Consider the following 72,089-nt stretch of genomic DNA (forward strand, 5'->3'; position numbering starts at 1 on the left):
ATGATGCAGATTAATATATTAAACAATCGAATTGTTTTACTTCCTTGATAGTTAACTCAAGTTATTTAGATAGTTGACTGAATCCGTTTGGAGATAATGTTAAGTGTCTATCTCAGACTCGCGAGCAGTCTCCGTACATTTTACTATCTGGTCATTTCGTTATCTGAGCATTTTTTATTGTATTTGGTTACTTTGACGTGTTTGTCGATACTCAATATTTAGAAATAGGCCCGACAATGAATAATCGCCCTGATTGCAATCTGTAACTAACAATTCAGACTGAAGTTAAGCGACATGTGTGTAACCAGCAATATTGGATGGGACTGCGAACGTCAAAACAAGGTCGTTGAATACAGAGAGACTGGTTTACACCTTGTTTGTAAATCCTTGTCTGATAGGTAAATGAAATATAACAGAGTGAACTCAAAACCGGTAACGCCGCCGAACTTAATGAGTCGGTCACAAATTAACCTTGATGTTTAACAGGTGGATTCGATCAGAATCAAAATCAGGTGAATTGTCACTGATATGCAGTACGTCTTGAAATTTATTGCTTAGCGGCAGCGGGACTGTGCGAGAATAAAAAGATTACTAAATTACAAAAAATGGAATAAATACTGCAACTAAAACACCAAAGGACTTTCAGTACAACAACGTTGATCATGCAATCATTTCAAATACAACAGCAGTGCATAAATTCGCCCTCATTACCAAAGATAGGGCCGATGTCATTACCTGCCTGTTCTTCGAGAGCTATTGTACATTTAAGTATCGAGGGTAGTCTCCGCTTTGTTTTGAAGGAAAGTGGTAATTTAATTAAATTTACCTAGCCGCTCCCAGGCCTGGAACTTCTACTGCGATGCTGCTAACATATTTTAGGAATTCCGATCCCATGAAACTAAACCCATATCTGCAGTGGCGGAGTGCAGGCAGAGAACGTCTACATCTGTCGGCGGGACCATGACTCAAACCAATGTTTTATAACAACCTCCTAAAGCATGTTATTTCTTCGAACACGTTCCCAGTAGGTTTTCTCTAGTTCGTTACATAGCTGTTCGATACCCCCGGGGCCAAAAGTAATTTCTCCACGAGTGTAAATCACTGCGTTGCGTTTGCCTGTCCATACTCTGTCTCGGGCAGTTATAAGGATCAAAGTGTGATCGTGTCAAGCAAGTTCCAACTATTAAAAAACTAAATATTGTTGGGACGATCAGAACCGGTTTGCAACCATTTAGTTGACGTGAAATTTCTTTTGCGGCAGCAGAACTAAGCAAATTACTGTAATTTACAAATATAAATAAATCGTCCATAAAGGAGAATAACAAGGTAGTTAGTGTTCGGGGTTCGTGGATACATCGACATACCAGCTGGATGGCTAGATTAAGTGTTACTTGTTTTTAATATCTTTTATCTGTTTTGTTTCTTGCCTGGACGCGATCTCATTTACCCGTTGGATGTGTTTTAGTTGCGAACTTTTAAAGAGAGGCTTTGAAATCACTTTAGAAATTAATTTAAGTCGACTTGAACCGAGTTTGGTACGATTGGTTCTGAGTGTGGCGAAATCTCGGGTGTTTGGTGATTGTGTTCTTGATAAATTTGCAATCGTGGCGGATTTTTGCCCCGAACAGAACGTGCATAAAGAAAATCAGGCGTCGTTTTAGACTATCGCGCAACTGGAACAAAAAAAAATGCAGATGCTTATATTTAACTGTGGACACTCTACGCCGTATATTCGAGGAAAATAAAATAAACCATCATTCAATAAGAGTTAAATGAGTAAATACAATTAACAGTGAAAGGGAGGTCAGGGTAGACTAAATTCAAGACTTTTCGCTGCTGCCTTCGGGAAGAAACTACAGTAACTTTAGGTCCCACACCACCAGGTTCAGAAACAGTTATTAACCTCCAACCATCAGGCTCCTGAATCAGCATGGATAACTTCACTCACCGCTGCACTGAACTGATTCTAACCTATGGAGTCATTTTCAATGACCGTACAACTTATGTTCGCAGCACTATTAATTATTATCATTTTGTTTTATTATTTTTATGTTTATATAATTGTCCTTTGCACATTGGTTGCTTGTCCATCTTTGTGTGTTTTTGTACCTACTGTGAATGCCCGCAAGAAATAAACCTCGGTACAATATATATGTACTTTAATAATAAATTTACTTTGAGCCTTGAACTTTTATGAATGCCAGCTTGTTGCTGCTGCTAGTTACTTTTTGTTTCAAATCAGTACCGGGCCGTCGTTGCGCGGATGCCGGGCCGATGAGCCGACCTGCCCGGGAAGCGGCGAAGCGGCATATGATTAGTTCCCGAGTGGCTGCCGACTCTCCGCATTCCTGGCTGACGTCAGTCACCGAGGTTGGTGGTGGGGCCGGGGCATTTAAAGTGGGAAGCGGGCTGTTCTCGCAGCTCGTGGGCCTCTTATCCCCGAAGAAGGAAGACAAACAACAACAAGAATAACGATGTTTTACCGATGAACTCTCACCTTGGGCTGCTTTCAAGGGTGGATGTGTGCGTGGGTCTCTCCCTCTGGATGTGTCCGCTTGCCTTCTTAAAAAGTTGTCTTTCTCTCCTCTTGTTTGGAGTACTATTCCATGCAGCGACGGACTCGGAGACTTGCAGACTAACCAACTTACAATGACTCTGGCGTCGGAAATGACTGAGAGGTCGTTCGGTTTGCAAGAGACAGACGTCGACGTTGTGGGAGACGAGAGCCAGGAATGTGCCGGGGACAGGGACTCAGAGAGCGGTCGGACCGTCTCCACGGCAGCCGCGGGTGTGCAGGAGGTGAAGCCTCCGAGCAGGAACGCGCTGGTGAAACCTCCCTACTCCTACATCGCTCTCATCACAATGGCGATCCTACAGAGCCCCAAGAAGCGACTGACCCTCAGCGAGATCTGCGACTTTATCAGCAACAGGTTTCCCTACTACAGAGACAAATTCCCGGCATGGCAGAACTCCATCCGGCACAACCTCTCCCTTAACGACTGCTTCGTCAAGATGCCCCGAGAGCCGGGCAACCCGGGCAAGGGCAATTACTGGACCCTGGACCCCAACTCGGCCGACATGTTTGACAACGGGAGTTTCCTGAGGAGGAGGAAGAGATTTAAGAGGCAACAGCAGAACGGGTTACTGAGGGAGTACAGCGGACGCTTCCCCGGATTCGGTTACGGACCTTACGGTTACGGCCTCCAGATTCCCAACCCCGCACTGGCCTTTCATCACCATTACTCCATCCCTAATCCTGCCGGCATCTTCCCCTCGCTCTCCACCCTTATCCAAGGGAGTGAGCTGACCAGGAAACCCCTACCGCCACCCCTGAGCCCCACCTCGCCAGCTCATCCGACTGTCAAGGTGGAAGCGTCCCCTCCGTTCTCCACCTTTTCAATAGATAGCATCATGAGTCCCGCTTCTCCTCCTCTCTATCCAAGGACGGGGCAGGCTCCCGTCTTGCCTGTGCTCTCCGCTCTCTTCTCCCCCTCGCACAGCTTGTTAAACATAAGTTATGACCGCCTGCAACAGGAAGCGAACTTTGCAAACAAGATAATCCATCTCAGCCACAGTCATTATTGAAGAAGTCCTGACCGTTCAGGTAAGATAATTCGACCTATTCCGCAGCAACACCAGCCGTCTGAGCCTTCTTGTTTGTGACTTTGCATTCAATGTAAGGAATATAATAAAAATAGCGGGAAGACAAGAGAATGGGGTTGAGCGGGGATATTAAATCATTGGCGAGGCAGATTCGACGGGCCGAATAGTCTAATGCTGCTCCAATGCGTTATGATCTTTTTTTGTATGGATCTCCTGACTGGAATCCAAAACCAAAAGTACATTCTGAGACTTCTTGCTAGAGAGAATTCCTTTCCTGATATTGGGAGGTGGAATAGACGTCATGTTCCAAACGGCCTGGATATTTCAAGTGTTCTGAAATTGGATGAGAATGATCTGATTCATACTTTTTAAGGACACGAAGCGAAACCCTTTACGATGCTCCGTCGTTTTCTTGGAGAATCCGCAATTTAATTCAAGCCACCATAACAACCCTAAACACAAGAGATTCTGCAGATGTTGGAAATCCCGAGAAACGCAAACAAAATTCTGAAGGATCAGGCATCGTCTATAGAGTGGAATGAGCAGTCGGCGTTTCGGGATGAGCCTCTTTATTAGGGTTGGAAAGGAAAGAGGCATCTTCTGCTTTCCGGCTTCTTCCCCCTTTCGTTCCAGCCCTCACCAAGTGTCTCGGCCCGAAATGTCTATCTCTTTGCAAAGATGCTACATAACCTGTTGAGTTCCTCCAGCACTTTGTATGTGTTAATCCATCATAAACTTGATTCATTTATTTCGGAGGGTTTTCAAAAATACGTCGCTGGCATTTTATTGCCAACAACTAAATTCCCACCTGTTATAATCAACAGTACGATCAAACGTTGGTTGTAAACCATGTCGGAGGCGGTGGGGTGGGGGGGGGGGTCTTTTTTTTTTACTGAACCAACTGGACAAATGATTCTTGTGTCCCACACCAACAATGATCCCAAACCTGAACAAAATAAAATAAGACGTTTACAAATAATAAATAAAATAAATACATAAATAGATATGACTATGAAATAGAAAGATACATTTTAAGATGATTGGGGGATGTCAGAGGGAAGTTCTTTACCTAGAGAGTGGTGGGTGCGTGGAACACACAGGAGAGGCGGAAACATTAGGACCATCTCCTAAATCCTTAGACAGGCACATGGATAATGGAGGGCCATATAGAAGGGAAGGGTAGGATTGATCTTAGAGTAGGTTAAAATCGTGGGCTGTAGGTCTATCTTCGGGTAAGTATTTGATAATGCTGAGAGCCAGACTCTGGAAATGCAGTAAAATCCCACTCTCCCGGATGACAAGAACGGAATTTTATTTAATTTTCGTCTCTGTGAATAGTTTTCCTGCAACTGCGTTATCTACACAACATATTCAATTCACAGGGAACCTGCTTCCAACGATAAATGTTAGAATTTGATGTTGAGAGACAGGAAACTGCCTGTTTTAAATCGAATTACCAAAGGGGTTCGTTTCGGAAGCGCAGTTTCAGGTTTATGAAGTTTGCGTGTGTGTGTGTTTTGTTAGCTGCTAATGTAATGCTTAATCACCTGATTTTTAATTAAGTCGGGGAAGGTAACGACTGTGAACGAGATGCTGTCGTGTCAGGAGTTGTCTGGGTGGGACGAGGCCGGAGGAAAAAGGGATCTCGGGATTTATGTCAACTCATTAACAACCCGTTAGTTAGAACTAAGGAAGGAATTATAAATATTGAATCGTCAGTAGAACCAATAAAACCCAGTGCCTTTGATCTGGGATATATTCCCGGGGAATTCTGCCAGCATTATCTGTTAAATTCCGATGGAGCAGGAGGCCTGAGCGATTTGCGGCCGGCACAGTAAAGACATCGATGGGCGGAATGATCTAATTTTGCTTCTGTGCCTTATGGGTCTTGTACGAACTAGGAGCATGAGGAGGCAATTCGGCCCTCAAACCGGCTTCACTATTTGGAAAACATCGTGGCTGATCCGATTGTAATCTGCTCGGGGACCCCTCTAGCCCCAGTAACTTTTCACCTCTACTTTTCCCCATCAAGAACCGATCTGTCTCTGCCTTAAAAGTGTTCAAAGACTCGCCACCTGTTGAGGAAGAGTTCCAAACAAAAATTTAACGTATTTCATAGGGAAAGAAATATATTCGCCTTATTTCTGCGTTGAGTGGGCCGACCCACTATTGTTGAACGTAGGTTCTCCACAACGACCCCGTCAGAACCTCTCATGGACAATTCCGCCCCAGTTTATCACGTGAGGCTCAGTACCCTTGCCATATGTGGATTTATGGAGCATAGCTAATGCATTTTGTAGTTTCCCTTTAGTATATTATTTATCCCCCCTCAGCCCATTCGAATCCCCTCTGCAACTCCTCAGCATTACTGTTGGGTAGTTAGAGCAATAAGAACAATAGAGAAATCACTATTTTAAATCAAAATAAATTGTATTCAAAATAAAAATTTCGAGAATTAACCGTGCACGGCTCTTTCATTGTTTACATTCATTGTCAATGTTTTCAGAACTGTTCTAATACATTCCTACACATCAGTAACGCTGCCGCCACTCATGTGGCCCACTGGGTGGTATACAAATACAATAACTGAGGGCTTTCCTCACCCAACCCGGCCATCCCTGTCCAGTAGCAGAAGAACCCTATACTGTGGTCCTTCATGAGCTGAGGTTTGTGGAAGTTTGCAACCAGTCAGTACGCGCGCCAGTATGCTACTACAGAGTAACGTTTCGTTTAAACAACCCGTTACCTCCCTACAGATGGGATCAGCGTTCTTTCTGAGACGAGACCGAGGATTTCAAGCATGCACTCCGCACCCGAGCTCAGCACGGACAATGAAGGGAGGTTATTTGTCTTTACCGCATTCGCCAATCGCCCGGTTATCTACACTTTAGGTATCAGCATCCATGCAAAATCCGTGGGTGAAATCACAGTGCAGGCCAGGGGATACAAAAAGTGTTGGCTTATTCACACGTACCGAGTTAGATTGTACGTAATTCCGCACGTACTTTACTGTATTAGAATCGAAGAGTATAGCGGAAGAACAGGACTTCACCCCACGATAATTAAACATACGGTGTATAACTGAATTTTTGCCTACGCTGTGTTCGTATCTCTTCATTCTCTGCACGTTCAGGCCCCTTTCTTGGAACTCTTACCCGCCTCTGTCCTATTGCCGTCTATCGCCACTCCCGACAGCGCATTCCAAGCAACTACCACTTTCTGTATGTAAAGAAATACTTGCCCCCCCCCCCCCCACACACACAAACAAAATGCTGAAGGAACTCAGCAGATCAGGCAGCATCGTTCCGGGCCGAGACACTTCATCACGACTGATACTGCCTGCGCGGCTGAGTTCCTCCACGGTTTTGCGTGCGTTCTGGATTTCAAGCGTCTGCAGAATCTCTTGTGTTTAAGATTTGTTGCCCCGCAGATCTTTTAATATGCACCTGTAAACAAACTCAAAAACAGTTACTTCCTCCTAGCGACAAGACGTATCAACACCTCGACCCACTAACCCACACCTCCAAACGTACCACCACTACTATTTGATCATTTCCTCTCAGTCATTTCATATACAGGCACTTCTGTGCCTAGCGTCAATTCATAGACATACAATCATTCTATGTTTACAAGCTATCTCATGTATTTAGATTTACTTTTTCACTATTGTGTTTTTATCTTCTGTTTTTTTTTCGAGAGCTGCATAGGATGCGGAGTAACAATTAATTCGTTCTCCTTTACACGTGTGTACTGGAAATGATATTAAACAATATTGAATCTTGAATCTTTCTCTTCTTAACTACAGGCTGTATCAGCTCAAAAAGAGAACAAAGAGGGTTGCGAAGAAAATTTTGAAAACATCACAAACTGCAGGAACCACTTTACATACAAATACACTCAGCTTGTGAACTCCATTTTATACTTTTATAAAGTCATATAAAGTAGTAAAATTAAGTAATGTACACATTAAAGTGTATTTTAAGGTGTACATTACTCAAATGTACTACTTTATAGTTTATGCTTTATACTTAATTAAGTATATATTATAAGGATACAACAGGAATTCTGCAGATGCTGGAAATTCAAGCAACACACATCAAAGTTGCTGGTGAACGCAGCAGGCCAGGCAGCATCTCTAGGAAGAGGTAGCGTCTCAGGACTGACGAAGGGTCTCGGCCTGAAACGTCGACTGTACCTCTTCCTAGAGATGCTGCCTGGCCTGCTGCGTTCACCGGCAACTTTGATGTGTATTACAAGGATACAGTTTATTTATAGATATTGTGAGGAACAGACCACCCGCTTCTTGGAGCCCCAACGCCCAGCAACCCACCTATTTAACCCCGGCCTAATCACAATACAATTTACCTACTAACTAGATCCCTCTCTACCAAAGAAAGTATGAGGCGCTCCTTTCCTGCGCTGGCCTGCAGGTCACCCTTGGGCAAGGTGTATGTAGCATCTGCTTAGTCCCCCACAACCCGTTCAGGGTCACATGAAGCCATGGGAGCTGGTGGTAGATGATTGTATGAGCAGCTGGTGCATATCACAAGTCCTGGTTATGTGACCACTGACGCCAGGCAGACAGTCTCTCAAGCGTATTGATAATGGCTGGGGCCACCCGTCTGGAAAAGACACTGCCCAGAAAACGATAATGGCAAACCACTACTGTTGAAAAATTTGCCAAGAACAATCATGATCATGGAAAGACCATGATCACCCATGTCATACGACACGGCACGTAGTAAACGCACGAACGATTATATAAACTATATTACACTATATAATATATTTTACGCAGAGGAGGCAGAAGAATGGGGCTGAAAGGAAAGATAAATCTGCCATGATGGAATGGCGGAACAGGATTGATGGACCGAATAGACTAAGTTTGCTCTTATGTCTGACGGTCTTATGGTCTTATTATACACGTATACAATGCTACAATGTATGCTTTAAACTAGTAGAGTTTGCAATGACAGTGTTCATTGTGTTGTGTTTCAGAAGAAGAGAACAATCGAGGCTGAACCCCCAGCCCTCTCTGATATCGTCAAAGGATTTTGTTTTGGGAAGCCATTCAAGGATACAAAGTAAATGATTTGATCTCGAGTCATTAATCAGCCGAATATTAATCTGTGTAAATATTGTAACGGAAACGACAATGGAGCCGAGTTTAATTATGGTTGATGTTGAAGCAGTTCCAGACGTACTGTTCGGTATAAATTATTTTTATTTCTTCGCGGTATTTACATAGTCTTACACGCCTTTTCGACCCATTAAAATGTATCAATATGAAATAGCTTACGTTCAGTATTTATTGTATCTAGTTTATTAAAGCAAATATTTTATAAGGTCTGCCACCCGAACTGCGTGTGGTACACTTTTAAACACTTACAGAACAATGTAAAATTTAAGATAATTTTGTTAAACGATAGTGCGATCTCCACTCTGATTTATTTCTTCTTTTAGCGCTGAGTTCTGCAGCAACTGGATTGTCTCAGCTAAATCGAGATGTTTGATTTTGCGATACGGATTAAGAACGCAGTTCTCTATGAACGAAATCGTTGGTCAGGACTAGGGCGTGCTTTCCGGATGAGGTTTTGTGTGAGTTCGGATAGAACGCAGAAGTATTAGAGTTTGTGTCGGCGAGAGTCGCAGGGAGGAGGCTGTTGCGAGGGGATCTGTCCCATTTCAAAGTTTGCACTCGTGAGTGATCTTGCCGTCTTTCTCCCTAGGCCTCCTGTCCCATGATCCTCTCGTATCCCCTTTTGCCTATCACCTGTCCAGCTCTCGGCTCTATCCCTCCCCCTCCTGTCTTCTCCTATCATTTTGCATCTCCCCCTCCCCCTCCAGCTTTCAAATCCCTTACTCACTCTTCCTTCAGTTAGTCCTGACGAAGGGTCTCGGCCTGAAACGTCGACTGCGCCTCTTCCTAGAGATGCTGCCTGGCCTGCTGCGTTCACCAGCAACTTTGATGTATGTTGCTTTCTGAGATGCGTGAGGGCCGTTATTAGAACGGGCAACGTGCTTTACCTACTGTTAATAAGATGATAGAAAAATGAGGGCTGTGAATTTTAGAGTAGACATAACATTTTGCGCCAAAGGGTCTATACTGTGTCATAGTGTTTGTTCTATGTTCTTATGTTCTGTTACCCTCGCGGTACTTCAGGCAGAAATAGCAGGTTATGTCGAGATTTCGGCTGTCTTGGTTCTGGGGCAAGAGAATTCGGAGGTAAACCAGCCGTCGTCTAACTGAGGCGGGAATCCGGAAGGGTTTCGGGGAGTCAGGTAAAAAGAATGTTTCGTTAAAGCAACTGAGAGAAGCTAAAGGTCCTGAGAAGGTGTCTTGTCCAGCGGGAGACAGAATTGGCCGGGCTTCACATGGTTTAAACCACTGTGGCTCTCTAACCAATCCCGGAACATTTCCAGACATCCATCCGTTTACACTGAGGTTACACACACACACACACACACACACACACACACACATCACACATCCACACATCCACACACACACACACACACACACACACCATACACACATCCACACACACCATACACACACACACCATACACACACACACGCGCACACACACACATATACACACACACACATACACAGACACACGCACACACACACACACACACATATACACACACACACATATACACACACACACACACACACACATACACACACATATACACACACACGCACACACACACATATACACACACACACGCACACACACACATATACACACACACACACACACACACACACACACATACACACACACACATATACACACACACGCACACACACACATATACACACACACACATATACACAGACACACGCACACACGCACGCACACACGCACGCACACACACACACACGCACCATCCACACATCCACACACACATACACACACGCACACACACACACACACACACACATATACACAGACACACGCACACACATGGGCGCGCGCACACGCAAACACACTGACATGTTCATATTTCTCTCTCTCTCTTTCTCCCTCTCGCATTCACACGTAACACACTCGCACACAAAGGTGACAGACAAGAAGCTTACAAAAATAGTTAATTTAAGGCCGACTGTACACTTCAATTATCCAGTGTAATTCAGAAGAAAACTTGGTTTATCAAAATGTTCTTTTATATAAAAGAAAGAGAACGTACCCAGCGTTGGCACTCAAAACTGCCATCGTGTTTTTAAAGTGTGGGTGGATGACAGGTAACTAAAGATTTAAAAAAACCGCCAGGGCAAATATACGGCAAATTAATCGCTCAGTATAATCGGGGAAGATGAGTGGTTTATGTATTAAAGTGTTAAATGAAAGCGGCTTTCTGGCGCAGAAATGAAGGCAGGACTTGTTTGTTTTTGTCTGATTCTAGCCCGGACCTACGGAAGGAACGTTTCTCACACGGTGACCTCTCACTCAGAACAGGCCAGACTGAGACAATCATTTTCATCTTGTGATGATGGTGGCGGAGAGTTGATTGGGAGGCCGTGGTTTGAGAGGGGTTCTGGTAGTCAAGCCTACATATTGAGGGTATCATCATAAATGATGGGCAGCGTGGAAAGGTTAGGTAGGGCCTTTTCATCCAGGATGGATATATCATACTAAAATGTAGAGTTTTATGGTGAGAGGGGGGAAAGATAAGCGAGGTAATTTTTTTTTTGCAGAGAATGGCAGCTGCTTGGATCGGGCTGCAACGGGAGGTGATAGAAGCAGAGACGACAGCAACGTGTAAGAGGCATTTAGACCGGCAGGTGAACAGAGAAGGAATGGAGGCATTTCGACCATGTGCAGGCAGACGGGACGAGTTTAAATTGGCAACATGGCCAGCACAGACAAAATGGGCCGAATGGCCTGCCTCTGTTGCTTTATGTTCTAGAATGCAGGTTTCTGGCACGCAAGCCATTCAAACTATCGTATCCATACTGGTCCCACTTGACTGAGACTGATCCCACTTTTCCTGTTGGCTGTCTGTTTTAGTTTCATTTCTGTATTTGACAGAGGCTGCATGGTAGCAAAGCAGTTAGCACAGTGCTTTAGAGCACCAGCGAACAGGGTCCAATTCCTGCCCTGTCTGAAAGGAGTTTGTACGTTCTCCCCATAACCAGAGTAACACACACAAAACACTGGAGGAATTCAGCAGGTAAGTCAGCATCTATGGAGAGGAATGAAGAGTCGATGTTTTGGGCTGAGACCCTTCATCAGGATGTGTTTATCATTTGCTGTTCCCCATGGCAATGTGGGTATCCTCCAGGTGCTCTGGCTTCCTCCCATATTACAAAGACATTCGTGAGTTGAGAACATGCTTGATCTGATGCAAATGTCACATTTTACTATATATCTCAATGTACCGGTGACAAATAAAGTTAAACTTTAAATTTTAATCTCATAGTATGTGCCAATGCCAGCATTTGTTACCTATCCCCAATTGCTCCTGGACCGATGTGTAAGTTGGAGTTAATGTGGGTCGGGAGTCACATCCAGACAAGAGTGGCTGAGGAAGGATAACGACAAAGGTAAAACAGGTGCAGGTGTCTTCTTGTCACAGATACAGAAACTGAATCTGAATCAGAATCCATGCCATGAGCCCTGCGGCTTGCCATAGTCAATGGCCCTCTAGGTTTTATGAGCACCTGTATTTACTCATTTTTGTCTTAACTAGAGTCATTAAGCCCTTATGCTTTCTGAATGATTGTGACTTCAAGTTAATTGTGACTGGCATGGGCTTTCCGCATTCTATAATTATTTAAAGCAGACTCTCATTTAACGCTCTTGGCTCAGAGTCCTCGTGTTTAGAATGATTTGTCTCATGGTGTCACTCGGTCATGTACCAATGCTCTGTAGGTATTCCTATCACCTCTTGTTTTCGTCTCTACATGGGATATTGCCATCCCTCCGCACCTGGGTTCAGTCGTTGACAGCACTCATCACGACGGAGTCTACCGTTACCTGGGTTCAGTCATTGCCAGCACTCACTGTGGTGATTAGAATCAGGTTTATTATCACCAACATAACTCTCAGAATCTGTTGTTTTGCAGCAACGGTACTGTGCAATGCAAAAATTATACTATAAATTATAATAAGAAATATACACTCAATAGCAATTTTATTAGGTATTTCCTGTACCAAATGAAATGGCCACAGAATGTTCACTGGCTTCTGCTGCTGTAACCCATCCACTTCAAGGCTCAATGTGCTGTGGATTTGGAGATTTAATGAAGGCTGATTGCTCCTTGTTAAGTGATCTGGTTTGTCAAAGGAACTTGCACCTGGGAGGATAAGTGAGGAGGTCCTGAAGAGAGAATTTAGGGAGCTAGGTAGAAAGCTGAAAGCAGGACATCCAGGGTAGTAATCTCTGGATTGCTGCCTTTGCCCCACACCAGTGAGAGTAAGGATAGGATGATTTGGCAGATCAGTGCATGGCTGAGAAACTGGTGCAGGGGGTAGGGTTTCAAATACAGGTATCTGGATCATTACAATCTCTTCTGGAGAAAATATGACCAGTGACAGGTTACACCTGAACCCAAGGGGGGCCAATATCCTTGCAGGCAAGTTTGCAAGAACTATTGGGGAGGGTTTAAACTAATTTGCCAGGGGGCTGGGAACTGAAGTGATAGGGCCGTTGGTTTACAAGCAGATGCAGTGTGTTATGAGACTGTCAGGAAAGTCAGACAGATTTAGTCTGTGTCAGGGACAAGAGGGCATGACTGTGAGTGAGGAGGGTAGTGGGATCCAAGAGACAGTGCTGGATGAGCTTCAGCCCTTGAGCTCGTCCATTAGGTCTGAGATTCTTGATCCCTGTGTGGATGAGAGTGGGGGCTGTAGGAAGGATGAGCTACTTAACTGTGGCATTGTAGTTCAGGGAGCCATTCAAGAGGGGGGTAAGAAAAGAAATATAGTGGTAATTGGGGATAGTATAGTCAGAGGAATAGACAGAGTTCTCTGTCGTGAGGATAGAGTGTCCTGAAAGCTGAGTTGCCTGCCTGGTGCCCGGGTTCGGAACATCTTATCTGATCAGCAGAGGAATTTGCAGTGGAAGGGGAAAGATCCAGTTGTCGTGGCCCACGTGGGTGCCAACAACATAAGTAAAATAAGGAAGGAGGTTCTGCTGAGGGAATTTGAGAAGCTAGGGACCAAATTAAAAAGCAGAACCAAAAAGGTGGTAATCTCTGGACTACTACTTGAGCCACATGCAAATTGGCACAGGGTTAAGAAGATTAGAGAGTTAAATGTGTGGCTGAAGGATTGGTGTGAGAGAAGTGGGTTTCAATTCATGGGAAATTGGCACTAGGATTGGAGAAGGAGGGAACTGTTCCACTGGGACGGGCTCCACCTGAACCGTGATGGGATATGGATCCTGGTGGATTGCATAGTTAGGGTCGTGGATAGAGTAGACTGGGAGAACTGGCTATATGGTGGGGTGGTTGAGGAACCATGGAAGACTTTCAAAGAGATTTTTCAGGATGCTCAATAAAAGTGTATTCCAGTTAAATACAAAGACAGCAAGGGTGGGGATAGTCAGCCCTGGATAACTAAGGAAGTAAAGGCAGACATCAAACTAAAAGCTCGTGCATACAAAGTCACCAAGAGTAGTGGGAAACTGTAAGATTGGGAAAATTTTAAAAAGTAACAAATAACCACTAAGTGAGCAATAAAGAAAGGGAAGATAGATTATGAAAATATACTAGCACAAAATATGAAAATGGATAGTAAAAATTTTAATAATTATATAAAGCAAAAAAGGTGAATGTAAGTCCCATGGAGGATGAAAAGAGGGAATTGATATTTGGTAATGACGATATGGCCAAAGCTTTAAATAACCATTTTGTGTTGGTCTTGACGGTGAAGAACACATTAACATACTGAAGAGAGATGTTATGAATGTGATGGGAGGCGAGGAGCTTGATAGAATAGCCATCACTAAAGAGGCAGTGCTGAGCAAATTTGTTGGCCTAAAGATAGATAAGTCCCCTGGTCCTGATGGATTGCATCCCAGGGTACTGAAAGAAATGACAGAAATAGTTGAGTCTTTGATGATAATTTACCAAAATTCTCTGGACTCTAGGAGGTCCCAACAGGTTGGAAGAAGGCGAATGTCACGTCACTGTTCAGAAAAGGATGTAGGCAAAAGACAGGTAGCTATAGTTTAACATCTGTAGTTGGGAAAATGCTTGAAGCTATCACTAAAGATGAAATAGCAAGGTACTGTATCTGGAAAGAAATGGATCCATCAGGCAGACACAGCATGGATTCAGCAAAGGCAGGTCCTGTTTGACATAGTTACTGGAGTTCTTTGAGGATATAACGAGCGCAGTGGATAGTGGGGAACAGATGGATGCTATTTACTTGGATTTCCAGAAGGTGTTCAATAAAACATTTATCCATAAGATAAGGATGCATAGAGTTGAAGGTGATGTATTAGCATAGATAGAGAATTAGTTAATCAATAGAAAGCAGAGAGTTGTGATGCATGGGTGTTTCTCTGGTTGGCAATCAGTTTGTGAGCGGTGTACTGCAGAGGTTGGTGCAGGGCCCACAACTGTTCATGATATACATTAACAATCTGGAAGGGAGAGGACCAAGTGTAGTGTATCTAAGTTTGCTGATTACACTAAATTGAGTAGAAAAGCAAATTGTGCAGAGGATACAGAGAGTCTACAGGGAGGTATTGATAGGTTATGTGAATGGGCAAGGGTCTGGCAGATGGAATACAATGTTGGTAAATGGGAGGTCATCCACTTTGGAAGGAAACATGGAACAGCAGGTTATTATATAAATTGTAAAAGATTGCAGCACACTGCTGTGTAGAAGGAATTAGGTGTGCTTCTGCATGAATCACAAAAGGTTGGTTTGCAGGTGCAGCAGGCTATCCAGAAGGCAAATGAAATGTTGGCCTTCATTGCTAGAGGGACTGAATTTAAGAGCAGGGAGGTTATTCTGCAACTGTACAGGATACTGGTGAGGCCACACCTGGAGTACTACGTGCAGTTCTGATCTCCTTACTTGAGGAAGGACACACCAGCTTTGGAGGTGGTGCAGATGAGGTTCACCAGGTTGATTCCAGAGATGAGAGGGTTAGACTATGAGGAGAGATTGAGTCACCTGGGACTGTACTCACTGGAATTCAGAAGAATAAGAGGAGATCTTAAAGAAACATATAAAATTATGAAAGGGATAGATGAGATAGAGGCAGGAAAGTTGTTTCCATGTAGGTGAGACTAGAACTAGGGGACATAACCTCAAGATTTGGGGGAATAAATTTAGACCAGAGATGAGGAGGAACTGCTTTTCCCAGAAGGTGGCAAATCTGTGGAATTTTCTGCCCAATGAAGCAGTGGAGACTACCTCAGTAGTAAATATATTTAAGACAAGGTTGGATATATTTTTGCATAGTAGGGAATTAAGGGTTATGGGGAAAAAGCAGGTAGGTGGAGATGAGTCCATGCTCAGATCTGCCATGATTTTATTGAATGGTGGAGCAGGCCAACTCCCGCTCCTATTTCTTATGTTCTTAGATGATAGGACAAAATTGCAGTCAGTGGGATGAGTTGCAGTGTAAAAGGGGACAAAATCAAAAAGAGTGGTTAATACAGGACTGAAGGTGTTATATTTGAATGCAATATGGAATAAGGTCGACGATCTTGTCACACAGTTAGTGATTGGCAGGGATGATGCCATGGGCATCACTGAGTCATGGCTGAAAGAAGATTATCGTTGGGAGTTTAACATCCAAGGATACACATTGTATTGAAAGGACAGGCAGGTAGGTAGAGGGGGCTGGTGTGGCTCTGTTGATAAAAAATGAAATCAAATCCTTAAAAGATGTGACACAGGATCAGGAGATGTAGAATTCTTGTGGGTAGAGCTAGAAACTAAAAGGGTAAAAAAAGACTCTGATGTGAGTTATATACAGGCCTCCAAACAGTAGATAGGATGTGGGCTACAAATTACAATGGGAGATAGAAAAGACATGTCAAAAGGGTAATGTTATGATACCCATGATGAATTTCAATACACATGTAGATTGGGTAATCAGGTTGCTGCTGGATCCTGAGAGAGAATTTGTACAATACCTACAAGATGGCTATTTAGAGCAATTTGTGGCTGAGCCCACTAGGGGATCAACTAATCTAGATTGGGTGTTGTGTAATGAACTGAACTTTATTAGGGATCTTAACATGTAGGAACCCTTAGGAGATAGTGATCATTATAAGATAGAATATATCCCTGCAATTTGAGAGGAAGAAGCTAAAATCAGCTGTGTCAGTATTACAGTGGAGTCAAGGGAATTACAGAAACATAAGAAAGGAGTTGGCCAAAATTGATTTGAAGGGGATACCGGTAAGGATAATAGCAATGACTGGGATTTCTGGGAGCAACTCAGAAGGCACAGGATAGATACATCCCAAAGACAATGAAGTATTCTAAAGGGAGTATGACATGACCATGGCTAATAAAAGAAGTCAAAGCCAACGTAAAAGCAAAAACAGAGGTCATATAATAGAACAAAAATTGGTGGGAATTTAGAGGATTGGGGAACTTTTAAAAACCATCTGAAGGCAACTAAAGAAGCATGGGGGGGGGGAGAGATGAAACGTGAAGGTAAGCTAGCCAACAATATCAAAAGGGATTACAAAAGTTTTTTCAGATATATGAAGAATAAAAGGGAGGCAAGAGTAGATATTGGAATCATTGGAAAATGATGATGAAGAGGTAGTAATGGAAGCACAGAAATGGTGGGCGAGCTGAATAAGTATTTTGCATTAGTGTTCACTGTGGAGGACCCTAGCAGTATGCCGGAAGTTTGAGAGTGTCAGTGGGCAGAACTGAGTGCAGTTGCTATTACTAGATATAAGATGCTTGGGAGACAACTGAAAGGTCTGAAGGCAGCTAAATCACCTCAGTGGTTGGGAAGATGTTAGAATCAATTGTTAAGGATGTGGTTTCAAGGTAGTTGGAGGCACAGGATAAAATAGGTCAAAGTCAACATGGTTTCCTCAGGGGAAAATCTTGCCTGACAAATCTGTTAGAATTCTTTGAGAAAATAACAAGCAGGATAGACTAAGGATAATCCATAGATGTTGTGCACTTGGATTTTCAGTTGGCCTTTGGCAAGCTCTCTCACATGAGACTGCTTAATAAGATAGGAGCAAATGGTATTACAGGAAAGATACGAGCATTGGCTGATTGGCAGGAGGGAAAGAGTGGGAATAAAGGGATCCTTTTCTAGTTTGCTGCTGATGACTAGTGGTATTCTACAGGGGTTGGAGTTGGGACCACTTCTTTTTATGTTAATTTGCAGGTTGTGTCAGTGCTGAGGAAAGCAAGTGCATTCATTTTGAGAGGACTAGAATATAAAAGCAAGAATGTAATGCTGAGACTTTATAAGGCACTAGTGAGGCTCCACTTGAAGTATTGTGAGCGGTTTTTGGGCCCCTTATTTAAGAAATTATGTGTTGACATTGGAGAGAGTTCAGAAGAGGTTCACAACAATGACTCTGGGAATGAAAGCCTTATCGTATGAGCAGCGTTTGATAGCTCTGGGCCTTTACTCACTAGAATTTAGAAGAATCTAGAATGTTGAGAGGCCTTGATAGGGTTGGATATGCTGACATGATAATAAATTTTTACTTAGATTTTTGAACTTTGAGTGGACATGGAGAGGATGTTTCCTATGGTGGGGGAGTCTAGGACCAGAGGGAACAGCCTCAGAATAGTGGGACATCCATTTAGAACAGATTTGAGAAGGAATCTATTTCACCAGATGATGGTGAATCTGTGGAATTTGTAGTTAAAGGCAGCTGTAGAGTCAAGCTTATTGGGTGTATTTCAAGCAGAGGTTGATAGGGTCTTGATTAGTTGGCATGAAAGGATATGGGGAGAAGACAAGAGAATGGAGTTGAGAGGGAAATGGATCAGCCATGATGAAATGGTGGAGCAGACTTGATGAGCCAAATGGCCTAATTCTGCTCCGATCTCTTATAGTCTTATGGTTGTGGTGGAGCCAATGTGTTTGGCTTCAAGTGAGCTACTAAACCCCTGAGGTCAGTTTCAGAAGTTCACAACTGCATGGTGGCTACTGCAGAGTTCCCGGGCAGCACATCCTCTCTGGAATGTCTTATGAGGAAAGGCTGAGCAAGCTATGGCTTTTCTGTTTAGAGACAAGGAGGATGAGAGGAGACTTGATAGAGATATACAGGAAGATAAGAGGCATTGATCCTGTGGATAGCAGAAATGGCTAATACCACTGGGCATAATTTTAAGGTGAGTGGAGGAAAGTATGGGGGGATGTCAGAGGTAGGTTTTTTACACAGAGTGGTGGATGCATGGAACACCCTTCCAGGGGTGCTGGTAGAGGCAGGGAAAGACCATTCAGCCCTTCAGGATTGTACTGGCTCTTTGCCAGATCTGCCCAATTAGCTTCTCTCACAATGAGAAGTAGGGCAGGAGTCAGCTCCAGCTTGGTTCAAAGCACAGCATAGACTCAATGGGCCAAAGGGCTTCTTTCTGAGCTGGATAGTAAAGGAGGGAGGTATGATAGAAAGATGGGCACTTGAATGTGTGGAGAATGGAGAGATATGGACTTGTGTAGGCAGGAGTGATTAGTTAGGCACTCAATTAGATGAGCACATCTTGGCCAAAGTACCTGATCTTGTCATGTATTGTTCTTTGTTGTGTATTAAGTAGGAAACAGAGGAAAATGTTTTACAGACATCAGTATAAAGGGTAAGGTTGAAAAGGGAATGTTGTCTTAATATAAAGACAACATGATGACTCAAATAATGAAAGAAGTAGACAGAAGTGTAAATTTGTTGTTTCAATGCAATTCTTACCAGAGAGATAAAACAGATGGATATGACATTTGATAATGAGGTGAGTAAGCAAACAAGCAGACTGAAAATAGAATAGACTTCAAACAAAGAAGATGCTGGAGGAAACCTGTTCCATGTATTAAAGAATCTAGAAAAGACACAGCAAAGAGAGTATTACACAAGTTTAAAACTTCCTATAAATGGTGTAATGCCTATGAACGGATGGGTACCGAATGTGATGCCTTTGACAAGAGGTATGGCATATGTCAGAGAATTGTAAATCAACCAGCTTGCTATTAATGGTAGGAAAACCAGTGGAATCCCTGCAGAAGGAGAGGATAGATGAACAATGAAAGATGACAACAGAGACACAATAGACTGCAGATCATTAAGTCCTCTGCTGGAGGAACTCAGTGAGCCAGGCAGTATCTGTACAGGAAAATGGACAGTCAACATTTCAGCTGAGTTTCTTCATTTGGGCAGTTCTTCCAGATGTTTGTTTTTTTTTACAGTATGAGAAATGAATGATGTAGTAAGTAGGAAAATAATGCTTAGCCAGCTTCATTGGATTTACTGAAGAGGTAACAAAGCCAAGGGACAATAGTTGTGGAGTAGATATACTTCAATGAATCTAGATTTTCAAAATACTTTCAGCAACGTTCCTCATAAATGAAGAAAGAATGCCTGAAAAGTTGTTTGGGACCAGTAACAGAATGAATGTGTATCAGGTTTCAGGACAGTCATTACAGGATGACACATTCTGGGCAAATGATTGGCAAAGAAAGTTGGATGCAGGTAAATGGGAGGCACAACTCTTGGGCAGGAAGAACAGGGAGGCTTCATTTTGTGTAAGCTTGGCGGAGAAGAGAACAGAGAGGCCTTGGAGTACAGCCACCAGAAGTCGAGAAAGCAAACCAACATTTAAGGGTTAAGGATGAAAGGTGAACTATTTAAGGGGAACCTGAAGGGGAACTTCTTCACTCGGTGGGTGATGTGGGTGTGGAACAAGATGCTAGTGGAAGTGATGGATGTGGGTTCGATTTTCATTTTTAAGAGAAGTTTGAATAAGTACATGGATGGAAGCGTTTAGAGGGCTATGTTCCAGGTGTAGTTCGATCGGATTAGGCAGAATAACAGTTGGGCACAGACTAGATGGGCTGAAGGACCTGGTTCTGTGCTGTAGTGCTCCATGACACTATGTGGATTTACTACTGGATGATAAGAATTGAAAAGTAGGGAAGTTGTACAAACCTACTTTAGAAGAGGTATTGAATGGTGGACAGTTTTAATCACCTCATTATAAAACAGATGTCTATTGATAAACAAAAGCCATTCTGCAGATACTGGAAATCCAGAGCAATATACACAAAATGCTGGAGGCCAGGCCACATCTGTGGAAGAGAATGATCAGTCTACGTTTCAAGAGGAACAGTGGTCTACCAGCATATCGAGATGTCCGTAGAGGAATGCTGCTGACTGGCACACTCCAGTTTGCAGGAGTACAGTATGTGCTGAGGGACACTCTGAAACTCAGTGTAGCCACCGCAAGGGCTCAGTTGGGAAGGACCACAGCTACTGGGCAGGAAGGGACCTGGTTGGGTGAGGAAACAGCGCAATTATGGTACTAATGTACTACCCCAGGGGGCCTTAAACTGTGCATGCAAGAATGCAAGCACATTGTACAATTTATGTTTGCAAAAATGTTTTTAATTACGAATAAAGCTTATTTTGTTTTTTAAAAAATCCCTTCCCCCAATCCTCACCACCGCATCTCCCACTAATTCTGCGCCCAGTTATCTCCCTTCATCCTGCCACAGCTTATCTTCACACTTTCTCGTTCCTCCACCTCTTCGGAAACTAAACCCCTTTCCGTGCCAGTGTTGTCGACACAAGATTTCCTCCTAAACGTGTCGAGCCCACCGGAGAGGGAATTTGAGCATTTCACGGAAGTCATCGACTTTTAAAAAATACAGGGGAAAAGATGTTTTTCTGACAGGTGTGAAATGCCGCACTGGGCAAGCGGATCAGTCCAACGGTGCCTTCTGGCAACAGTCCACTCTGCTCAGCCGACTGGATCTGCGGAACGACCCTGCTTCTCTTTTCGTGTTACTGTACCTAGATAAGAAGCCTCCCCAGTTTAAAAAAAAAACAGAAAAGCAAAGAAAATAAAAATATGCCTGGGGGCGTTTAAATTAAAATACACTAAAATCGGGAAAGATTCGGAATGCCAAAGAGAGACAAATGTATTTCTTCTATGACACCACATCAAGAGTCGTTGACTAATCCCGCACTAAACTAAACCAGACTTCGAATCCGGTTAATTCTCACTGTGCTAGATGACGTGAAATTTGTTGTTTATTGGAGCAATATAGTACAACGGCACAAATTACAAAATAAATAAATAACGCAAAACGAAGGGAAGGGCGAGGTAGTGCCCATGGGCTCATGGATCGTTAAAAAAAACTGATGGAAGGCGGGGAGTGGGGAGCAAGAATCCGAATCCTTGAGTGTGTGATTTTAGGCTCCCGTGTCTGATCTCCGATTGTAGAGGTGAGAAGAGGATCCCTATTGATGGATGCTGCCTCCTGAAGATGTCCTCGGTAGTGGGGAGAGTTGAGTCCGCTAATGGGCCTGGCTCTCTAGTCTCTTGTTATCCCTGCGTCGGAGCCTCCACAACAGGCGGCGATGCAACTAGTCAGAATGCTCGCCACTGTACTTCTGTAGAATTTGAAAGAGTCTTCCGTGACATAGAAAACCTCCTCAAATTCCTTACGAAGTTTAACCGCTGGGTTCCCTGTTTCGCCACGGCGCAAATCGCGATATCGCGTGGAGTGCAGGACAGATGCTCCGAGATGTCGACGCACAGGATCTTAGCGGCTCACCTTTTAACTCCGCTGACCCCTCAGTGAGGACTGGTGCGTGTTTACCTGCCCTCCCTTTCTGGAAGTCCACGTGGAAAATTGTCAGAGCCCTTAGGTGCTATAACAATGCAAGTCACTCTTACACAGCATCGGGGGATAAGGGGAAAACGGGTAAAGTTTTATAACATTTTGAGTTTGGAGGACTGTCCGTGTGAGAGGGAGCAAAGTCTCGCTCTTGCTGTGTTGTTACTTGTTGTGCCGAGCTTTATGGTCATGCTACGTTGACACCAGAATGTGTGGCGACTCCTGTGGGCTGCCCCGGCACGTCCCGAGAGTGTGTCGGTTTTTAACGCAAACGACGCATTCCACTCTGTTTCCATATGCGTGCGACATATTAAACCGAAAGTGAGTCAGCGACTCTTCCCCAGAACAGAGATGTCAAATACCACATGGCCTGCATTTATGGTGAGGGGTGGGGAACGTTTAAACACAGAGATCAGTGAGCGCCTGGAACGATCTGCCAGGGTGGCCGATATGATAGTGGCGTTGAAGAGACTTTTAGACACACTCATGAACATGCATAGAATAGACGGATATGATGGGATTAATTTGACATAATGGATGGAACAGACATCATGGGCCAAAGGATCTGTTCCTGTGGCCTTCTGTTCGACGTAAAACAAAACCACAAAAAGCAATGAGTTAACAACTTAATACTGTGTGTGAATGGCCACGATGCGACACAACCACATGGGGGAAATTCTGCAGAGGGGGACTTCAGTTATTTGTAGTTAGTAGAGATGGGGAGAGGAAGAGAGGGCGAGAGAGATAGAGAGATAGGGAGAGGGTGAGGGGAGAGGGGGCAGAGAGAGACGGGGGAGAGGGAGAGACGGGGCGGAGAGAGGGGAAGGGTGAGAGACGGTCGAGAGAGAGGGGGGAGGGAGAGGGAAAGAGGGGGTGAGAGAGAAACGGAGCGAGAGAAAGGGGAGAGGAGAGGGGGTGGACAGAGGGGAAGGGTGAGAGACGGACGAGACAGAAGGGAGAGGAAGATAGTGGGCGGGAGAGGGGGTGAGTGAGGGAGAGGGGCGAAAGGGGGAGGGGGAGAGAGTGAGAGAGGGGAGAGAGAGAATGAGAGAGAAAGAGAGAATTACATCGAATCCCTCTCCCCTCCTCCACAGATGCAGCTTGACCCGCTGAATTCCTCCAGCAGATTTCGTGGCTCTCCAGATTTCGGCATCTGCACTCCCTCGTGTCTCAGATATGCCAATAATCACACCAGCCGGGAGGAAACAATTGGGATCGACTTTACCGCTGAGGATTGGCGTTAACATCCCGCACACTTGTTAAAAATCACTGCCCACTAACAGAAGGTGATTACTGTGAAACCACAAGATCGTAAGACCATAAGACATACGAACAGAATTAGGCCATTCGTTCCATCGAGTCAGCTCTATCATCCGATCATGGCTTATTCCCCTCAACCCCATTTTCCTACCTTCTTCCCGTAACCTTTGACGCCTTTACTAGTCAAAAAACTATCAACCTCCACTTTAAGTGTACCCAATGACTTGGCCTCCACAGCCATCAGGCAACGAATTCCACAGACTGGCCACTCCCTGGCTAAAGAAATTCCTCCTCATCTCTGTTCTAAACGGACATCCTACTATTATGAGGTTGTGCCCCCTGGTACTAGACGCCCTCCCTATCGGAACCATCTTCTCCACATCCATTCTATGTAGGCCTTTCACTTTCCCGCAGTCTTCAATAAGATTCCGCCTTCATTCTTCTAAATACCAGCGATTGCAGGCCCAGAGCCATCAAACACTTCTCATACGTTAACCTTTTTATCACCGGGACCATTCTCATGAACTTCCTCTGGACCGTCTCCAAAGCCCACACATCCATTCTCAAATAAGGAGCCTGAAACAATTCGCAGTACTCCGAGTACTGTCTGACCAATGTCTTATAACGCCTCGGCATTGCATCCTTCCTTTTATTTAGAAGCATCCTGCCTGGGCCAGAATGCGGATACAACGCCTCACGTGTCACCCCTCTACTCAAGGAAGAAGTTAACAATCGATTTCCCAGCCTGACCGAACGAAATTTCACCCTAGTCTTCTGCTAACTGAGGCTCACGGCGTTCAGACAGCAATTCTGAACCCGGCAAGTGTTCCAAACTTTCATTCTCACATCTGAAATCTTTGAGTCGCGGCGCAAGGTGTAACTCTGCTGCAACTCGCTAATCGATCACGTAAGGAGACAAGTCATTTCGCACAGTTTGCATTTATTGTGGGTTAGGGCAGGCGTTAAATTTGCACTGGGATTTGGGCTCGTATACATGTCCAGATCTCCGTAAGATGTCGGGCGGGAGAATGTAACGGTAAATGTTCCCTGAACCAACTCCAAGAGGATAGTTAACTAGATCGAAACCAACCGATGCATGTGAAAAGGCTGCCTCGTTCACCCAGCACACCTCTGAAACACTTGCATTTAACACTTCCTATTTAACAAGCATCTCTCGGGAAGATTGTCTCGGAGAACTGACCGCTAGTAGTAGACATCATGACCAACAGTTAGGCTCAAGAGGTAGGTTTTAAATTGATGTGAATGAGGGCAGTGAGACGGAGGGGATTATTACGAACCCGGGGACACAAGAGACAGTAGATGCTGGAAATCACTAACCTGGATGACACGACACAATGGATTGGTGTGGATAAATTGTCTCGGAAAGTGGAGACAGTGTGAGTTTTCAATGTGTGCGCTACTCTGTACAGGGGTGTGTCCGGGTTTCCGTCTCTGAGGGTAATTCACATAAAAACTTCACCTACCTCAACACTGAACTGAACTGAACTGAACACAACCCATGGACCCACTTTCAAGTTCTACTACAATTCAGGGTCTCATTATTTATTTATCTGTTTCTTTAATTAATTTAGTTCTTTATTGTATTTGCACGATTTCTCTTATTTGCACATTGGTTCTCAGTCTTTTCATTGATTCTATTATATTTCTTTGTTCTATTGTGAATGCCTGGAAAATAATAATTTTCAGTGCCGTTGTATGATGACGTACGTTGGTAACAAATTTACTTTGAATTTTGGAAAACGGAAAGACTGGAAATAGTTAGCAGGATAGGCCGCATCTGCGGGAGGAGTATCAAGAGATGACAGGATCAGATCCGGGAGGATGTCGGTGGGTCTGGGTGCATTGAACGTGTAAGCGCATCCAAGCGTGTCTCGTCTCTAGACGTCTGGTACATTTTCGGAGTTCCGGTTCTGTGTGTGTGTGTGAGTGTGACTGTATGTGTGTGTGTGTGTGTGTGTGTGTGTGTGTGACTGTATCTCTGTGTGTGTGTGTGACTGTATGTGTGTGTGTGTGTGTGTGTGAGTGTGTGTGTGTGTGTGTGTGTGTGAGTGTGTGTGTGTGTGTGTGACTGTATGTGTGTGTGTGTGTGTGTGTGTGACTGTATGTCTGTGTGTGTGTGTGTGTGTGTGTGTGTGTGAGAGTGTGTGTGTGTGTGTGTGTGTGTGTGTGAGTGTGTGTGTGTGTTGATTTGGATGGTGCTATTTGTACACGCCATGTAGAACATTTATTATGGTCTTGCATGTTTATTTGACAATTATTTTGTGTTTTTATTTTAATGTCGTTGTTCACAGCTCTTCAAAATCATTAACTTAATTGGATCATTAAAAAAACAACCATTTACAGGCAAAATGTCCTTAAATATCGCATTTCTTCACAAATATAAACATATGAAATAAACAATGAATCTATCAGTTCCGATTTCACCGTGTGCATTGTGATCGTAACAGAGGGATTCGCTTCGAGGATAACAATAAGTAGCCCTACTGCACATCAACTGCCCCCGTTTTAACCAAGCAACCACAGCACAATGGACAACAGTTTGTGTAACTAACACCGCCCTCTCAGTCTGCCTGCTCCAGGAGAGCGGCGGTAGACCAGAGCAGCGGGAGAGCAGTTACTTTGTAGCTACAGGTGGAACAGTGCAAAGATACGGCACACGAATTTGTGTTCACAACTTAACAAAGTAAGTGAAAAAATATTTTAAAGAAATTTAACCTTCCTCTAAAAAAGTTTCCCCAATCATCTTCGTTAAAATATAAAGTAAGAAAAACAAGAATTATTGGATATATTCGGTATAATATCAGCGACTGTGACGAAAATGCGGTGGGAGTTTGTGACTGGGTAATTTACAATAAAGAAAAACGAACGGATTTTCGAGTCCTGAAAGAGCAAACAGAAACTTGCTGGACGCACTCAGCATCTGCGGAGGGAGAAACGGTTAATTTCAGGTCAAAGGCACTTCAGAACTCATTATTTCTAGATTTAACCAATTGTCCCATTGTGGTTTGCTACTTTCATTTGAATTGCAAAGTGAATATGTACAATAAACGCCCGATTGAGAGAATGAGGTTCCGCAAAGCAGAAAGTCAAACGTAAATCATCTTTGCAATGCCAAATGAAACTATATTTGCTAACACTTATTTATTTTAAACGTTTTCAATGCATTTTCTGAGCAGTGTGGAGGAACAGAGGGATCTTGGGGTTCCTACTGTGTGTAGATCTGGTCACCCACCTAAGGGAAAGATATAAATAAGACTGCAAGATAACAGAGTATTTACAAATACTCTGTAACAGAGTATTAACAGAGTATTTGCCGGGACCTGAGTTATAGGAAAGGTTGAAAGATGAAATGTTAAAGGGAGCATGAGGGGAGCTTTGTCACTCAGAGGGTGGTGAGGGTGTGGAACAAGTTGCTAGCAGAAGAGGAGGATTCAGGTTCAACTTCAACATTTAAGAGAAATTTGGATAGCTACGTGGATGGGAAGGGTACGGAGAGCTGTGGTGTGGGTGCAGGTTGATTGGATTAGTTTGGCACAGACTAGACGGGCTGAAGGGTCTGTTGCTGTGCTGTAGTGTTCTATGGCTCTATAACTCTACATCCATAGATCCCTCAAAGTTGATGGGGAGTTTAAAAAGGTGTATGGTGTGTTGACTTCATTAAGTTCAAGAGCAATAAAGTAATATTATGTTCTATAACACCCTGGTTAGATCACACAGGATATTACATCCAGTTCTGGTCACCTCATTATAGGAAGGATGTGGAAGCTTTAGAGAGGGTGCAGAGGAGATTTACCAGGATGCTGCCTGGATTAGAGAGCCTGTTGAGCAAACTAGGATTTTTCTCTTTAGAGTGAAGGAGGATAAGTGACTTGATAGAGGTGCACAAGATGATAAGAGGCATGGATCGAGAGGAAAGCCAGGGAATTTTTTTTCTCTCTCCCTGGGAAGAAATAGCTAATACAAGACAGCATAAACTTAAGGTGCTCAAGTGAAAGTATGGTGGGGGAGGGAGGTCAGAGATAAGTGTTTTTAGACAGAGATTGGTGGGTGTCTAGAACTCCCTGCCAGGGGTGATAGTGGAGGCAGATACATCAGGAGCATTGAAGAAACTCAGATGGACCATTGATGAAAGAAAAATGGAGGGCTATGTGGAGGGGAGGGTTAGAAAGTTGGCAAAACATCATGGACTTAAGGGCCTGTAGGGTGCTGTAATGTTCTATGTTTATGTATAAAAGATATGGAGTTCAATAATAATTACCACCCAGGAATTGCTGAACCTTGCTCTAATTACCCTGAACTAATTCATGAATTTAGAATGACCTCAACCATAACTTCATAATTCATATCCTCATTTACCTATGGCCTATTCCTGATGAAGTGATTTCTGCTGTGGTCTAGTTACCCAGTAACCCAATAAAAATATTATGCCAGAGTTGTGGCAAAATTTAAATTTAAATTCAATTACATTTCTGTCAGTTTTATATTTTGTACAACATATTTATATTGAGTGTTTCTTTAATGGTCACAGAGTACTGTTCAGTTGGGATTTCAACCAAGTTTGAAATGAAACACTGTGTCCTTAGTTAATCAGCTGACTTATTTCCAGTTACCTTCTCTCAGTTTATATTTTCATATCTTTTATATACAACCTTGGAGGCCATTCAGCCTGTTGTGTTTGTGTGGTTCCCAGAACTTTTCCTTTTGGTCCATTCCACTATTTATTACCCTGTAATCGATTTACTCTCGTACAGTATATCCATCAATTACCCCCAACTCTGTTCTCCCCCCCCCACCTACATCAGGGTAATGCTGTGATGACTAACGTACAACCATGGTTGAGATGTGACAGAGGTTTTCCTTGTTCCGCTGTTACTTCCATAATTAAATTGCTGTTTCTGTGATTAATGAATAATGCTTACAGTACTTTTATTTGTCATGTGTACATTGATACATGCAGCAAAATCTGTAGTTTGCAGTGAGGATGTGATGGGGGAAGCTGCAAGTGATGCCACACTTCTGGCACCAACATAGTATGCCCACAACTCACCAACCATAACCCATACGTCTTTACAAAGTGAGATGAGACTGGAGCACCTGGAAGAAACCCATGTGGTCACAGGGAGAACGTTCAAACAGGGGGGATGAGAGGTGACCTGATATAGGTGTATAAGATAATGAGAGGCATAATCAGAGGCTTTTTCCCAGGGCTGAAATGGCTAACATGAGAGGGTACAGTTTTAAGGTGCTTGAAAGTAGGTACAGAGGAGATGTCAGGGTAAGTTTTTTACACAGAGAGTGGTGAGTGTGTGGAATGGGCTGCTGGCGACTGTGGTGGACAATAGGGTCTTTTAAGAGACTCCTGGATAGGTACATGGAGCTTAGAAAAATAGAGGGCTATGTGTATCCCTAGGTAATTTCTGTAGTAAGGACACGTTCGACACAACTTTGTGGGCTGAAGAGCTTGTGTTGTGCTGTAGGCTTTCTATGTTTCTATGTTTCTGTCTCACAGGGATTCAGGAAGAAACCAGAATAGCAGGATAGAACTGACAAGGAGACAGAAGGATCAAACAACTTCACACAGGCAGTGCCAGAGGTCAGGATCAAACCTGGTTGTGTGGCAAATGTTCGCTTTGCTTCTCTGTCTCTTCTGTAACCAGGGCTGCTTACAGAACATAGAACATAAAGGAGTGCAGCACAGGAACAGGTCCTGCAGCTCACCATGTCTGTGTCAAACACAATGCCAATTGAAAGTTAATGTCTTTCACCTGCACTTGATCCTTTGGAGCAAAGGGGGAAGAGAGCTGACATGACGAAGGCGTATAAGATGATAAGATGTGAAAACTTTCTCCCCAAGGTGGTAGTGGTTAATAATGTTTAGGGTGATTGGAGGAAAGTATTGGGGGGGGGGGGGATGTCAGTGGCGAGTTTTTTACACAGTGTGTGCCGGGTACAGGGGCACCACAGTAGCATAGCAGTTAGTGCCATGCTATTACAGCTCATAAGATCATAAGACCATAAGAAAATAAGAAATAGGATCAGGAGCCGGCCATCCGGCCCATCCAGCCTGCTCTGCCATTTAAGAAGATCATGGCTGATCTACCATGGACTCATCTCCACCTACCTGCCTTTTCCCCACAAGCCTTAATTCCCCAACTATGCAAAAATCTATCCAACCTTGTCTTAAATATATCTACTGAGGTTGGATAGATTTTTGCATAGTAGGGGAATTAAGGCTTATGGGGAAAATACTTCATTGGGCAGAGATTTCCATAGATTCATCACCCTCTGGGAAAAGCAGTTCCTTCTCATCTCTGTCCTAAGTCTACTCCCCCAAATCTTGAGGCTATGTCTCCTAGTTCTAGTCTCACCTACCAGTGGATAACTTTCCTTCCTCTATCTTATCTATCCCTTTCATAATTTTATATGTTTCTATAAAATCTCCTCTCATTCTTCTGAATTCCAGCAAGTACGGTCCCAGGTGACTCAATCTCTCCTCATAGCCTAACCCTCTCATCTCTGGAATCAACCTGGTGGACCTCCTCTGCACCACCTCCAAAGCCAGTATATCCTACTTCAAGTAAGGAGACCAGAACTGCACGCAGTGCTCCAGGTGTGGCCTCACCAGTATCCTGTACAGTTGCAGCATAACCTCCCTGCTCTTAAAATCAGTCCCTCTGGCAATGAAGGCCAACATTCCATTTGCCTTCCAGAGAGCCTGCTGCACCTGCAAACCAACCTTTTGTGATCCATGCACAAACACATCCAAGTTCCTCTGTACAGCAGCATGCTGCAAATTTTTACTATTTAAATAATAATCTGCTCTTTCATTTTTCCTTCCAAAGTGGATGACCTCACAGTTACCAACATTGTACTCCATCTGCCAGACCCTTACCCACTCACTTAACCTATGTGTATCACTCTGCAGACTCTCTGAATCTTCTGCACAATTTGCTTTGCACTCAATTTAGTATCATCAGCAAACTTAGATACACTGCCTTTGGTCCCCTCTTCCAGATCGTTAATGTATATTGTATAATGTATGCTGTGGGCCCAGCAGCAACCCCTGTGCTACAGCACTCACCACTGATTGCCAACCAGAGTAACACTTATGTATCCCAGCTCTCTGCTTTCTATTAGTTAACCAATCCTCTATCCATGCTAATACATCAACCCCAACTCTATGCATCCTTATCTTATGGATAAGTCTTTTATGTGGCACCTTATCAAATGCCTTCTGGAAATCTAAGTAAATACTGTCAGTCTGTTCCTCTCTATCCACTGCACTCGTTATATCCTCAAAGAACTCCAGTAATTTGTCAAACAAGACCTGCCTTTGCTGAATTTATGTTGCATCTGCCTGATGGATCCATTTCTTTCCAGATGCCTTGCTATTTCTTCTTTAATGATAGCTTCAAGCATTTTCCCAACTATAGATGTTAAACTATTTGGCGTATAGTTACCTGCCTTTTGCCTTATTCCTTTTTCTGAACAGTAGCGTGACATTCACCTTCTTCTAATCTGCTAGGACCTGCACAGAGTCCTGAGAGTTTTGGTAAATCATCACCAAAGCCTCTACTATAACTTCTGCCATTTCTTTCAGTACCCTGGGATGCATTCCATCAGGACCAGGGGACTTATCTATTTTCAGGCCCACAAGTTTGTTTAGCACTACCTCTTTAGTGGTATAACCATATAACAATTACAGCACGGAAACAGGCCATCTCAGCCCTTCTAGTCCATGCCGAATGCTTACTCTCACCTAGTCCCACCGACCTGCACTCAGCCCATAACCCTCCATTCCTTTCCTGTCCATATACCTATCCAATTTTTAAAAAAATGACAAAATCGAACCATCAAGGTCCTCACCTTCCATCACATCCATAACCCCTCTCTTTGGCATGTTAGATGTGTCCTCCACCATGAAGACCAGCACAAAATATTCATTCAGTCATTTAGTCATTCCTGGCATCGCCTGTAAGAAGCTTGCGTTTCCTCCGCATGTTCCAGTTTCCTCCCACATTCCCAAGACATACCAGTTAGTAGGCTAATTGGTCATTATAAATTGACCTGTGATTAGGCCAAGGTGGATTTCGGGGCGCTGTGGCTCGTTGGTCTGGAAGGGCTGGTTCTGTGCTGTAACTCAAAGTAAATGAATAATTCAATAACTTACGGAGCGTGCCGCAGGGGTGGTGGTAGAGGCAGCTATGTTAGTAACAGTTAACTAGGCACATGAATGATAGAAAAAATGGAGGGTTATGTGGGAGGGAAGGGTCCGAATGATAAAAAATCAGCACAACATTGAAGGGTATGTAATGTGCTGCACTGTTCTATGTTCTATGATCCACATCCCCCTATTCCCTGCGTAATCACGTGTCTGTCTAAAAGCCTCTTAAATATCACTGTCATATCTGCTTTCACCATCGCCGTCATTGGCAGCACGTTCCAAGCACCCACCGTTCTCTGTGTAAAAATCTTGCCCACACATCTCTTTTAAACTCACCCCCAACCTTAAATGCATGCATATTATTTGACATTTAATCCTATAAATTGGCTACTTGTAGAATTATAAATCCTTCTACAAACTAGTCATATCATACTCACTATTTATTTTCTAATTATCTTGATACGATATGACCATCAGGCCATAAGACAGAAGAGCAGAATTAGGCAGCTCAGGTCATTGAGTCAGCTCTGCCATTCCATCGTGGCTGATTTATTATCCCTCTCAACCCCATTCTCCTGCCTTCTCCCTATAACTTTTGACCTGCCTAATAAGGTTATAGGACATGGGACTTATTGAAATGTTAATGCTCAAAAGGTTATTCCTTAAAATTGACAGCCATCCAAGTTCAATAAAAATCTTTATGATAAATGAAATTACTAATCTTTGCCACCACATGACAGTATTAATAATTTCTATAATCTATATTAATTTTTCCGCAATCTTGTGACATCCCTAATGGCTCTGCAACCAATAAAATATGTTTGAAATTGCAGAAAAGTAAAATGTAGGCTCAGTTAAGGCACTGTTTTGATATCGTAAATTATATCACCTCTGTCTTTCCAAGTTCTCACATTTTTATCGCTAATATGGAGTTGAAATTGAGGTCATTTTCTGAGCTGTTTGGGAAGCTTCTGTGAGTGAACATGCTGAAAATACAAATGCACATTAAATTCAGGGAGGTGAGAGTTTTTGCAGGACTTACAATTTTTATTTCTGACTTCCAGCAATCAGTCTTCATTTCTAAAATAATTTCATCCAAATCAGAGCCCATTAACATGACTTGAGAAAACACTAACCTCTAAACAGGAGAGATTCCGCAGCTGCTGGAAATCCAGAGTAGCATACACAATATGCTGGAGGAACTCAACAGGCCAGGCAGCGTCTATAAGTCGTCACCCTTACAGGCTGAGACCCTTCATCAGGACCGGAATGTAAGGGTCTCAGCCTGAAATGTTGTCCACGTGAACATGATGCACAAAGACCAGACTGTCAGTGATCGTGGAGCTTGAGACCTGGAGTTCAGGGTCTTATCATTGGCTAGTCTGGGGCTGATACAATAGGCCGAAGCCTAAAGATCAGTTGGAAGTTTGGAAATCGAAGCTGAATGGCTGAAGCCTGGAGACTGAAGACTTGTCCTGGAGTTGTAGGAATGTCCGTGTGTGTGGGCGGGTGGGAGTGAGGAAAGGGGCTTGTTTTGTTGTGTTCTGTGTTGTTCTGCATTGTGGGCACGCTTTGCTGGTTCCAGAACGTGTGGTGACACCTGCAGGCTGCCCCAGCACACACTTAGGTTGTGTTGGTTGTTAGCGCAAACGACACAGTTCACTGCATGTTTCTATGTACATGTAATAAATAAATCTGATTCTGACTGATAGTGACTTCATTTAACTTGAAAAATAAATGTGAATTATGATGGAATTGAAGACTTGCTGTGAGATGTGAAAGTTCCCATAATGTTGGTGCCAAAGGAGTTCTTTTAATTCCCCACTTTATATTTATTCCCCAACCAACATTTACTGAAACTCACTTTATTATGTTGCTGTTTTTGGGAACTTGCTTTTCTTAAATTGGCTGCAATGTTTCCTGCTTTACGATGGCACGTCTTCAGAAATATCCCATTGGCTGTAAAGCGGTCTGGACCACTTTGTGCCATTTTGTAAAAACAAGTTCTACATTTATAATTAAGATAATAAAAATGGAAAAATATTTCCCATAATAATTTGAATGATCAGATCATCTGAACAAAGTGAATTTCAGAGTTCAAAGTAAATTTATTAACAAAGTACTTAGGTGTCACCGTGTACTACCCTGAGATACATTTTCTTGCAGGCAGTAGAGCGCAGGAGAATAACAATCAATTAAAAACTACTTATAAAGAATGTGCAAAAGAAGACAAACTATGCAAATGCAAAAATAAATTAATAAACAAATAAATAAGTAAATAATATATTAGTAAATAATCAGATAGGTAGATAGGTAAAGAAATAAATCATACTGAGAACATGAGTTGCAGAGACCTTGAAAGTGAGTCTGTAAGATGGGGAATCAGTTCAGCGTTGAGGTGAGTGAAGTTATGCAGGTCGGTTCAGGAGCCTGAGGGTAGAAGAGTAAGAAATATTGCTAAACCTGAACTTTGATCTAAGAGACGTTTGCATAAGATATAAGTTAAAGTGCATGAAATCATTTGTATTCTGGGGAAACAACATGAATAATTCCAGATGTAAAAATGGTAAATTATGTGGAGAAAATCAAGGTTGAGATTTATAGTGTTGAGGGAAACCAGTGAAGCAAAGTCCCAGATAAAGTGTGTGGAAATAGAAGCCTCCACCTCGGGCGATATCATGGCTCAGACACAGACCTACAATCATCCACCATTTTAACTGAGTACTTAAGCTTTTCATTTCAAATGGTTAACCACTATTAAATTAAAGCAGACGATCCCAGACAAACTCATCATAAGGTTGAATTATGGTCCATAATTTCTAGGTCTATACAGTATGTATGAAACAAGCTTTTGTTCCAAATGAATCAACAAATAATTAGCATTGGGAGAGTCAAACGGAAATTAGCAGAAATTACAATCAGGACTATAAAGAATGAACTTTATTCAGTGGTTAGTGCAACTATGTTGTCTCAGATACTGGAGTTTAAACTGTAATTAAAGTTCATGTCATTTTGAAATGGGAAATGGAGTAATAAAATACGTGAGTAGCAGGAGTTAGTGACCGACCAGTCTGTGATCGAGCTTCATACTGCTGAGACTGATCAGGAGCCTGGCTGCCTCACACAAACCAAGTACACCATAACTGTAAGAACCAGAATGGGCCAGGGTGGGGAGGTGTGCAGATCAACAACCTTTCAAGTTCAGATCAAGTCTAGCAAAGTCACTGTGCAGTAATTAAGAAATGTAGATAGATAGACAGATAGACAAGTAGAGATAGCGGTAGAGGTAGAGAGACAGAGATAGAGGTCGAGGTAGATACAGATATATAGATAGATAGAGAGACAGAGAGAGAGAAGAGACTGGCAGACATAAAGGTACAGGATAGGTATGTGCATAGTCTGTGTGTGTGTGTGTGTGTGTGTGTGTCTCTGTGTGTGTCTGTGTGTGTGTGCACCTGTGCCTCCACGCTTGTGTATGTGGGTGCATGTCTGTGTGTGTGGGCCTGTATCCATGTGTGTATGTCCGTGTGTGTGCATGTGTGTCTGTGTGTGTTTGAGTGGGTGTGTATGTGTTTGTGTGTGTGTGTGTGTGTGAGTGTGTGTGTGTGTGTGTGTGTGTGTGAGTGTGTGTGTGTGTGAGTGTATGCAAGCACCTGTGTGTTTGTTACATATTAACAATTCCAGCTAAAGGATGTCAGATTTCCTTCCCTGAAGGACAACAGTGAATCAGATAACTTTACAAGAAATGATATCCAGGCCTCAAGGTGGATAGAAACATAGAACATAGAACATAGAAAACCTACAGCACAATACAGGCCCTTTGACCCACAAAGCTGTGCTGAACATGTTCCTACCTTAGAAATTACTAGAGTTACCCATAGCCCTCTATTTTTCTAAGCTCCATGTACCTGTCCAGGAGACTCTTAAAAGACCCTATTGTTCAAGGGCTGTTAAGGTGACACACGAGATTGCAGATGTTGGAATCTGGAACAACAAACTACATATGGCTAACATGTGGGGGCATAACTTTAAGGGGAGAGGATGTTTCCTATAGTGGGGAGCCACAGATCCAAGGGCACAGTCTCAGAGTAGAGCTACATCCCTTTAAAACAAAGATGAGGAGGAACCTTTTCAGTCAGAGGGTAGTGAATCTGTAGAAGTTATTGTCACAGATAGCTTTGCAGGCCATGTTACTGAGTATATTTAAAGCAGAGGTTGATATGTTTTTGATTTGCATGGGGGGGGTTAAGAGTTACGGGGTAAGGTGGGAGAATGGGTTTGGAATAAAACAGACATGATTAATTGCTGGGGGTAGGACAGTCTCGGTGGACTGAATGACCTAATTCTGCTCCTATACCTTATAGTTATGGTAATAGTTCCACGATACTCTAAGTCCTTCCATATATTTCAGTTTCCCAGCTGTCGTGGTGGGATTTGAACTCAGGCTCTCTGAATTCCATCCACTATATCTCTGCCCATGTTGCTGTCTGGATCCCATGTGCCCTGGTTTCCTTGGTGATAATCACTTTGTAGGGCAATGGGGTGAAAACACAGCCAGTAGGATATAGTTGGGTCAAGATGAAAGGACTCCTTTTGTGTTAGGATGACATGGTAGCATGGCAGTTAGAACAGTGCTTTAGAGCACCAGCTGTAAGATCAGGGGTTCAATTCCTGCTGCTGTCCATAGGTGTTGTGGGCATGCTATGTTGGCGCCCCACGCATGGCGGCACTTGTGGGCAGCCTTCAGCACGTCCTCACTGATTTGATTTGACCCAAATAAAGTATTTCATTGCAAGGCTTTGACGTTTCGATGTACTGTAAACGTGACAAATAAGGCTGACCTTATCTTAATCTCGCTCTGGGGACTGGGATGGGCTTCAGTGGGTTGGAGACATATCTTTCTGTGATTTTTATTTATTTATTTATTTATTTATTTATTTTTTTTAGAGATCAGCACTGTAATAGGTCATTCTGACCCAAGAGCCCCTGCCACCCAGTTATAGCCTTGTCACTAACTACCCTACTAACCCGTACATTTTTGGAATATGGGTGGAAACTGGAGCAACCAGAGGAAACTCACATGGTCACTGGGAGAACGTACAAACTCCTTACAGAGAGCAGCTTAAATGAACCCAAGTCATTGGTGCTGTAATAATGTTACAGTAACTTCTATGCTACAGTACCTCCCTTATCCTTCTCTGCTTGTGATTTCATCAGCGTCAACTTTGTAAAGCAAATCCACCCATGCAAATGAATGTGCAAACAATGGTGGGAGAATCCAGGACAAGAGGCACAGCCTAAGAGTAGAAGGAAAATGTTATGCCAACCTTTTAACCTACTCCAAGTTCAGTCTAGCCCTTTCTTCCTACATAGCCCTCCGTTTTTCTATCATCCATGGGCTTATCATATCACTAATATATCTGCCTCTACCACCAACCCTGGCAGCACATTTACCAGTCTCTGTGTGAAAAAGAGCCACCTCTGACAGTCCCCCTATACTTTCCTCCAATCACCTTAAAGTTATGCCCTCACATATTAGCCATATGTAGTTTGTTGCTCCAGATTTCAACATCTGCAATCTCTTGTGTCACTTTAACAGTCCCTGAACTGGCCGGTTCACTGGTTTCAATCACATTCCTGTGGGTGGGAGTCACATCAACATCTGAGCAGGTGAAGATGTCCTTCTCTATGGGATGTTAGTGAACCAGCTGGATTAAAAAAAATAGGAATGCCATTGCTATTTCTTCGTTAATCCTGATATCTATTGAATTAATTAATTCTACATGAAATCGAATCTCAGGGTGGTATATGATGGCACCTGGTAGAGCTATTGTCTCATAGCTTCAGTGACCTAGGTTCAATGCTGTCTGTGTGGAGTTTGCATGTTCTCCTTGATTTTACATGGGTTTCCTCCAGGTGCTCCAGTTTCCCCCCACATCCCAAAAACATGCAGGCTGTCTGGTTAACTTGTTTCTTCATCATATGATGTGGGCAGTCATGGTCTTTTCATGACCCTGATTGTTCTTGGCAAATTCTTCTACAGAAGTGGTTTGCCACTGCCTTCTTCAGGATAGTATCTTTATAAGACGGGTGACTTCAACTATTATCTGTACTCTCCAGAGGTTGCTTGCCTAGCATCTGTGGTCGCATAACCAGAACTTGTGATATGCACCAGCTGTTCATATGACCATCCACCACCTGCTGTCATGTCTTCATATGACCCTAATCAGGAGGCTAAGCTAATGCCACACCTCGCCCAACGGTGACTTGCCTTACACGTCCTTTGGCAGAGATGTATCTCCACCCCACCAAGGCTACTTACCAGGTTAATAAGCCATGGTAAATTGCTCCTGTTATGTAGGTGATTTATAGAACCTGGGGGAGTGTGTTAGAATGTGAAAGGATTAAGGTAACGAAGGAGGTAGTCCAGGTATTAGTGTAAATGGGTTTTTACTGCAACTGTTGCATAGATTTGGGTGGTCAAAGGGGTTGTTTCTGTGTTGCATTAGTCAACAACGATCACCACAACTCATATTTTCAAAAAATAATGTTAAACCATCAAAAGAAAGAGAGAGAGAGAGAAAGACTTTGAATAAAGTATTTTCAAATCCATTTAATGTTAACAGTTATTGAAGTCATTTCTGTTAAATGAGCCATTTCATTTCCATTCCTTTATAGGAAATAATTTAAGTGAGTGGGCTCCCCACAAGATTATGCATTCTGGTTTATTCACAGATCACATTGCACATGGCTGTTTCTCCTCTGGCATTGTGTGGCTTTCACTTGTCTTTTGTTCTCTGCATTCAAGCAGGCTTTTGGAGGGAGCACAAGCTACACAGAGGGGAAAAGAATACCCTCCTAAATCTGAACATAGCACAAACTTGACATAGAAATTCCCTTCAACAGATTTTAGACAAAAAGTGTTCTTTCCACATATGCTTGCTGGCCCACTGAGTAACCCTTGCACCTTTAGTTTAATATTTAAATTATCTGCAATTCTATAGAGTTTTGGAACCATTACACAGAGCTGCTGAGTTCCTAGCTCTGACCACTCAGCATTGTTGTGACCTTTGGCCTATTTTTTTGTCTATTCAAGGTTCTGGGCCTGAACTCATTGGAGTTCAGAAAAATGAGAGGGATCTCATTGAATAGTACTGAATATTGAAAGGCATAGATAGAGTGCACATGGAGAAGATGTTTCCAATAGTCAGAGAGTCTAGGACCATAAGGCACAGGTTCAGAATAGAAGGATGTCTCTTTAGAACAGGGATAAGGAGAAGTTTCTCTAGCTAGTGGGCGGGGAATCTGTGGAATTCATTGCCACACTGGAGGGTACAGGCTGATAATTTGATGGATGAAAGCTGTCTGAATTCTCTTGTTCTTTAAAAACTGTCCAAGCCAGCTCATATATTATCATGTGCACAAGTTGCAGAGGAATGGAGCCATACAGCATGAAAACAAGCCTTTCAGCCCAACTAGAATGCCAACCAAGATGCCCCACCCAAGCTAGACCCATTTGCTCATACTTGGACCATATCCATTGAAACCCTTCCAATGTCTAATTGCCTTTTAACATTTATTAGTGTACCTGCATCAGCTACTTCCTTTGTCAGCTTCTAAAGGCATCCGTTAGTCTTGCGGGACCATGGATCTGCGCCTGGAAAGTCTTCACTCTCCAGGGCGCAGGCCTGGGCAAGGTTGTATGGAAGACCGGCAGTTGCCCATGCTGCAAGTCTCCCCTCTCCACGACACCAATGTTATCCAAGGGAAGGGCAAGGGTCAATACAGCTTGGCACCAGTGTCGTCACAGAGCACTGTGTGGTTAGGTACCTTGCTCAAGGATACAACACGCTGCCTCGGCTGGGGCTCGAACTCACGACCTTCAGATCATATAGAGCTAGTCCAATGCCTTAACCACTTGGCAGGTTATTCCACATATATACCTCCTTCTGTGTAAAAAAAGAGTCACCCCTCAAGTTCCTATTATATTCCTTCTCTCTCACCTTAAGAGTTACAAGCACAATGAAGTGCTTTCAGCAACATCATGGGCACATAGGTACAGATAACACACAGAACATAAATTATACATTAATTATACAAGCCAGCAGAGGAAGAGAAAAGAGAAGAAGGCTGTGTCAAAACAAGGCCTTAGTTCCAAGAATGGGCATAATTAGGGACAAGTCCATGGGAAGTGTGTGATATGGTCTGTCGTGTTCCATTGTTGAGGTAGGTTGAGGGTTGTACAAGCGGGATTAAGAACCTGATGGTTTTAGGAAAGTAGCTTTTCGTGGTGTGAGACCTTAAATTTCTGTAGCTCCCAGCTGATGGCAGCAGTGAGAAGAGAGCATGTCTCAGATCCTTTCTGACAGGTGCTTCCCTCTCGAGGCAGCACCTCCTGTGGATGCTGTCAATGGCGGAGAAGACCATGTCTATGAGGGAATAGGCCGTGTCCACTACTCTCGGCACCCCATTGCATTCCTGTGCATTCTAACTTCTGTTACAGTCTGTGATGCAACCAGTCAGGACACCGATCCTTTGGAGTCTTCCCCTAAATTACTTCATCATCTTCAATGGTTTTATTTCCTCCTGCCACCTATCATCTTTTAAATGAGCAACACGCCATCTTCAATCAGATCCTCTTTATGTGTGTCACCTTCTTCTGCAAGTTTCTATCTGGGATTCCAAGTTGGAAGGGATGCAAGGTTACATACTACTGGGCCATCGAGAATGCTCCACCGTTCCATTGTGGCCAATTTATTTTCCCTCTCAACCCCATTCTCTTGCCTTCTCCCTTTAACCTTTGACACCCTCACTAATTAGGAGCCTATTAACCTCTGCTTTAAATGTACCCAGTGACTTGGCCTCCACAGCCATCTGTGGGAATGAATTCCTCAGATTCACCAGCCTCTGGCTAAAGAAATTCCTCTTCATCTCTTTTCTAAAGGGACATTGTTCTATTCTGAGGCTGTGCTCTCTGGTCCTAGACCCAGCCCTAGGGTCATAAATCTGGAGGTCCTCTTTCTACTTGTCATGACGCAGTACCTTCAGATTTGGATGAACTGGAAAATACCCACATTAAACAACACAAGCCACTAAAAACCACGAATGCTTAAAATGAAAGCCATTTCTAATTTGTGGTGCACTTCATAACTGGTAACAGATACCTGTATGTGAACGAGGCAACACTGAAATGCCAAGAGCTCCTGATGATAAACTTAAGTTGCCCAAGTTTCACTGTTGTGGCCCAGAATATCCCAGTCAGAGTTCCTTAACTGGGTTACTGCCCTGTGATTGACTAACATATCTATTGCCCACTATATAATTTAGATCTAGTCTCAAACAGGTTACGTATTACAAGCACCAGAAATCACTGGTCTTAAGCTATGAATAGCTTACTTATTGAAGCAGATAAACTGATTGAAACCTCTTCAATATTTCTAAGTGAGACCATGAGATAAAGGATAACTGAATGGGCAAATGGCCATAAAGTACTACAGTTCTTTACAGCAAAGTTGGAGTTCAGTCGAACCAAAGAATCCTTGTGTTGGGATATTTCCAAACCACTTCTGTGCCTTCACAGCCAGACTAGATTTGAAAGCGGATAGAGGGAATGAAATATTTTAAAACTCTCAATTGAGGACTGTAAAACTGTTTTTAGTTTATGGGCTGATATATCTTTTTTTCTCTGTGTGTTATTTCTGGATTTTTTTCTGTTCCTTGCTCCCCACCCATGTGAATTTTTGGCCTTCCTTCTCTGGAAATGTTATTGGCACCATTGTGCTGTGTCAGTCTGTGTCAAAATGTGTGGAAACATTCCAGCCACTGAGTTGGATGTAAATGGGTTCACAGTCTACTTCAGAGCCCTGAATATATAACCTGACCTGAAACTTGAGCACAAGTGAGAGATCCATCCAGTTCTGCTTCTGCGACTGTGGTGTTAACTGGGGCAGCAGCAGTTCCTAGTTTTACACCAACAGTAATACACAGTCCCTGAAGGATCCTCACCATCCGGGCCATGCTGTCTTCTCATTACTAGGAAGGAGGTACAGGAGCCTTAGGTCCACATCACCAGGTTCAGGAGCAGTTATTGCACTACAACCGTCAGGCTCCTGAACCATCATTGGTAACTTCACACACCTCAACACTCAACTGATTCCACAATCTCCAGACTTGCTTTAGAGGACTGTACAGCTCATGTTCTCATGTGTTAATTATTTAAAAGACATGTTTTTTTCCATTATTTGTCTTTTGCATATTTGTTGCTTGGCAGACTTTATATAAGTATAATTTTTCTCAAAATCTATTGTATTTCTTTATTTTCCTGTAAATACCTGCAAGAAAATGAGTATCATATCCCTAATAAAGTGGCCATTTTATTAGGTGCCCCCTGTTACTAATAAAGTGCCATGGAGTTTATGTTCATGGTCTTCTGCTGCTGTAGCCCAGCTACTTCAAAGTTCAATGTGTTGGTGCTTTCAGAGATGCTCTTCTGCACACTACTGTTGTAATATGTGTTTTCCTGAGTTACTGTCACGCTCCTGTCAGCTTGAACCAGTCTGGCCATTCTCTTCACACCTCTCTCATTAGCAACGTGCTTTCACCCACAGAACGGCTACTCACTGGATGCTTTTTGTTTTTTGTACCAATCTCTGAAAACCCTAGAGATTTGAGGACCTCCAATGGTCGGGGTTGGCCTCCATATTGCATCCTAGCTGTTTACGTGATATGGGAGCCTGCTGCCTGGGAAACAGCCTACTCTCCATATTTCCCATATGCAGCAGGGTCTCTCCCTCCACGCAGCTGATGCATCCAAAGGAACGGCAGAGACTGTTACAGTCTGGCACCAGTGGCGTTGCAGGAGTTTCCAGTCAGCATTGAATTCGACATTGGACTGCCTTAGGGACTCCAGCTCTGGATTTTCCTCATGGTTTACTCCTTGTGTTCCTCATGAGTGGGTATAGCCACAAGGCAGTGGAGGTTTGAGAGAGAGTTTTAATTCTCCTAGTTGAACTGCCAACTATGGCTGACAGGCCCCATTTATCTGAAGCGACTGGTTTTAAGGCGCAGTAACCCACCTTTGCCCTTTCTCCTGTCAGTAGAGATGGTTCTGCTGGGCTTAGTGGCTAAGGGAGGGGGAGGGAGGGTGGCTAAACTACTCATTAAAGCCGGGAGTTGAACTTGGTTGTCAGAGACTATTTGAGATACACTCCATTGGGAGCATTTAATAGGTAGTGGGATCTTATCCCCATTACCTCCCCCGGCTATGACAGCCTAAAGGAACCACTCGAGAGATCGTTGTTTGTGACTATCCCAGGAGATCAGTAATTTCTTTTGATGCTCAAATATCCTGTCTGCCACCAACAATCAGTCCCCTGTCAAAGTCACTTAGTTCACATTTCTTTGCCATTTCGATATTTGGTCTGACCACGCCTGCATACTTTTATGTATTGAGTTGCTGCCATATGATTTTCTGATTAGATATTTGCATTAACAAGCAGGTGTACAGGTATACCTAATAAAGTGGGCACTGAGTGCTTGTCCTTTGATATTAAATTTATTTTGACTCTGATCTTTTATGGCCAATAAAGTATTACTGCTTCTTAATTGAGTGAACCACCTCAGAGTGAACCATGTTCTCATCTAGCACAGCTCCCTCTTGAACAGATTTCCTCCAGGTGTAATGTCTTCCCAGTTTCTAGATGAAGCATTGAATTTTGTTAGGCTGATTTCCTTTGCCCACCAGGGGCTCTCTGTCCTTCTTTCACCTTGGAGTAAGGGATCTGTCTGGGGAGACGTGACTTAGACATCTGGATGATATGACCTATCCATCGGAGTTGGTTGTGCTGTATTGTGGTGGAGATTCTGCGCATGTTGCCCTCCTCCAGTACACTGGTGTTACTGATCTGTTTCCAGCAGGTCCTCAAAATATTTCGTAAGGGTATTTGATGGTATTGCTCCAGGCTTTCAGGTACTGACTGTGGGTGATCCCTGAGTCAGCTCCTTACAGTAATGTAGGAAAGATGACTGCTCTATACACCAGAAGTTTTGTTTGGACCTGTAGGTCCCAGTCTTCAAAAACTCTTTTCCGTAACCTAGCATAGTCTAACTTTCTCAGGCAGTGGTTGATCTCTTGGCTGATTTCTGTTTTTGAAGAAAGAATTCTTCCAAGGAAGGGAAAGTGATCTACATTTCCAAGGGCAACATTGTCAAAAACATATTGTATTTATCAGCCATTGTTGGAATGATAAAGCAATGCAAAGATCTGAAAACATAAAACCCACAGTTTTCCAGCTAGTGAATGGAGATGTGTTACACCAGATAATTATAACATTACTCTTGATGTGTTATTTTTAAAGCACACATGAATACACAAATAACCTTTGTGGAACTAGTAATTAATCTCATTCGTACTCTTTACTTTCTGCATTACCATCCATTGTTCTCTATTATTCTCTATCTAGCGTTATTAAATTTCATGTAATCACACCTATAATTCTTCATTTAATCGTTCTCCAGGGCATCCAATACGCAATTACTCTTAAGTTAAGAATTCATTAGTTTCTATGTTATCACTTTACAATGCCTGTTACCCTACATGGTGCCCATTATATTGAACTGAAGTGACTTTATTTCTTACATCTTTCGCATAAATAAGGAGTAAAAATCTTTACGTTACGTCTCCGTCTAAGTGTGCAATGTGCAGTCATAGTCATTTATAATAAATAGAACAGTCAATGTAACACCGAAATACACTCAAATCAGCATGGGTAGCATGAGTTAATCAGTCTGATGGCCTGGTGGAAGAAGCTGTCCCGGATTCTGTTGGTTCTGGCTCTGGATGGTAGCAGCTGGAATAGATTGTGGTTGGCGTGACTTGGGTCCCCAATGATCCTACGGGCTCTTTTTCCACACCTGCCTTTATAAATGTCCTGAAGCATGGGAAGTTCACAACTACAGATGTGCTGGGCTGTCCGCACCACTCTCTGCAGAATCCTGCGATTAAGGGAGGTACAGTTCCCATACCAGGCAGTGATGCAGCCAGTCAGGATGCTCTCAATTGTGCCCCTGTAGCAAGTTCTTAGGATCTGGGGGCCCATACCAAACTTCCTCAACCGTCTGAGGTGAAAGAGGTACTGTTATGTCTTTTTCACCACACAGCTGGTGTGTACAGACCACGAGGTCCTCGGTGATGTGGATGCGAAGGACCTTAAAGCTGTTAACCCTCTCATCCCCAGATGGACTGATGTCAATAGGGTTAGCCCATCTCCATTTCTCCTGTAGTTCACAACCTGCTCCTTTGCTTTGCGACATGGAAGGAGAGGTTGTTTTCTTGACACCACGGTGTCAGAGAGATGACTTCTTCCCTGTTAGCCACCTCGTTATTGTTTGAGATAAGGCCAATCAATGTAGTGTCATCAGCAAATTTAATTAGCAGATTAGAGCTGTAGATGGCGACATAGTTAAGGAGGGGACTTAGTACACAGCCCTGAGGGACACCTGTGTTGAGAGTCAGAGGAGTGGAGGTGAGGGAGCCCTTTCTTACTATCTGCCGGCAATCTGACAGGAAATCCGAAATCCAGCTGCACAGGCAGGGTCAAGGCCAAGGTCTCTGAGATCCTTGTCGAGCCTGGATGGAACTATGATATTGAATGCCGAACTGTAGTCCAGGAACAGCATTCTCACATAAGCATCCTTCTTCCCCAGATGTGTAAGGACAGTATGTAGAGCAATGGCTATTGCGTCATCTGTCGATCGGTTGTATCGGTAGGCAAATTGTAGGGGGTCCAGTTTGGGTGGTAGGAAGCTGCAGATGTAATCCTTGACCAGACTCTCAAAACATTTGCTTATTATTGAGGTGAGTGCAACAGGACGCCAGTCGTTCAGGCATGTTTTGGTACAGGGACAATGGTGGACAATTTGAAGCAGGAGGGCACTCTACACTGGGAGAGAGAGAGATTAAAAATGTCAGTAAACACACCTGCCAGTTGTGCTGTGCACATCCCGAGTGCTCGCCCTGGGATGCTGTCATCCCACAGCCTTGCGACTGTCCACTCATTGGAAACATCTGCGTACCTCAGCCTCACAGATGACCAAGTTGCAGGTTGTAGCGGTGGCTTTTCTCGGAGACACAGAGTTAGCTGCATCGAACCAAGCGTAAAAGTGATCAAGCTCATCTGGGAGGAAGGCCGCGATGTTGGCAGCACCACCATGTTTGGCTTTGAAGTCCACGATGGTATGCAACCAAGTCTCGTGTGCATTCGTTGTGAATCTTGACTCAATCTTGTCCCTGTATTGTTGTCTCGCAGCCTTGGCAGCTTTGAGCAGATCGTAGCTGCTTTTCTTGATCTCCTGCTGATTGCCGGCCATGTAAGTTCTATGTTGCACGGTAAGTGCTGCTCGCACAGAAATACTGATCCAGGGTTTCTGGTTCAGGGAGACCCTGACAGACTTTCTGGGGGACAACATCGTCGATGCACCTCTGGATGAAGCACGTGACTCCATCCATGAACTTGGAGACATCCTCATCTTAGAAGAGCTTCCAGTCAACATCATCGAAGCAGTCTTGCAGCATGGAGGCTGATTAGTTGGACCAACAGTGGACGGTTTTAACTATGGCCGCCTCTTGTTTCAGCTTCTGCCTATACCTCGGCAAATGCAAGGTCAAAGAGTGATCTAATTTTCCAAAAGCTGGGTGGAGGAGAGCGTTGTGGAAGGGACTGTAACAGTGGTCAAGTATCTTACCTCCACGAGTGCTCACCTGGATGTGCTGACAAAACTCCGGAGAGACTTTTGTCAGCGAGTCAGCGACGCTTGATTAAAGTCACCGGCAATGATGAAGGCAGCGTCTGGGTGTGCAGACTCCAGTGTGTTGATGGTCTCGTACAGTTCCTTGAGAGCCAGGTCAGTATCAGCCTGCGGCAGAATGTACTCCGCTATGATGATGATAACAGCCGTGGATTCCCTAGGCATCCAGTGGGGTCTGCACAGCAGCACCAGGTATTCCAGGTCTGGGGAACAAATGGATTTGAGGGCATGCACATTCTGGGGACTCGCACCCAGCATTGTTGACCATGAAGCATACCCCTCCTCCTTTAATCTTCCCAGAAAGGTTTTTCGACCCATCTGCCCAGAACAGGGAGAACTTAGAGGCCTCGATGGCATGATCCGATATCTCCTCCATCAGCCAGGTCTCCAGGAAGCACAAAACGTTGTATTCCTTTGTTTCCCGCTGATAGGAGATTCTAGCTCTCAGTTCACAAAGCTTGTTGTCCAGGGACTGAACGTTAGCCAGGAGTATGCTAGGGAGCGGCGGCTGATTTGCACACCATCCCAGCCTCACCAGGATGCTGGCGCTTCTTCCGAGGTAGTGGCTGTGTAAGAGGTGAGTCTCCCATGGATCGCACGACCAGGGGATCCCAGTGTACATAGTGGGTAAGTGCCATCTTTCCGATGTTCTGATATACCCTCTGTGCTTTCCACGAGTAGTTATTTTCCATATAATTTTCCCCAGTCTTCTATGTTTTTCCCTGAAATTACTCCCTACTAACCATTACCAGCAATATAATCTCTCCCCGAAATCAGTGAATTATTTTATTATCAAAAATATCTTTTCATCTATTAGGAGTATATCAAAGCAGCAGGGCTCGAGTCCGAGAGCAAGGGGTAATCCGAGCTTTGGACGATTTCAGCACCGGGCATATTGAAATGGTCAGGGTGTGAGGGCTGGTTCACCATGCTGTTCTGCGAGGTTTACCCGTCGCTGTGCTGAACTGAGGCAGTGGCCTGAATGGGCTCCTGAATTGGCTGCACTGATGTCTAGCTTTGTGTCTGTGACTCATTTTCATGAACTTCAGTCTTGAATTCGATTTGCTTACTTTTAATGTTTGCATGACCTGTCTTTTTTCACTCTGCACACTGGGTTTTGGCATTTTTAAAAAATTTTAATGGGTTCTATTGGGTTTCTTTGTTTTATGGCTGCCTTTAAGAAGACAAATCTGAAGGTTGTATAAAGTATACATACTTCGATAATAAATGTACCTCGGACTTTGAACTTTAATCCCAGCCATGGTTGCTGAGTTACTTTTAATCTGGAGCTTTCTCTCCTATTGAAACTACATCGATTGAAAATTTCTACATCAACAATTTTTGTTGACTAAATGTGTTGAAGGCAACAGGAGAAGAAGAAGATGGACTAATGAGAAGAGAAGAAGAAAATCAGTTTTATTGGTCACATATACATTGAACAAAAATCCTTGATGCTTATAATTTGTAGGTGCAATGGACAATATATAACATTTGATCAGTATATCTGGGGCTTACAAATCCGTAGTGCTGAAGGGCAAGTCCTGGGAGTGGGATTAATAAGATCATAAGACCATATGACATAGGAGCAAGATTAGGCCATTTGGCCCATTAAGTTATCCATCATTCCATAAAGCTGGTTTATCATCCCTCTCGACCCCATTCTCCTGTGTTCTCTCCATAACCTTTGACATGGTTGCTAATCAAGAACCTATTAACCTCCACTTTAAATACACCCAATGACCCGGCCTCCACAGCCATTCGTGGTAATGAATTCCACAGATTCACCACCCTCTGGCTAAATAAATTCCTCCTCACCTCTGTTCTAAATAGATGTCCATCTATTCTGAGGCTCTGCCCGCTGATCCTAGACTTCCCCACTACTGGAAACATCCTCTCCACGTCCACTCTCTCTAAGCCTTTCAAGAGAAAGGTTGAACAAGTTAGGTCTTTATTCTGTGGAGCGTAGAAGGTTGAGTGGGGACTTGATAGAGGTATTTAAAATTATGAGGGGGATTGATAGAGTTGACGTGGATAGGCTTTTCCCATTGAGAATGGGGGAGATTCAAGCAAGAGGACATGAGTTGAGAGTTAAAGGACAAAAGTTTAGGGATGAGATGAGGGGGAACTTCTTTACTCAGAGAGTGGTGGCTGTGTGGAACGAGCTTCCAGCAGAAGTGGTTGAGGCAAGTTCGATGTTGTTATTTAAAGTTAAATTGGATAGATATATGGACAGGAAAGGAATGGAGGGTTATGGGCTGAGTGCAGGTCGATGGGACTAGGTGAGAGTAAGAGTTCGGCACGGACTAGAAGGGCCGAGATGGCCTGTTTCCGTGCTGTAACTGTTATATGGTTTATATGGTTTAATATTTGCAAGGTTTCCCTCCTCACTCTTCTAAACTTCTAAAAATTTTTATTGTCTTTTTTATGCTTATTGTGTTTTTCCTGCTGCATCAGAGTAACAATTGTTTTGTTCAAAATGCCAGAGGAATAAAAAAGCCAGCATCTTGGGCCAAGACATTTCATCAGGTTTCATCAGATTTCCTGATGAAAGGTCTTGGCCTGAAACGTTGACTATTTATTCCTTAACATAGATGCTGCCTGACCTACTGAGTTCCTCCAGTATTTTGTGTGTGTTACTCTGGATTTCCAACATCTGAAGAATTTCCTGTGTTTAATGTTTTCTCTTTTACACTCATGTATTGAAGGCAGAGACTCGTGGAAGCTTTTTGGAGCTTTGAGCAGCAGCCACTCAGCTTTTAGGACTGATTAGTAAGAACAAATTAAAGTAAGGCAGGGGCAAGAGGAGCAGCTGTCCTTCGAGTGAACAGGGTCAGAGAGGGGGTTTTGAGGCTTTAGCCCTACGAGCCTTCAGACAGAGAAGGCAAAAAGAAAAGCTGTTGGTAGAGGGTTTTTTTTGCCTCCTCTATATTTGCTCAGTTAGAACAGTAGAAATGCCAGGCAGAATGTGGGAAGGCAGGGAGACCTCCAGTGTCCCTGATGACTACAACTGTGAGAAGTGCATCCGGCTGCAGCTTCTGACAATCTATGTTAAGGAGTTGGAGCTGGAACTGGATGTACTCTGGATCATTCAGGAGGCTGAGGGGAGTGATAGATAAGACATACAGAGAGGCGGTTACACCCAAGATGCAGGGCATAGGAACTGAGTGACAGTCAGGAAGGGGAAAGGGATTAAAGAGTACCCCTGTGGCCATCCCCCTCAACAACAGGTATGCCATTTTGGATACTTTTGGTGAGGGGTGGGGTGCGGTTGTAGACCTAGCAGAGGAAGCTCTCAACAGTCAGGTCTCCACCACTCTGTGACTCAGAAGGGAAGAAGAGGGAGGTAGAAGAGGCGAGCTGTGGTAATAGGGGATTCATTAGTTAGGGGAACAGTGTTACATACTTCATGGATATCTTGTGATTGTCTTACGAGGATGATGTAATGGTCTTGTGGAGGTCACATGATGTAATTTTCCCTCCAATGTGAGGTCACATGAGGTTATATACCTGTTCTCACCAGGTATATAAGTGTAGACCCCTGGTGACGCAGTTGGTTTTCCAGTTTGAACGTCAGCCAGAGACTCCACTCCGCTGCATATTTGCCTTATGACACGGTTTTGATTTAAAACGGAGTTTTACATTCTATTGTAAGGTACAAGAGTGTTGGGCCAGCAGTTTAACCAATAGCGGCCAGATTTGTTGATGTACCTTTTCAGTAGTATCGGAGGGTGAAGACGGGAACCTAAAGGAGTCATTCGACAGTTAAAAGGATCGACCATCGGCCAATTTGTTCAAGAAAGAGTGATCTGCATGAGATAGCTTCTGCTAAAAGCAGCAGAAAAGGCTGTGCAGGACCTAGTATCAAAAGGTAAAGGTCAGTGCCTTTGAACGGTTTTATTTCCGTCGTCGTGGATCCTGCGGACAAGGCAGGATTCGGCTGGGATTGACAGTGACGTCGTGTCTTCGAGGAATTCTTTACATCAGGAAAGTCTCTCCTAATTGACTGTATAAATCTCTTGGATGTTCGAATTTACCATTCTAAGAACTGTGTTTGAATTTACCACTTTAAGAACTGTTTTCATATTTATCGCTTTAAGAACTAGTACTAAGTGGCGGTTTGTTAAATGGCCGCATAGCAGTTTACTTCCGGTTAAGATTTTCGTTTGTTTATTTTTTTATATATTGAGCAGAGTTTAATAAATGTTTGATTGTTTTTATAAAACCTGACTCAATTCTATATTCATTGTTGCCGGTCACGTGACAACAGAAAAGAGGATTTAAACATAGAACACAGAACATAGAATAGTACAGCACAGTACAGGCCCTTCGGCCCACAATGTTGTGCCGAACCTCAAACCCTGCCTCCCATATAACCCCCCACCTTAAATTCCCCCATATACCTGTCTCATAGTGTCTTAAACTTCACTAGTGTATCTGCCTCCACCACTGACTCAGGCAGTGCATTCCATGCACCAACCACTCTCTGAGTAAAAAACCTTCCTCTAATATCCCCCTTGAACTTCCCACCCCTTACCTTAAAGCCATGTCCTCTTGTATTCAGCGGTGGTGCCCTGGGGAAGAGGTGCTGGCTGTCCACTCTATCTATTACTCTTATTATCTTGTACACCTCTATCATGTCTCCTCTCATCCTCCTTCTCTCCAAAGAGTAAAGCCCTAGCTTCCTTAATCTCTGAGCATAATGCATACTTTCTAAACCAGGCAGCATCCTGGTAAATCTCCTCTGTACCCTTTCCAATGCTTCCACATCCTTCCTATAGTGAGGCGACCAGAACTGGACACAGTACTCCAAGTGTGGCCTAACCAGAGTTTTATAGAGCTGCATCATTACATCGCGACTCTTAAACTCTATCCCTCGACTTATGAAAGCTAACACCCCATAAGCTTTCTTGACTACCCTATCCACCTGTGAGGCAACTTTCAGGGATCTGTGGACATGTACCCCGAGATCCCTCTGCTCCTCCACACTACCAAGTATCCTGCCATTTACTTTGTACTCTGCCTTGGAGTTTGTCCTTCCAAAGTGTACCACCTCACACTTCTCCGGGTTGAACTCCATCTGCCACTTCTCAGCCCACTCCTGCATCCTATCAATGTCTCTCTGCACTCTTTGACAATCCTCTACACTATCTACAACACCACCATCCTTTGTGTCATCTGCAAACTTGCCAACCCACCCTTCTACCCCCACATCCAGGTCGTTAATAAAAATCATGAAAAGTAGAGGTTCCAGATCAGATCCTTGTGGGACACCACTAGTCACAATCCTCCAATCTGAATGTCCTCCCTCCACCACCACCCTCTGCCTTCTGCAGGCAAGCCAATTCTGAATCCACCTGGCCAAACTTCCCTGGATCCCATGCCTTCTAACTTTCTGAATAAGCCTACCGTGTGGAACCTTGTCAAATGCCTTACTAAAATCCATATAGATCACATCCACTGCACTACCCTCATCTATATGCCTAGTCACCTCCTCAAAGAACTCTATCAGGCTTGTTAGACACGATCTGCCCTTCACAAAGCCATGCTGACTGTCCCTGATCAGACCATGATTCTCTAAATGCCTATAGATCCTATCTCTAAGAATCTTTTCCAACAGCTTTCCCACCACAGACGTAAGGCTCACTGGTCTATAATTACCCGGACTATCCCTACTACCTTTCTTGAACAAGGGGACAACATTCGCCTCCCTCCAATCCTCCGGTATCATTCCCGTGGACAACGAGGACATAAAGATCCTAGCCAGAGGCTCAGCAATCTCTTCTCTTGCCTTGTGGAGCAGCCTGGGGAATAGAACAAATTATCGCCCTTGAAGATTATGGAGTTGAAAAACTTACTGATTTAATCAATGACATTTATGAGACTGGAATAATACCAGAAGAGATGACAAAAATCAGTATTTATCACTCTTCCTAAGAAACCTGGAGCAATAGAATGTGAATTACATAGGACCATAAGTTTAATGAGTCATATCACCAAGATACTTCTAAGAGTTTTGATGACAAGAGCTAAAAGTAAGATACAAGCTAAAAAAGGCAAAGAACAATGTGGTTTTGTGAAAGACAAAGGTACAAGAAACGCAATATTGATGTTAAGGATACTATCAGAACGAACTATTCAAGTGCAAAAAGATTTGTTTGTTTGTTTTATTGACTACGCAAATGCATTTGATAAAGTAAAGCACAATAAGTTATTCAAAATATTACAGAAAACTCTAGATCTAGATTGGAAAGACCTCAGAAATCTGTACTGGGAATAACTGCCGCTGTAAGAATAGATGGAGAAGTGAGTCAGTTTACAAAAATCAAGAGAGACATTAGACAAGGGTGTGTTTTCTCCCCTGATTTATTTAATGTGTACAGTGAAACAATATTATGAAAAATAAGAGACATCTTGGGAATCAAAGTTGGCAGCGAAAACATCAATAATTTCAGATATGCAGATGACACTGTGTTAATTGCAGGTACGGAGGAAGAACTACAAAACTTAATTGATATAATTGTTGAAGAAAATGCAAAAATGTATCTATCAATTACAAAAAGACAGAATGTATGGTGATATCCAAAAAGAAGGAGAATCCTATCTGCAGGCTGAGAATAAATGGGGAAGACATAAAACAAGTACAGAACTTTTCTACTTAGGAAGCTGGGTGACATCAGATGGCAGGTGCGACTTGGACATCAAAAGAAGAATAGGGATGGCAAAGGACACTTTTACGAGAATGAAGAGTATACTGACCAATTCTAAACTAAGCATGACGACCCGCCTCAGAGTACTGAAATGTTATGTTTATCCAGTTATGTTATGTGGCTCAGAATGCTGGACAATACCTAGTAACATGAGGAAATGAATTATAGTAGCAGAGATGTGGTTTTTGAGGAGGATGCAAAGAATATCATGGACGAAATGAATATCTACTGAGGATGTCATGAACAGAGCAAACACAAAAAGAGGAATAATGTATGAGACCATGAAAAGGCAACGTAACTTCATTGGACATGTGATATGGGAAAGATTGAAGGGAAGAAAGCAAGAGGAGGACAAAGACAAATGATGATGGAGACAGCAGCCAGAGAATTGGAAATGAATACCAATGAATTGATCCACTTGACCCGAAACAGGAGTGTGTGGGCCATGGCAGTCAAAGCTCAAACTGGGCACGGCACCCGATGATGATGATCATATTATTGAGGCTATATTGCAGACCGCTCCACAGTCTGAGTGATTTTGAGGAACAATTTTGTAGAGAGATTGCAGACTGTTATAAGAAACATAAGGTGTTATAGTAGGTGATTTTAACTTCCAAATTGACTGGGACTCTCATACTGTAAAAAAGACTAGATGGGATAGTGTTTGTCAAATGTGTTCAGGAAAGTTTCCTTAATCAGCTTGTAGAAGTCCCAATCAGAGAGTGTGTGATACTTGATCTGCTATGAGGGAATGAGACAGGGCAAGTGACAAAGTTTGTACAGGGGATCACTTTGCATCTAGTGATTACAATGCCATTAGTTTCAATGTAAATGTGGAAAAAGATACGCCTGGTCCGCAGGTTAAGATTCTAAATTGGAGAAAGGCCATTTTTGATGGTATCAGTAATGATCCGGAAAGTGTGGATTGGGGCTGGCTGTTTTCTGGCAAAGGTGTGCTTGGTAAGTGGGAGGTCTTCCAAAGTGAAATTTTGAGAGTACAGAGCTTGCATGTGTCTGTCAGAATAAAAGGTAAAGATAACAAGTGTCGGGAACCTTGGTTTTCAAGAGATAATGAGGCCTGGTTAAGAGAAAAAAGGAGGTGCAAAGCAGGGACAGGCAGGCAGAAACAAATGAGGTGCTTATGGAGCATAAGAAATGCAAGAGAACACGTAAGAAGGAAATCAGGAGGGCTAAAAGAAGGCACAAAGTTGCCCAAGCAGAAGGTGAAGGAGAATCCTAAGGGATTCTATGTTAAGAGCAAAATATTTGCAAGGGACAAAATTGGTCCTCTGGAAGATTAGAATGTTAATCTTTGTGTGGAGCCAAAACAGATGGGGGAAATATTAAATATTTTTTTGCATCTGCATTTACCAGGAGACAGACACGGAGTCTATAGATGTGAGGCAAAGCAGCACCAACTTCATTGAGGTGTCTGCTGTCCTGTGGCAAGTCATTGTGGATAAATCCACAGGGCCTGACAAGGTGTACTCCTGGACACAATGGGATGCAAGTGCTGAAATTGCCAGGGCCTTAGCAGAGACTTGGATAGATTGGAAGAATGGGCAAAGAATTGGCAAATGAAATACAATGTTGGAAAGTGTATAGTTATGCACTTTGGCAGAAGAAATAAACGGACAGACTATTATTTAAATGGGGAAAGAATTCGAAGTTCTGAGATGCAACAGGACTTGGGAGTCCTCGTACAGGATACCCTTCAGGTTAACCTCCAGATTGAGTTGGTGGTGAAGAAGGCGAATGCAATGTTGGCATTCATTTCTAGAGTATAGGAGCAGGGATGTGATGTTGAGGCTCTATAAGGCACTGGTGAGACCTCACTTGGAGAACTGTGGGCAGTTTTGGTCTCCTTATTTAAGAAAGGATGTGCTGACGTTGGAGAGGGTACAGAGAAGATTCACCAGAATGATTCCGGGAATGAGAGGGTTAACATATGAGGAACGTTTGTCCGCTCTTGGACTGTATTCCTTGGAGTTTAGAAAAATGAGGGGAGACCTCATAGAAACATTTTGAATGTTGAAAGGCATGGACAGAGTGGATGTGGCAAAGTTGTTTCCCATGATGGGGGAGCCTAGTACGAGAGGGCACGACTTAAGGATTGAAGGGCGCCCATTCATAACAGAAATGTGAAGATTTTTTTTAGTCAGAGGGTGGTGAATCTATAGAATTTGTTGCCACAGGCAGCGGTGGAGGCCGAGTCATTGGGTGTATTTAAGGCGGAGATTGATAGGTATCTGAGTAGCCAGGGCATCAAAGGTTATGGTGAGAAGGCGGGGCAGTGGGACTAAATGGGAGAATGGATCAGCTCATGATAAAATGGCGGAGCAGACTCAATGGGCCGAATGGCCGACTTCTGCTCCTTTGTCTTATGGTCTTATATCTAAAACATCCTCAGTGACAGGAAAGGTACCAGAGGATTGGAGGATAGTCAATGTTGTCCCACTTTTTAAGAAAGTCTTTAAATAGAAACCTGGAAATTATAGGCCTGTGAGTCTGACATCATTTATGGAGAAGTTATTGGAAGGTAATCTAAGGGACCAGATAAATAGGTATTTGGATAGACATGGACTGATTAAGGATAATCAATGTGACTTTGTTGTATGATAGTTTGTGGCTAACTAATCTTATAGAATTTTTGGAGGAATTTACCAGGAAAGTGGATGAAGACAAGGCAGTGGATGTTGTCTACACAGACTTTAGCAAGGCACTTGACAGGGTTCAGCATGGGAGGTTGGTCAAGAAGGTTCAGTTGCTCGAGAAGCAGTACATGGTTGCCTCTCTGGTTGAAGGCCTCTGACTTGTGGAGTGCTGAATGGATTGGTGCTGTCGTTGGTCATTCATATCAATAATTTGGATGATAATGTGATTAACTGGATCAGAAAATTTGTGGATGACATCAAGATTGGCAGTGTAGTGGACAGCAAGGAAGGCTATAAGTCTATAAGACAATAAGATTTAGGAGAATTAGACCACTTGGCTTATCAAGTATGCTTCGCCATTTCATCATGGCTGTTGCAATTTTTCCTCAGTCCCAATCTCCTGCCTTCTACCCATATCCCTTCATGCCCTGACCAATCAAAGATCTATCAATCTCTGCCTTAAATATACACAACTACTGGGCCTCCACAGCTGCCTGTGGCAAACTGGTCTTAGACTCTCCCACCAGAGGAAACATCCTCTCCACATCCACTCTATCAAGGCTGTTCACCATTTGATAGGTTTCAATGAGGTCACCCTCATTCTTCTGAATTCCAGTGAGTACAGGCCCAGAGCTATTAAATATTCTTCATTTGACAAGCCATTCAATCCTGTAATCATTTTTGTGAACATTCTTTGAGCCCTCTTCAGTTTCAGCACATCCTTTCTAAGATAAGGGGCCCCAAACTGCTCTCAGTACTCTAAGTGAGGCCTCACCAGTGCTTTGTGAAGTCTCAACATTAAAGGGCAGGAGAGTTTTGGATTTTTGGTTCACTGGGCTCTCTTCCAGGTGGGACCTGTACAGAAGGGACAGTTGGCACATAAACTAAAGGGGGACTAATATCCCATCAGGAAGGTTCATTATTGCTGCATGGTGGGGATTAAACTAGAGTTGTCGGGGAATGGAACCAGATTGCCAGATCAGTTAGTGGAGAGGTTGTGGAGGCGGCGGTTGGTAAGACCTCAGACAAAGTTAGGAATCAAAATGTTGATCATGGTGTGACTAGTGTCCTGAGCTGCATATATTTCAAAGCAAGAATTAGGAAAGGCGGATAATAGTGCAGAAGATGAGATAGCTAGTTTACACAGGCAATGTTTAGTGAGGAGAGGCTGCTGATAGGGCAACATTGCAGTCACTTTCTTAATGCAGATTGTTAGAAGTTGCAGGCAGGTGCACTTCCCACAGTTCTAGTTGTCAAGGACACTGGAGATCTCCCTGCCTTCTCCCATCCTGCAAGATGAGCATTCCACTATCCTGCCTGACACCTCTACTGTCCTAGCTGAGCAGATATAAAGAAGGGAAGGAAAAAAATCTTAACCTTGAGCCTTTCTTTCCTTTGCCTTCTTTGACTGAAGCATCAATGAGCTAAAGCCTCAAGATGGAGGGCTGTCAGAGTTTACAGCGGGACATCGCTAGGATGCAAAACTGGGCTGAGCAGTGGCAGATGGAGATAAGTGTGAGGTGGTTCATTTTTGTAGATCAAATATGATAGCAGAATATGGTATTAATAGTAAGACTCCTAGCAGTGTAGAGGATCAGAGGGATCTTGGGGTCTGAGGCCATAGGGCACTCAAAGCTGCTGCGCAAGTTGACCCTGTGGTTAAGAAGGCATATGGTGCCTTGGCCTTCATCAATCATGGGATTGAGTTTAAGAGCCAAGAGGCAATGTTACAGCTATATAGGATCCTGTTCGGACCCCACTTGGAGTACTGTGCTGAATTCTGGTCACTTTACTACAGAAAGGTTGTGGGAACTATAGAAAGGGTGCAGAGGAGATTTACAAAGATGTTGCCTGGATTGGGGAGCATGCCTTACAAGAATAGGTTGAGTGAACTCGGCCTTTTCTCCTTGGAGCAACAGAGGATGAGAGGTGACCTGATAGAGATGTATAAGATGATGAGAAGCATTGATCGCGTGGATAGACAGAGTCTTTTTCCCAGGGCTGAAATGGCTATCAAGAGAAGGCACAGATTTAAGGTGCTTGGAAGAAGGTACAGAGGAGATGTCAGGGGTAAGTTTTTTAATGCAGAGAGTAGTGAGTGGGTGGAATGGGCTGGCGTCGACGGTGGTGGAGGCGGATGTGATAGGGTCTTTTAAGAGATTCCTGGGTAGGTACATGGATCTTAGAAAAACAGAGGGCTATGGGTAACCCTAGGTAAGTTCTAATATAAGTACATGTTCGGCCCAGTATTGTGGGCCAAAGGGCCTGTATTGTGCTGTAGTTTTTCTATGTGATATGTTTCCATTATATGAAGACTGGTGAAAGGGTAGGTCATTTTGAGCAAATAGAGTGTGTACAGAAGGATTTAGACATATTAGGAAAATGGGCAAAGAAGTGGCTGATGGAATACATTGTTGGGAAGTGTATGGTCATGCAACCTAGCAGAAAAAATGAAAGGGCTGAGAGAAAATGCAAAATTCTGAGGAGCAAAGGGATTCGGGATACCTTGTGTGGGATTCCCTATATGTTAGTTTACAGGTTCTGAGTCTGTGGTGAGGAAGGCAAATGCGATATTAGCATTCATTTCAAGAGGACTGCAATATAGAAGCAAAGATATAATGTTGAGACTTTATAAAGCACTGGTGAGCCCACACAGAGTATTGTTAGCAGTTTTGAGACCCTTAACTTGGAAAGGATGTGGTGACACTGGAAATGGTTCAAAGGAGGTTCACAAAAATGATTCGAGGACTAAATGGCTTGTCATATAAAGACCATTTGATGGCTCTGGGCCTGTATTCCCTGGAATTCAGAAGAATGAGGGGTGACCTCATTGAAAGCTATTGAGTAGTAGAAGGCTTTTATAGAGTGGATGTGAAGAGGATGTGTCCTTTGGTGGGAACACCTAAGACCAGAGGGGACAGTTTCAGAATGGAGGGGCATTCGTTTAGAATGGCGATGAGATGAATTTAGCTCAAGAGTGGAGAATCTGTGGCATTCTTTGCCACAGGCAGCTGTGGAGGCCAAGTCTTTATGTATACTTAAGGCAGAGGTTGATAGATTCTTGATTGGTCATGGCATGAAGGGATACGAGGGGAAGGCAGGAGATTGGGGCTGAGAGGAAAAATGGATCAGCCATGATGAAATGGTGGAGCAGACTCGATGGGCCAAATGGCTTAATTCTGCCCCTATAGCTTATGGACTTATAAGATCACCACTCTGACTCTGCCCACTCAGACGATGGCTGCTGTGATGATGACCACTGTGTTTGCCCCTGCTTTCTTTTAATTTGCTCTTGCTAATCAATCCCAAACGCCGATTGGTCGCCTGTTAAGCTCTTTTTTACAGTAGCGACCCAGTGCTACCTGTGTACTCGAGTAGTGGACTTGATTGAAGTCTCCTTCTCTCCAAACTTCCAATGTCTGGATTGGCCACTGGTCAAAGTTGTTTTTCTCTAAAAGAGAAAAATTTCTATCATGGCTTGCTGCGGGATCTGGATCATTTAGAAAATTAGGCTAAAAAATGGCAGATGGAATTTAATGCACTCAAGCGCGAGTTGTTGCACTTTGTTAGGACCATCCAGGGTAGGTCTTACGCCGTGAATGGTAGGGTGTTGAGGAGTGTGGTAGAAAAAAGGGATATGGGAATACATGTCCATAGTTCATTGAGAGTGAATGTCACAGGTAGATAGGGTTGTAAAGAAAACTTTTGGTACATTGGCCTTCATATATCAAAGTATTAAGTACAGGAGACAGGATGTTATTTTGAAGATGTATAAGACATTGGTGAGGCCAAGCTTGAAGTATGGTGTGCAGTTTTGGTCACCTACCTACAGGAAAAATGTAAAGAAGGTTGAAACAGTACAGAGAAAATTTACAAGGATGTTGCCTGGTCTGGAGGACCTGATTTATAAGTAAAGATTGAGTAAAGAATAAAGAACCTTATTCCTTGGAACATAGAAGATTGAAAGGAGATTTGGTGGAGGTACACAAAGTTATGAGGGGTATAGAGAGGGTAAATGCAAGCAGGCTTTTACCACTAAGGTTGGGTGGAACTACAACCAGAGATCATGGGTTAAGGCTGAAAAGCGAAAAGTTTAAGGGAAACGTGAGGGGAAGCTTCTTCAATCAGGGAATCATGAGACTGTGGAATGAGTTGCCAGCACAAGTGGTGCATGGGAGCTTGATTTCAACGTTTAAGCAAAATTTGATAGGTACCTGGACAGTAGGGGTATGGAGGGCTATCGTCCTGGTGTAGGTCGATGGGAGTAGGCAGTTTAAATGGTTTCAGCATTGAACTAGATGGGCCAAAGGGCTGGTTTCTGTGTTATACTTTTCTAAGTCTCTCTGAGTCTAACAAGAATAAATGGTCCTGAATCTTAACCTGAGTATCTGGTCTTAGAATAGGATTGGCTGATCTCTCAGCAGCTTCTTAGGATGAGGGTAAATATGGGCTCCTCTCTGCCCTGGCTCTGTTAGAGTTTGGGAGTCTCAGCATGACTTTACACTGAGATGGTGTTGGTTATGCAGATCTTGACATGGAAAGCTTTTTTAAAAAAGAAGCGTTTGTTTTTAGCTCTGCTAATAAATATCAGGGTTTTTATATCAGGACAGAGATGGCATTGACACCCAGTGAAAGTGTTCAGTAGAGGTTCAGCAATATAGTCTTATCTCATACCCTGTATCTGATACACACCCTGTGATAACACATGCACATTGATCTGCAGCTCTGGCTACTTGTCACCACTGTGTTCCAGAAGACCACATGGTCAAGCATTAGTGTCCTGGTCCAACTATGTAGACAGTCAAGAAGGGCTCACCAGTGCATCTATTCTCTCAGAAGGCTAAAGAAATTCAGCTTACCCCCATCAACCCTTATCAAATTTTATTGATGTGCCATAAAAAGCATCCTCCCCAGAGGCATAGTGGCTTGGTATGGCAACTGCTCTGCATGTGACTGCAAGAAACTAGAGAGATGTGGACACAACTCAGCACATCGCAGAAACTATCCTCTCCTCCAAAAGAAATTGGGGGGAGAGAGAGACAGAGAGAGAGAGAGAGAGAGAGAGAGAGAGAGAATGTGTAGAGACAAAGTGGAGAACGAGAGAAAGTGAAGAGCGAGTGGAGAAAGAGAGAGAAAGTGGAGAGACAAAGAAAAACAGGAAAGGACTAAAGGCTGGTGATTGGCAAAATTTTCTTATCAAAGCCAACTATTAGTCCATTCCCATATGCAGAAGGCAGCTCTAACTTCCAGATCATTGGGGAAACCAAAGCCTTCCTTTCTCTCTGGAGCAAAGGAGGGTGAGAGGTGAATTGATAGAGGTGTGTAAGATGACAAGAAAGGTTGATAGAGTGGACAGACAGGGTCTTTTTCCCAGGGTGGAAATGGCTAATATGAGGGAGTATAATTTTGTGACTGGAGAAAAGTATTGGAAGGATATCAGTAGTAAGTTATTTACATAGAGAATGGTGGGTGTGTGAATCACTCTGCCAGAGGTAGTGGTAGAGTCAGATGCATTAGGGGCATTTAAAAAAATTCTAGGGACATGGATGGTAGAACAATAGAGGCTATGTATGAGGGAAAGGTTAGATTCATCATAGCATTATTAAAGTGTCAGCACAGTATTGTGGGCCAAAGGGCCTGTATTGTGCTTTATCATTCCATGTTCTATATATCATTCCGGAGGATATCTGTTCAAGAAGGAGCTGTGCTACGTAAGAACAACTTCCCCTGGGCTGCAGAGAAGACGGAACAACGAAAAGACCCAACTTCTAACCACAGCCACCACTTATTCTCAACTTCTACAGCCATCTGAGGATCCACCAATAGAACATCATGCTTGGTTTGAATGATTGCATTATTACGATGCTCTATATTCTATGTTCCTAAAATAAACATAACAGGCTTTGGGCCAGTCAGAATATCAGAGGCAAACAGCTCTCAATTTCCTTGGCAGAAGTGTTATGTCAAAGCTAAGTGTTACATTAAGGACCTCCTTTTAAGTGGTTCCAAATGAATGTAGGGGGAAAGAAATTTCTGCAACTGAACACTACTTATATTAACCGGAGGCTTGTTACATAACCCTGTGGGTTTCAGCAAATGAGAGCGCATATATACTGTGCAAAGTAGATGTGTTGAGCATAGCAACCAATCAATACCAGAAATGTGTTTATGTCCAGGGGTTATAAAGACTCAACATTACAACTTACAAAGTCTTTTTGATGAATGAGGATAGAGTTAAGAGGTTAGATCACACTTCACAGTAGGTGATTATAACCATTGGTTCATATCCTCTTTCCAATTGAACACACTACTGAAAATGCATGAGCCAGTAATATTGGCAGTGTCAACAGCAGTATTTTACAGGTCCATGTGTAAGGGTGTCTCAACTGGCTTCATCTACTCAAGTGAATCCCCAGTGACACATTAGGAAAGGAGGCTCCTTTCCCAGACATTAAGGCAAGCAATTGCAAACCAATTCTTGCTGAGATTGAAACCATATGGAAGGTGATCCAGAAAGCACACTTTTAAATTTGCATTATATAAAGAAAGAGGCAAAATTAAGTTCTCTCATTTTTACAGTATCCCCACAGCTGGAGAAGACAAGGAAGGTAGGGTTTATTATGCAAAAATCTGTTTGTTCAGGAGCTTCTCCATGACAGAAACAAAGTTGGAATTGAGACTCCAGTTTTCCCAAACAATGGCTTATCAATTCAGAAACAAGAGGAGTATTATTAAGGTGATTCCCAGGATGAAGTGTACCAATTTGGAAATTTGACTGGGCATTTCCAGAGGTGGAATGGGGCTGGTGCCAATGCTGAGGTTTCCATTTCCATCATGCGTAGAATGATGTAATTCCCTGTACAAAACCCCTCCAGAGGGGATTTAGCTCACACTGTTTCGAAGCATTCCTGCCACTGGATACCACTGGTCTGTTTCCATGCTGTGTGACTCTACCATCCTGTGAGAGATGGGCCAAGCATGGGTAAATGGGACTAACTTCGATGGACATCTTGATTGGCATGGAGCGATTAGGCCAAAAGGTCTGTTTCCAAGCTGCATGATTCTATGACTGCCCTTTAACTTTCTGACTCCCCACGTTGGTTCTGAGCCACAAAGGGAACATAACATAGGTGGGTTCTTTAACTTACCTCCTTTTCTTCAGATATCACACCCTACCATGGTATTTTAGCACAATTGTAACATAGAACACAGACCACAGAACACTTCAACCCACGATGTTATGCCGAACAGTTAACCTACTCTAAAATCAATCTATCCCTTCCTTCCTACACAGTCCTCTATTTTTCTATCATCCACATGTCTAAGAGCCTCTTAAATGTCTTTATTGTAGCTGCCCCTACTGTCATATCTGACAGTGTTCCATGCAGCCACCACTCTCTGTATAAAAAAACTTATATCTGACATCCCATCTATACTTTCTTTCGATTGTGCCCCCTCGTATTAGTCATTAGCACTCTGGGAAAAAGTCTTCAGCTGTCCACTTGTTCTATGCCTCTTATCATCTTGTACACCTTAGCCAAGTCACCTCTTATCCTCCTTCACTCTTGTTCAATCTGCAAATACCCACCACTCTGAGTAAAAAATCTTACAGCTCACTGGTTGGGATTAAGAATCAACTTTGTTTGCCATTTGCATAGTCATAGTCATACTTTATTGATCCTGGGGGAAATTGGTTTTCATTACAGTTGCACCATAAATAATTAAATAGTAATAAAACCATAAATTGTTAAATAGTAATATGCCAGGAAATAAGTCCAGGACCAGCCTATTGGCTCAGGGTGTCTGACCCTCCAAGGGAGGAGTTGTAAAGTTTGATGGCCACAGACAGGAATGACTTCCTATGACGCTCTGTGTTGCATCTCGGTGGAATGAGTCTCTGGCTGAATGTACTCCTGTGCCCAGCCAGTACATTATGTAGTGGATGGGAGACATTGTCCAAGATGGCATGCAACTTGGACAGCATCCTCTTTTCAAACACCACCATCAAAGAGTCCAGTTCCATCCCTGCAACATCACTAGCCTTACATTTACATGTGTTAGGAATTTGCTGTGGTGTTTTGGTCAGGGAGTGACATGTAACAAAAACAACATTCAACAATTATAAAAATAAAGAATTACAAAGAATAAAAATGAGGAAATAACAAACAGGACGGGCAAAGGAGAGCCAGTGGATGTTGCTTACTTGAATTTTCAATAGGCCTTTGACAAGATGCCACTTATGAGGCTGCTTAACAAGATAACCCATGGCTTTACAGGAAAGACACCAGCAGGGATAGAATATTGACTGACTGGCAGGAGACAAAAGTGGAAATAAAAGAGGGCCGTTTCTGGATAGCTGCCAGTGACTAGTAGTGTTCTGCAGGGGTTGACGTTGGCACTGCTTCATTTCACATTATATATCAATGATTTGGATGACGAAATTCGCAGCAGGCCAAGCAGCATCTATAGGAAGAGGTGCAGTCGACGTTTCAGGCCGAGACCCTTCGTCAGTCCTGACGAAGGGTCTCGGCCTGAAACGTCGACTGCACCTCTTCCTATAGATGCTGCTTGGCCTGCTGCGTTCACCAGCAACTTTGATGTATGTTGCTTGAATTTCCAGCATCTGCAGAATTCCTGTTGTTTGGATGACGGAATTGATGGATTTGTGTTCAAATTTACGGATGACAGGTGGAGGGGCAGGTAGTGTTGAGAAAGTAGGGTCTGCAAAAGGGCTTAGAGTGGGAGAATGGGCAAGAAGCGACAGATAGAATATAGTGTGTGGGAAGTATATGGTCATGCACTTTGGTAGAAGGAATAAAGGCATAGACTATTTTCTAAATGGGGAGAAAATTCAACAATCAGAGGTGCAAAGGGAGTTGGGAGTCTTCCTGCAGGGTTCCCTAAAGATTAATTTGCAGGTAGAATCGTAGTAAGGAAAGCAAATGCAATGTTAACATTCATTTTGAGAGGACTTGAATATGAAAACAAGGATGTGAAGCTGAGTCTCCTTACGGCATTGGCCAGACCGTACTTGGAATAGTGCGAGTGAATTTAGGTTCCTTATCTAAGAAAGGATATGTTGGAATTGGAGAGGGTCCAGAGGAGGTTCACGAGAATGATCCTGGGAATGAAAAGATTAATGTATAAGGAATGTTTGATGGCTCTTGGCCTGTACTCACTGGAGTTTAGAAGAATGAGGGATGACCTCATTGAAACTTATCAAATAGTGAAAGACCATGATAGAGTGGATGTGGAGAGGATGTAGGAGAGTCTAAGACCAGAAGGCACAACCTCAGAATAGAGGGTCATCCATTTGGAATAGAGATGTGGTGAATCTGTGGAATACATTGCCATGATGGCTGTGGAGGCCAAGTCATTGACTATATATTTAAGGTGCAGGTGGATAGGTTTTTGATAAATCAGGGCATCAAAAGTCACGAGGAGAAGGCAGGGGAATGGGGCTGAGAGGGATAATAAATCAGTCATGATTTATTATGCACTAGACTTGATGGGCTGAATGGCCTAATTCTACTCCTATGTCTTATGGTTATATGGTCCAAAAATAAAGAAAGAAGAATTTCGCAGTACTTGAAGGCTTGACTGCCAGTGGGAAAGCAAGCAAAATTATCGATTCACTGGAGCATATACAAAAACTTCAGCAAACCGTCAGGTTGGCAGAAAAGGTCACAGGCTGCAGTCTACCATCACTGCAGGACCTGTATGTGTCCAGGTCGAAGGAGTGGGCAGGAAATATCATTGTCGGCACCACTGACCCTGCAAACTGCCTTTTCCAAAGTTCCTCTGCAAAGTGCTATAGGGCTATTAAACCAAAATAATATCACACCATCTTAAAAGCTCCTCTGGAAAGTGCTATAGGGCTACTAAAACAAAATAACATCACACCATCTTAAAAGTTTCCTCCCCTGGCAGGTGATCTGTTCAACCATTTTAGTTAGACCCCACCACCACCCTCTCTATCTATTACATCGTTCTCTGCACCACACTGTAAACACTTTAACCTGCTTTTTATAACACTGTTTACATTGTAAATACGTGCTGGCGTTTATGTATATTTGCACATTTATTGCAAATCCGCACTTTAAACTTTATTTTTATATTTCTTTATTTTGTATAATAGTTGAATATTGTTGTTGTTGTTGCACGTTGTGCCAACACACTGCAGCAAACTCCTAATACATACATGTAAAGGTATATGGTGAATAAAGTTGATCCTTGATACTTGATCATGCCAGTGATTAAGATTTTGGAAGAACACTTAATAAGCTGTTAGTAACAAACAATCTGCTGGAAGAACTCAGAGTGTCAGATACTCAGACAGGTAGAGCCTAGAAGGATATGATGGAAATGGAGGCAAATAGGTGTGGTGTAGATTGGTGAAAGGGTCAGGATGACTGCGAAGGCTGAAGGGCCTGATTCTGTACTATGACTTGGAAGTGCAACGTCTGCGGTCTTTTTCCTCGAACTTCATGTACACTGCCTCCAAAATTAATTTAATGGCTTTCACTAGAACTGTAGCCCAGAGCCAGCGCAGCACAGGTGAATCTAGTGATTATCTCTTTGCTGCTTGTGAGAGGTCAAATTGGCTGCCCTGTTCCACAATGTAACAGTGACTAAATTTTAAGATACCCCATTGACTATAATTTTACTTGGGACATCCTAGAAGTTAGTATCCTTCACTAAGGACCCTCACCATCCTGGATTTACTCTCTTATCATTATTATCCTCGAGGGGGAGGTAAGGAGCCTGAAGAATCACACTCAATGATTCAGGAACAGTGTCGACTCCGCCATCAGGTTTCTGAATTGTCCATGTACACTATCTCATTATTCCTTTTTTTCTTTGCACAATTTAATTATTTAGTAATTTATGGTCATTTTATAGTATGTCTTTGCATCATACTGCTGCCACAAAATAGCAGACTTCTCTTCATGTACGTCATTGATCATAAACACAAGAGATTCTGCAGAAAATGGAAACATACAAAGTGCTGGAGGAACTCTGTGGATCAGGCAGCATCTATGGAGAGGAGTAAACATTCTACGTTTTGGGCTGAGGCCCTTCATCAGGACTGAAAAGGAAGAAGCCAGAATAAGAAGGAGTGGGGAGGAGGATGAATGCAGTCTGGCAGGTGATAGGTGAAGCCAGTTGAGGTGGAAAGTGGGTGGATAGAGGAGAGGGGAATGAAGTGAGGAGCTGGGAGGTGATAGTTGGAAAAGGGCTGAAGAAGCAGGAATCTGACAGGGGCAGAGGTGAGGCACCAGAGGGTGGTGATAGGCAGGTGAGGAGAAGAGAAGGGATAAGTAGAGAGCTAGCCTAGGGAATGGAAAAGAAGAGAAGGGGGAGGGGAGAAGAAAATACCGGAAGTTGGAGAAATCAATGTTTACGATTCTAAAAAGGACACAAAGCTGCCCCATGAGGCTCCTGTTTGGCTTACTTAGGAAACCTCCTCCACAGCACTCGCCAACAACCCCCAATTAATGCAGCCGGTTATTGGACCATGTGTCCCCTTATCCTCTGCATTCACACCACACGTGTCTGGGAAGAACTTGGCAGACGATATGCCAAACCAAACAGTGCTGTGCTAGAACTTTGAATCTAAGTAAGTCTGCAAATCAGAATTTGGCTGGTCATAATCCTCTCAAATTACTGTTTTTATTTATTAGGTGAAAGACAAGAAAGTTGAGAGGAAAGTAACTTTAGAAGCCAAGAATGCTTTCCCTCAGTGCAGAGTCCATGTAAGTTTGCTGAGAGAATCTATACAATACTTCTGGGAGCTACCCAAGAAATTGTGTTTCCCCGTCCAAGCACAAAATATTTGTGTCCTTCATCACCTCTCATTATGGCCAACAATCACTGACCAGAAGTGAAAGCCGACCTCCTTGTAAATCCCTGGGTTAACGATCAACTTTAAATGTCTGACAGCAAATGTGTCCCTTGCCGAAACCCAGCGTTGACAAGTTCAGCTTTTCAAGCCTCTGTCTTGAGATTTTATTGCTAGAGTTAGATTCCACCCCACCCCACCATCCAGGAATGCACAGGCCTGCTCTAATGAAGTCATCAGCCGAGCAGGTAAAGCCATGGCACGCCCAACTCAAAGCCTGCAAGGGGTCTCTGGCATGGGGGTGTGGGGGGAGAGGGGAGTGAAGCAGCTGTGGAGAGCAAGTGGTGGGAAGAACAATGGTAATATAGAAAAGTTAGGAACTCTGTAGTTGATATGTTTCGAATATAGAAGACTTAATGGAAACTTTCAAACCAGGAGAACAATTAGGAAGATATTTCTGCACATGGGCTAGGAGACTTCTGAAACATTTGGTGTAATACACACAAAATGCTGCAGGAGCTCAGCAGGTCAGGCAGCATCTATGGAGGGGAGTAAAGAGCTGTCGTTTTGGGCTGAGTCCCTTCATCGGGACCGGAAAGGAAGCTGGGAGAGGCTAGAATAAGAAAGTGGGGATAGGGGAAGGAATACAAGCTGGCAAGTGATAGGTGAAATCAAGTGAGGGGGAAGGTAAGTCGATGGGGAAAATATATTTGAAATAATCTTCTGCAGCCATCACTCGATGGTCCTTATAAACCTGAGATTGGAATTCATTTGTCCAGCACATTGATGGAACCGTAGGGAAAGTGTGCCAAAATCTTTACTTTTTCAGGAGATTAAGGGAGTTCAGTTTGTCACTGAAAACTTTAACAAACTTTTTCAGATGTACTGCTGAATGTGTCCGGACTGCTTCGCTCGGTCTGGTACAGCAATTCAAACGCACAGGAGATAAGTACCTGCAGAGAATAGTGGACCCTGTGCGATACTTCGCGGGTGCATCCCTCCCCATCACCGGTGGTACATACAGGAGGTATTGCCTCAAGAAGGCAACATTTATCATCAAAGATCCCCACTAACTGGGCCACGCTATCTTTCCACAGCAACCCTCAGGCAGGAGGGTATAGAACCCTGAAGTCCCACACCACCAGCTTCAGGAACAGCTACTTCCCTTCAACCATTCAGTGCTTCAACCAACACTGGGGTTTAGCTACACCATGACTTCTCCAAATACAGTAAAGTGGACTTGGCTCTTTTTTGTTCAAATTGTATTTTTTTCTTGTAAAATGTGTATAATTTACTTTTAATTTATGTTTTTCTTGCAAACGCTGCATGTCTGATGTGATGTGCCTGTGATGCTACTGCAAGTAAGCCTTTCATTGCTCCCATGCATACTGTACACTCAGTATCACATGTAGTTATGATAGTACATATATTCACAAAATAATATTAGCACAAGTTCCTAAGTGGCATGGCCTGAAGATTGATGGTGCATGGGATGTTGACCTGGAGCCAGGTTTCTGCAAGAAAAGCCCAAAGAAATTCCTCATCTCACACTCAGTCAGCTTGTCCTGTGCTGGGTCAGCCACAGATGAAAGCAATCCAGCTTGTTTTCAAGAGAGCAAGCACTGATGGGAAAGCTGGTCTGCCGGGGCCAGGCCCTAACCCAGCATTTTCATTGATTCTTGTATTTCTTTGTTCTACTGTAAATGTCTGCAAGAAAGTGAATTCCAAGGTCGTATATGGTGAACTATACATCCTTTAATGATGAATTTACTTTGAACTTTTGTAAGAGCAAGGAAAGGTTAGAAATCAAGTCTGTTTTATGTTTTGAATTGGAGAGAGCCTGTGAAACAGAGGAGGCGGTGAGTCATACAAATGCTGGTGACACTCATTGAGAGATGCTGGAAAAAGTTAATCACAACTAATCCGTGTGGAGGAAACAGAAAATAAAGTAAGTGAGAGAGAAACAATGACAAATGCTGGAAACCTGAAATAAAATGTTGAAAATACTCAGCAGGACAGGATGTGGGGAAAACAGATAATATAAACATACATGATCTTGTAGACATTGGGAATCTGGAGCAACAAACACTAACAGCTGGAGGAACTCAGCAGGTCAGGCAGTACCTAAGGAAAAGCATAAACACTGAGGACTGAAGGATCCGTTCTACATTCTATGTCCTAATCACCTGCTTTATATTTCTTTCCCCGTGGTCGCTGCCACATTCTCTGCCTCCTTTATTAACTCCTTTATTCTTGTAACTTATAACCATGTAACTACATAACAATTACAGCACGGAAACAGGCCATCTCGGCCCTTCTAATCCATGCTGAACTCTTACTCTCACCTAGTCCCACCGACCTGCACTCAGCCCATAACCCTCCATTCCTTTCCTGTCCATATATCTATCCAATTTAACTTTAAACGACAACATCGAACCTGCCTCAACCACTTCTGCTGGAAGCTCGTTCCACACAGCTACCACTCTCTGAGTAAAGAAGTTCCCCCTCATGTTACCCCTAAACTTTTCCCCTTTAACTCTCAACTCATGTCCTCTTGTTTGAATTTCCCCCACTCTCAATGGAAAAAGCCTATGCACGTCAACTCTATCTATCCCTCTCATAATTTTAAATACCTCTATCAAGTCCCCACTCAGCCTTCTGCATTCCAAAGAATAAAGACCCAGCTTGTTCAACCTTTCTCTGTAACTTAGGTGATGAAACCCAGGCAACATTCTAGTAAACTCTAGTGTACTCTCCCTATTTTTTTGACATCTTTCCTATAATTTGATGACCAAAACTGTACACAATACTCCAAATTTGGCCTCACCAATGCCTTGTACAATTTCAACATTACATCCCAACTCCTATACTCAATGCTCTGATTTATAAAGGCCAGCATACCAAAAGCTTTCTTCACCACCCTATCCACATGAGATTCCACCTTCAGGGAACTATGCACCATTATTCCTAGATCCCTCTGTCCTACAGCATTCTTCAATGCCCTACCATTTACCATGTATGTCCTATTTTGATTAGTCCTACCAAAGTGTAGCACCTCACATTTATCAGCATTAAACTGCATCTGCCACCTTTCAGCTCACTCTTTTAACTGGCCTAAATCTCTCTGCAAGCTTTGAAAACCTACTTCATTATCCACAACTCCACCTATCTTAGTATCATCTGCATACTTACTCATCTAATTTACCACCCCATCATCCAGATCATTAATGTATATGACAAATAACATTGGACCCAGTACAGATCCCTGAGGCACACCACTAGTCACCGGCCTCCAATCTGACAAACAGTTTTCCACCACCACTCTCTGGCGTCTCCCATCCAGCCACTGCTGAATTCATTTTACTACTTCAATATTAATACCTAACGATTGAACCTTCCTAGCCAACCTTCCGTGTGGGACCTTGTCAAAGGCCTTACTGAAGTCCATATAGACAACATCAACTACTTTACCCTCGTCAACATTCCTAGTAACCTCTTCAAAAACTTCAATAAGATTTGTCAAACATGACCTTCCACGGACAAATCCATGTTGACTGTTCCTAATCAGACCCTGTCTATCCAGATAATTATATATACCATCTCTAAGAATATTTTCCATCAATTTACCCACCACTGACGTCAAACTCACAGGCCGATAATTGCTAGGTTTACTCTTAGAATGACTTGTTATACTACTTCTAAACTTTGATTTCACCACTCTGCTGTTTCCTGCTAGTCACTGTATTTATCATTGTGTTTATTATTACCATGTACACACTTTACTGTGTGAAATTTCATTACCCCCGCTGTATAGGACAATAACCTCATCTGAATCGGAATGTCTGAATTGGAACAAGTCAGCTGCAAAGAAAAGGAGAAATTAGTTGACTTGTGTTGATTCAGCATGTCAGCCAAAACTTTGATAACATCTATAGATGCACAGTGGAGAGTATCCTGTCTGGCTGCACCACAGCCTGGTATGAAACACCAACGCCCAGGAATGGAAAAGTCTACAGAAAGTGGTAGCTACCACACAGTCCATCTCAGGCAAAGCCCACACTACCAATGACCACATTTACATGGAACACAAGAAAGCAGCATCTGTCATCAAGGATATCCACCATCCAGGCCATATTCTCTTTTTGCTGCTGCCATCAGGCAAGAGGTAAAGGAGCCTTAGGTCCTACACCACCAGGCTCAGGAACACTGATTACCCAACAACCATCAGACTCAAC

General features: G+C 43.3%; 1 protein-coding gene across 3 annotated transcripts; it reads left to right on the forward strand.

Annotated features, from left to right (window-relative positions):
* Window positions 1–2,410: 2,410 nt before the first annotated feature.
* Window positions 2,411–23,598, forward strand: LOC134339317 (forkhead box protein D2-like). Of its 3 annotated transcripts, none has more exons than XM_063035720.1 (2): window positions 2,411–3,604; window positions 23,496–23,598. In XM_063035720.1, the coding sequence occupies exon 1, from the start codon at window positions 2,650–2,652 to the stop codon at window positions 3,583–3,585; it is 936 nt and encodes a 311-aa protein (XP_062891790.1). In that variant the 5' UTR covers window positions 2,411–2,649; the 3' UTR covers window positions 3,586–3,604; window positions 23,496–23,598. The 3 variants fall into 3 exon arrangements, with proteins under 3 accessions (XP_062891790.1, XP_062891789.1, XP_062891791.1); XM_063035719.1 differs by lacking the exon at window positions 23,496–23,598 and adding an exon at window positions 8,602–8,978; XM_063035721.1 differs by lacking the exon at window positions 23,496–23,598 and adding an exon at window positions 6,360–6,414.
* Window positions 23,599–72,089: the final 48,491 nt, after the last annotated feature.

The sequence above is a fragment of the Mobula hypostoma genome, chromosome 29, assembly GCF_963921235.1.
Source record: "Mobula hypostoma chromosome 29, sMobHyp1.1, whole genome shotgun sequence".
Classification (NCBI taxonomy): domain Eukaryota; kingdom Metazoa; phylum Chordata; class Chondrichthyes; order Myliobatiformes; family Myliobatidae; genus Mobula; species Mobula hypostoma.

Bases quoted from the DNA above. Each gene is read 5' to 3' on its own strand.
- LOC134339317 (XM_063035720.1), top strand. From the start codon at position 2,650: ATGACTCTGGCGTCGGAAATGACTGAGAGGTCGTTCGGTTTGCAAGAG.